Source organism: Manihot esculenta, chromosome 2, assembly GCF_001659605.2.
Source record: "Manihot esculenta cultivar AM560-2 chromosome 2, M.esculenta_v8, whole genome shotgun sequence".
NCBI lineage: Eukaryota > Viridiplantae > Streptophyta > Magnoliopsida > Malpighiales > Euphorbiaceae > Manihot > Manihot esculenta.
In genome coordinates, this window is record NC_035162.2 from 14,731,816 (window position 1) to 14,802,035 (window position 70,220).

The 70,220-nt window shown below is 31.8% G+C and overlaps 9 protein-coding genes and 1 long non-coding RNA gene across 10 annotated transcripts; 3 read left to right on the forward strand and 7 right to left on the reverse strand.

The window, feature by feature from the left end:
* Positions 1–2,107: 2,107 nt before the first annotated feature.
* On the forward strand, positions 2,108–8,222 carry LOC110603492 (protein PIGMENT DEFECTIVE 338, chloroplastic). The gene is made up of 8 exons (XM_021741238.2): positions 2,108–3,120; positions 4,519–4,593; positions 4,670–4,741; positions 6,157–6,237; positions 6,365–6,462; positions 7,160–7,285; positions 7,600–7,648; positions 7,732–8,222. The coding sequence occupies exons 1-8, from the start codon at positions 2,215–2,217 to the stop codon at positions 7,894–7,896; spliced, it is 1,572 nt and encodes a 523-aa protein (XP_021596930.1). The 5' UTR covers positions 2,108–2,214; the 3' UTR covers positions 7,897–8,222.
* An 8,227-nt stretch (positions 8,223–16,449) lies between these two features.
* On the forward strand, positions 16,450–20,322 carry LOC110608675 (LRR receptor-like serine/threonine-protein kinase RGI5). Its single transcript, XM_021747955.1, has 2 exons — positions 16,450–19,499; positions 19,611–20,322. The coding sequence occupies exons 1-2, from the start codon at positions 16,637–16,639 to the stop codon at positions 19,991–19,993; spliced, it is 3,246 nt and encodes a 1,081-aa protein (XP_021603647.1). The 5' UTR covers positions 16,450–16,636; the 3' UTR covers positions 19,994–20,322.
* Positions 20,323–29,433: 9,111 nt separating this feature from the next.
* On the forward strand, positions 29,434–30,929 carry LOC110609433. The gene has a single exon (XM_021749001.2). The coding sequence runs from the start codon at positions 30,139–30,141 to the stop codon at positions 30,736–30,738; it is 600 nt and encodes a 199-aa protein (XP_021604693.1). The 5' UTR covers positions 29,434–30,138; the 3' UTR covers positions 30,739–30,929.
* On the reverse strand, positions 30,912–36,104 carry LOC110609432 (DEAD-box ATP-dependent RNA helicase 39). The gene is made up of 9 exons (XM_021749000.2): positions 35,469–36,104; positions 34,955–35,050; positions 34,681–34,869; positions 34,380–34,520; positions 33,815–33,955; positions 32,768–32,910; positions 32,200–32,329; positions 31,872–31,920; positions 30,912–31,532 (listed from the first exon to the last, which is right to left on the reverse strand). The coding sequence occupies exons 1-9, from the start codon at positions 35,991–35,993 to the stop codon at positions 31,087–31,089; spliced, it is 1,860 nt and encodes a 619-aa protein (XP_021604692.1). The 5' UTR covers positions 35,994–36,104; the 3' UTR covers positions 30,912–31,086.
* A 354-nt stretch (positions 36,105–36,458) lies between these two features.
* LOC110610031 (peroxidase 12) lies at positions 36,459–37,911 on the reverse strand. The gene is made up of 3 exons (XM_021749901.2): positions 37,635–37,911; positions 37,363–37,544; positions 36,459–37,258 (listed from the first exon to the last, which is right to left on the reverse strand). Exons 1-3 carry the CDS (start codon positions 37,879–37,881, stop codon positions 36,638–36,640), a joined length of 1,050 nt encoding a protein of 349 aa, XP_021605593.1. The 5' UTR covers positions 37,882–37,911; the 3' UTR covers positions 36,459–36,637.
* A 2,638-nt stretch (positions 37,912–40,549) lies between these two features.
* On the reverse strand, positions 40,550–41,928 carry LOC110610064 (peroxidase 12). The gene is made up of 3 exons (XM_021749936.2): positions 41,648–41,928; positions 41,376–41,558; positions 40,550–41,294 (listed from the first exon to the last, which is right to left on the reverse strand). The coding sequence occupies exons 1-3, from the start codon at positions 41,903–41,905 to the stop codon at positions 40,677–40,679; spliced, it is 1,059 nt and encodes a 352-aa protein (XP_021605628.1). The 5' UTR covers positions 41,906–41,928; the 3' UTR covers positions 40,550–40,676.
* Positions 41,929–42,875: 947 nt separating this feature from the next.
* On the reverse strand, positions 42,876–44,276 carry LOC110609992 (peroxidase 12). The gene is made up of 3 exons (XM_021749844.2): positions 43,995–44,276; positions 43,701–43,883; positions 42,876–43,617 (listed from the first exon to the last, which is right to left on the reverse strand). The coding sequence occupies exons 1-3, from the start codon at positions 44,262–44,264 to the stop codon at positions 42,994–42,996; spliced, it is 1,077 nt and encodes a 358-aa protein (XP_021605536.1). The 5' UTR covers positions 44,265–44,276; the 3' UTR covers positions 42,876–42,993.
* A 10,315-nt stretch (positions 44,277–54,591) lies between these two features.
* LOC110608961 (peroxidase 12) lies at positions 54,592–55,953 on the reverse strand. The gene is made up of 3 exons (XM_021748241.1): positions 55,660–55,953; positions 55,383–55,565; positions 54,592–55,304 (listed from the first exon to the last, which is right to left on the reverse strand). Exons 1-3 carry the CDS (start codon positions 55,912–55,914, stop codon positions 54,684–54,686), a joined length of 1,059 nt encoding a protein of 352 aa, XP_021603933.1. The 5' UTR covers positions 55,915–55,953; the 3' UTR covers positions 54,592–54,683.
* Positions 55,954–56,126: 173 nt separating this feature from the next.
* LOC110608962 lies at positions 56,127–56,878 on the reverse strand. Its single transcript, XR_002486942.2, has 2 exons — positions 56,684–56,878; positions 56,127–56,543 (listed from the first exon to the last, which is right to left on the reverse strand). It is a non-coding gene; the product is annotated as an uncharacterized LOC110608962 (long non-coding RNA).
* A 6,025-nt stretch (positions 56,879–62,903) lies between these two features.
* Positions 62,904–64,418, reverse strand: LOC110610085 (peroxidase 12). The gene is made up of 3 exons (XM_021749955.2): positions 63,971–64,418; positions 63,696–63,878; positions 62,904–63,611 (listed from the first exon to the last, which is right to left on the reverse strand). The coding sequence occupies exons 1-3, from the start codon at positions 64,223–64,225 to the stop codon at positions 62,991–62,993; spliced, it is 1,059 nt and encodes a 352-aa protein (XP_021605647.1). The 5' UTR covers positions 64,226–64,418; the 3' UTR covers positions 62,904–62,990.
* Positions 64,419–70,220: the final 5,802 nt, after the last annotated feature.

Sequence of the window (70,220 nt, forward strand, 5' to 3'; positions counted from 1 at the left end):
ATTGGTTGAAACTAAGGTTGTTTAATGGGTTGTGAGATCTGAACATAAATTATTGTCTTTGGTTTTGTTCAATATTTATGCAATTGATACTTTAATTACATGATTACTTTGTTGTTTTGATCAAATTGGCCACTTGATTTTAATTGTAAAGTTAATTGATTGTTAGTTGGGATTATTTTTAGTCCGTAATTGCTGGAAATATTCTGACCTTAGAACACGTGGGATAAAACCCAAGAAAATTGCATGATCTAGCGTTATCTCCATACGTTTGGGTAGCTAGGATTGGATCTCTCTATTTCTTAATGCAATTGACAATTGTTTTGATGCCTAAGGCCCAAGGACGTTCCTTGGCAATTTGTTAATTAGTAATTAATTAGAGGACGTTCCCTAATTGGTTTAATCATAAGGAGAGATAATGGTGGTGAGAAGCGTCTTCCATCTCCATAACTAATCTATTGAATCAACCCAAAGGAAACTAAGTGTCAATGATCAATCCCAACAACTAAAGTGGATCCAATTCTTCAACTAGATCTTTCTTATTATTTATTTCTCTTTATTTTTATTATTTGCCTTATTTTTATTGCTTTCAGTTTTAGATTAATTAAATCAATCTCAAAACCCCCCCATTTTACTTACAGTTTAGTTGGTTTCAGTTTTATCTCGTTTTAGTTTATTTTGCTTTCCGTTTATTTCTCTTTCAGTTTTATCTCATTTCAGTTTTATCTCATTTCAGTTTATCTCGTTTTCAGTTTTATCTCGTTTCAGTTTTATCTCGTTTCAGTTTATCTCGTTTTCAGTTTTCTTCTTTTGCAGTTTATTTTTATTTCAGTTTATTTTATTGGTCTTGATAAGGAAAATAGGTAAGTCTTCAATTCCCTGTGGATTCGATCCTTTCACCACTATCTGCAGTTGTAAATTGTTGATAACCAGAAAGGTTATTTTTGACCGGCTTCGACAACTGCGAGTCACTTAGTAATTAAGTAATATGATTACTTACAATGTTTTCTCTCTCTCTTTTTTTTATTAAAAAAAAACCTTAAAATCTAAGCTTATAATGATCAAATATTTGAATTTGGAACATCAAATTTATGAATAGATTATCAGATTTCATGTGATCCTTGTATTCCATAGTATAATTAATTGTTATGAATTTTTATAATTATTTCTAAATTAATTACTAATTATTAATATTATCATCATCATTATAAACAAATTCAGAAGGATGATGAGAATTTTGTGGCTGCTAGAGTAGACTCTTTTTATAGCCAAATGGATGCAAAATGTGCTGAAACTATAGCATTCCGGAAAATATTGAGCTGGATTAAAGAGTGTGGATGGGATCGAGTTCTTTTCGAATTGGATGCTCAGGTACTTGTCATGTTAGTTAATTGTGTTTTGTTAGATGATTTATCGTTTTTTGGCCTTTTGGTTCAAGATTGTAAACTGTTTCTATCTAGTTATGAGGAAGCAAAATGTGTTTTTGTTCATAAATCTGCGAATGATGTCACTCATGTTCTAGCAATATCGGCTCATTATGGGTCAGGTCAAGGAGTTTGGATTGATATCCCTCCTTTTCATATTGTTTATTTGTTCTCTTTGAATTAATGAAGTTTTTTTGTTATTTATAAAAAAAAAAAACATATATCATTAACATTAATCTAGGTATGATTTGCTGGAATGTTTATGAATCTTACTGCAAAAGAAAATAATTTATTCTAAAAATTATATATATATATATATATATGATGTGAATGAACGATATGATTTACGATGCGTTTCTTGTAAGAGTTTTAAAATTTTTTTTTTTAAATTAATTTTAAATTAATTTTTGAAGTGAATTAGATATGATCTAATTTATAATATCTCATTAACAAAAATTAATATGTTAAAATGCATTTAGCTTTAAATATAAAGTTATAAGTCTATTTCACCTAAAAAATTCAAATTTACTGATTTGTGCCCAACGAAAAATACAGGATTGATTTGAACTTGTTTCTGATTAACGTTTGGATCCTTGGATGGGGTTGTGATTTGGGCGGACTACTTGGGCCTATGTAGCCTTGCGTAGCCCTCTTTCATGCCTCTGTAGCCCAACGTAGAACACAAACATTATGAGAGGTAAATCTGAGGATGGACAGCATGCCAGCGTGCGGAAAAATCTATCACCAAATTCAAACATGGAGAGTTAGCTCATGAGGTGCAGGATAATCCAAGATGCAAACCCTTCTTCAACCCTGTAAGTCTGTGCCTCTCTTCAACTCTTCGTTACCGCTTGGTATTAACAATTGTCTTCTCAAATACAACGGTCCAATCCATACCACATGCCTGAAATTCTCTAGTTTTCACTTATTTCCTGTTACTGGGTCTCTCAAAGCCTTGTCATTCTCTGAGAATTTTCCACTTTGGAGAAGTACCCATATCTCCTTTTGCTGTCAAAATGATGCTTTTGATGATTTTTCAAGCACCCAGATACCTGAAGGGGCGCAAAACTACAGAATTCAAGAGAATGAAGAGCTTGAATTGCTAAATAAGCCATCTCCAGTAGCTATAAATAATGGGGTAGGTTTAGAAGTTGAAAAAGAATCTGAAACAAATAATAAAGAAGAGGCATTAGCCCCATTTTTGAAATTCTTTAAGCCTAGGGATTCCTTAGAAGAAGTAAACGAAGAGGAGGACGATTCGAGCGTTGTAGAGGGGAAGTCTAATTTGAATAATGAAGATAAGGAAGCTAAGAAGGTTAAGGTGGACTACTATGAGCCAAAACCAGGTGATTTCGTCGTGGGTGTCGTGGTTTCTGGGAATGAGAATAAGCTCGATTTGAATGTTGGTGCAGATTTGTTGGGTACGATGTTGACAAAGGAGGTGCTGCCTCTGTATGACAAAGAGATGGAATATCTGTTGTGTGATATGGATAAGGACGCTGAGAGATTTATGGTGAGAGGGAAGACGGGAATTGTTAAGGATGAAGCTGCGGTGAGTGGTGGAGGAGGTCCAGGGAGGCCGGTTGTAGAGACCGGAACTATACTCTTTGCAGAGGTTCTTGGGAGGACACTGAGCGGACGGCCATTGCTTTCAACCAGAAGACTATTCCGGCGGATAGCTTGGCATCGAGTGAGGCAGGTTCTTTTCTTGCTTTTTTCTTTTGCTTTTGGTGGATTTGGTAAATTTTGTGGAGGATCAGGAGCTTATGAATAAACAAGCTTCGTTTTAGAAATTTGTTGCTTCTTCACTCCTGTCACATTCAACACTGGATTTTAATAAGGAATGATTGAAGAGTTGCTATAGTTATCATCATCATGTCTCAACCATTAAACCCTAAGAAATGACATATATTAGTTTTCTCTTGTTGGAAAGCATTTAAGTAATTGATACACACTAATCATTTGTCACAAGTAGTGGATTTTATGATTTTCAAATTATGGTTATATAAAATTAGAAGAGGTTGGCTTAGGTGAAATGGTAAAATTATGCTCCTTGTGACCTAAGGCAATGGGTTTGAGCAAAGGAAATGGCCTCTTTACAAAGCAAGAGGAAGGCTGCATATAAACCATCTCTAGATCCACAAATGTGGCATTGTTTTGTGCATTAGATCACCCTTCTGTAATTATATAAAATTGTGGAGTGTCGGGTTTATTTTTTATTATTATTTTTATTGTTTATATTTATTGACAACACACAACTATTAATGCATGAAAAGTGGGGAAAATAGCATCAGTTAGATAGTATTAGCCATGGTTTGAAAAAATTATCTAAACAATAAACAACACTTTAGTTTGAAATTGAAAATTTTATATAATTTTCATTGTTGAATTGTTTCCTTGAAGATTTATGAATAAAATAGGTGGGCTATAAAAACAAGAGATATAATCTCTTTCTTATTTTATTGCTCAGGAAATGCACAAAGAAAATGGATGGGCATGCACATAATAGACATTTAGCTCTTCATTATCATTATTTTTATATTATTAATCGGTTATGTTAAATATTACAAAATAAAAAAGTCACATTAATTATTGGTAATACAAACTAATCTTTATTTAAGGTATATATATTAATTAATAATAATAATAATGATACAACTTAAGGATACACTTTTAGCATGTTATATTACATTTAAAATCACATATTAATTAATATTGATAATAATACTAATTAATTTTATTTAATATATAACATTAATTGTTATTATATAAAAAAATAATTAAAATATAAAAAAATGTATTAAAAGTTTAAGTATGTCACTTAACATTCTTATATAGGTATATGAAATTCTGAGTTTAAGTGTGCCTTTAGGCATACTCTTATGGCTAAGGAGATAAACATGTGTCAATTCCTAATTATCTTAATTTAGACATCGGTTTTATATTGATATATATAAATTACTTATTATGTTGTTCTTTTATGTCCTACATTTCCTTCCAATTTTTTAGCTTTCAGCAATCAACCTGGAAATAGTTTTTAGAAAAATTGGCATCAAATATTGGAACTCTTTGTGACATTTTACTATGTGTCTATCAGATTAAAGAACTGAATGAACCTATTGAGGTTAAAATCACAGAGTGGAACACTGGGGGCCTGCTTACAAGAATTGAGGTTTGTGTTTATATCATTGATTTGTGCATGCTCCTGCATTTTGTTTCAATAGTAACTTTGTTAGAGTTGAGTGCAGGGATTGCGGGCTTTCCTCCCAAAGGCTGAGTTAATGAACAGAGTGAACAACTTCAAGGAGTTGAAAGAAAATGTAAATTGCATTTCTTTAAAATTTACTGTTTTCAGCTTCTTAGTAGATATTTTCTATTTCTGAGTATGATATATGATACTTCTTATGATTTGATAGTTGTTGTGATCCTTCATGAATCATAGAAAATCTCAAGTCTAAAAAACCAAAAGAATTTTTGAAACATAAAATGTCTTCTTGCCGGACTTGCATTGTTTATATTGTAACTCAATAAATAATAAATCACTTGAAGTAGAGAGAAGCCTCGTACTTTTGATCATTGCAACAATTAATTTGCAACTGGTTGGTGAGGGCCCAATTTGGTCCAATTAATTTGCATCATACATGTCACTGGGTAAAAATTATCTAATGCCAGGCAATGGTGTGAATAGAGGGCAAAAGAAAGAGAAAGAAAAGAAAATGCTAATTGGCAGGCATTATTGTACCTCCAATCTATTTATTGTCTCATGTCTTCTCTCATCACCTTGATGAGATTCTCTTTGGCTCCCCTCTCGCCATTTTTGCTGCTTGAGAAAATACATTTTTTAATGAGAGTATTCTGTGCAGACATCTTCTGTTTTAAGTGCTATGTCTCCATCTTTTGTTAATAGATGCAGCAGTTGTATTTGATCATGTAGTGAGTAGAGATAAGAAAGAATTTTGGATTCCTACTACAAACAGATGGAGGGCATGTGAAATCCTTATAATTACAAACTCTGCTTTTTTCCAAAATTAAATTGCACTTTGATGTAGTCCTTCTGCTTCCTTTCTTTTTAAGCAAGCTCCTATGATTGGAAGTTTTAATGTCAACAATGATTACTATTATTTCCCTGGTTAAATAATTACCGGTACATGGTTGGTTTTGTTTTATTTAAAAGTAGCTGGAGTATATGCTTAGCTGCATAAATAGCTAAAAGCAAAAAATTATTGACATGTATTAATAAGAATCTTATACAGTATGTTTTTCTAAGAGATTTAATCATTCAAGGGCCATCACAAATTTATCGTTTTGCATATTGATTTTTGAAAAATAGGATATTCTAGGCAGAAGTCAATAGGTTATGATGTTTTGAGCTGTTTCAGTTTTAGATGAACTATTTATGCGACTCATTATAGTTGCTTTCAAAGAAAGCTTTTTGGATTTTCTATTTAGAACTAAAATTCTGAGCTTGTAGCTAGAGTCATTATTGGTACTTCTGATTTCTGAATGTATTTTATTGTAAAGTGACCTTGTCAACCAATTTGGTGCCATATCTTTGAGAAGTGATAGGGTAAAGTCTAGGCTCGTCTCATAATCTACAGTAATACGCTATCTTCTATATGGTTGTTATTTGCCTGTTATGTGCTTTATTATCTTGCATTGATTTTATACTCCTTGTGGATTCTTTTCTTCTTATTCTTCTTTTGCTCTAAGAATTACCAGTTTCTTGATGGTGTAGGTGGGCCGCCGAATAAATGTACTGATTACTCGAATAAATGAGGCTAACAATGATCTGATACTGAGTGAAAGGGAAGCTTGGGTTAGTTTCCATGTGGCCTTTTTTGCCCCCTCTTTTTTGTTCTGGGATAACTCATTTAGTTATGGTTCGTTTTGCCTTTTCCATTTTTGGTGGCATGAATGGCTTGCTGACTTTTAGACAATTGCAGGAAATGTTAAACCTTAAGGAGGGAACACTGCTTGAGGGAACTGTTAAGAAAATTTTTTCGTATGGAGCCCAAGTAAGAATTGGTGAAACTAACAGAAGGTGAGTGTGGAATATAATTTTAGTTGAAAACTTATTTCTGTGTTCTATTCGTGCTGTTTAATTTTGGCATTTTCATTTCTGTTACCAGAAGAGGGATTTGAAAATTTGTACATATTGGTGGTTTGCAAATCCTTTCAAAATGAGATGTACTGCATAATTGCAGGAAAATGGTCTTGACTAGGAGAGGGAACAAATTTATACTGAATGTAGATGGGTTGGTGGACATATACTGTGCGCTCTTGCTCAGATGTGTTACTGTTTAAATTTCTTCAAGAGGTGGAGTGGAGACATGTTGTGACACATGATCTTAATTTTAGTCATTTTGCTGGGAATAAATCTGTTAAGGGTAATCCACTTTTTGTTGCACAATTGGCAATTTAGCTTTTAAGAGTTCCTTTTTTCTAATGTTTTGGCGGCGCGCACACACACAGACATGAAATAGTTAAGAGATGCTTATAGAAAATGTGTTCACCTTTCCATGATTGTATAAAGTAAAAACTTATTCAATCCATTCTTGTTCACTATGCTAATGCTATCTGTGAGAGATAAGAAAAGGATTCTCTGAATTTCAACTATGAGTGGATATTCTATCTTTCGATCTCTTGTATCAGTCTGGAAATATTTGTGTTAATAAATACTGCACCTACTTTCTCATCATTGGTAAGGAAGTATCTTAAACATTGTTGATGCATTTCAGTGGGTTGTTACATATTTCAAACATCTCTAGAAGCCGAATTACTGCTGTCAATGAGTTGCTGAAAGTTGACGAGAAGGTTAAAGCCCTGGTTGTGAAGTCAATGTTTCCTGATAAAATTTCACTCAGGTAATTGACTCAATTGCTTGCTTTTTTGCATTGATCCTGTGTTCATTATCAGCCTCAAATTTCTTTGCAATCAAATCCTATCCAGTATTAGCATTTGCTAATCCAGACAGGGGATTCAAATTTATTTACAATCAAATCGTATCCAGTAATAGCATTTTACTTATAGGAAACTTCGAGAGAAATTTGACTGAGTTTTACCCAATGAAAGTTCTTTGACACAGCATTCACACGTTGCTTAGCTTGCGTAGAACTTTTAAAGCCAGATAGAGTACCAATCGGCTGCTAATGATAAATTCTACTCGTGTGTAATGCAGTATTGCTGACCTCGAAAGTGAACCAGGCTTATTCATATCAAACAAAGAGGTGAAATTGTTCGTCTGATTTATCTGTCTCAATTGGCGTGTTTCGTATAGTTCCATTGAAAATATTTCAAATTCTTTGTTCAGAGAGTGTTTGCTGAGGCAGAAGAGATGGCAAAAAAGTACAGGCAAAAGCTACCTGCGGTTTTAACCACTCGAAAGTCCGAAACCCCTCTAAACAATGCCTTCCCTTTTGAAAGTGAAGCAACTATGTATGCAAATTGGAAGTGGTTCAGATTTGAAAGGGAATAACGAAGTTCACTGACATAACTGATCCTTTGCTGTTGTACCACCCAATTTGGAGGGAGAATCAATGCCGAGTGGGGCTTGCCATGGAAAAAGGAAGAAGCTTCTTGTCAGGCTACTGTCCTCACCATGCGGTTTAAGTATGAAATTTACGCAGCTTTTGCGAATTTTGCTTTACCCGATGGAGAATAGGTAAGAGCAAATGGTGATTGATAATCAGAGCCTAGAAATGAGTTATGCCCAATTGTTGTTGTACACAGTGCGTACTGATGCATCAAATCTTCTTCACATTTTGATAAATCAAATTCTTTTACGATCAATTATGAGATTCATGATGTTGTTGTGAATTACATTTCTTTCTTGTTCTAAAGCACATAGTAGTTGTTTATGAATGTTGGCCTCCTTGTGAAGAACTCAAATTAATGGCAGTAACAATACTGTAGCTTCAAGGTTGAAAGAGTTGATACGATGTTTTAGATTTATTTATTTTTACCAAAAAAAGATGTTTGGGATTAATCTTTTATATAAAAGAAATAATAATAAAAATTACTAATTTCGGCTTGAACCAGACAGACGTTGAGTCTAAATCAAATTGAAGAAGTTGAAAATGGTGTAGGGCGGAGGGCTCCATGCATGAATTTTAAAGAGAATATAGCCAACAAAAGATACCTTCAAAGTCCATTTGCTGCCCATAATTAAGCTCTCACTTTATATAATAAAGCTTAACAGTATTATCAATAATTATTAATCTGGCATAGTGAAAAAAAAACAGTCATTAATAAATTTAATTTTTTTTTATTATAGGGAATTATATATAAAAAACAACAATTTTTTGTCCTTGTCCCACTAGAATAGCGAGGAAATGTACAGTATAAAGTGAGTAGCAGATTGCTTGCACAAGAGAAAATTATAGATAATGCTTGTATTCAAAGACATGCATTTAAAATATATATATTAAAAAAATATAAAAAAAGAAATTGCTGTCGCCTATATCCATTGTTGACCGCCTTAATTCTAGCTTCTGTGTGATCTCAGTGAACTGCCAAATCATGATATGCCAAGTTTCTGTCTTTTATTTAAAAAAATTTAATTATTTAATATGATAAAATTTACTAATTTATTTTTTAATTTTAAAAATATTTTAAAATATTTTTAATATTTTATTAAGTCTATTAATTAATTTTTTTATTAATTTTAATGATTAAATATAATAAAAAAATATAAATATTTTTTATTTAAAAAATTAATTAATAAATTTTTTAAAATTATAAAAAATTAAGCAGTAAAATATTTAACAACTAAAATAAATAAAAAGAGTAATTAATAAATTTTTTAAAATATTAAAAATATTTTAATATATTTTTTAAAATAGAAAAATTCACTAATAAATTTTATTATACTGTAGAGATTAAGTAATAATTTTTTTTATTTAATTATATCTTTAATTATCTATTATTGAAAATTTTAACCAATTTAATCTTCTGCAGCTGCATCCTACAGAGTGTTTTTAGTTGATTAAATACATGTTTATATTAATTACAATTAACCCATTGAAAATCATAAATTATTTAACAATTAAAAAAATTATAATAATTATATACAAATTAGTTATATTATCAATAATATATCAAAAAAAATTCAAAAAATAATTATATATTATTAATGCATTATAAATTTTATTGATTATTTTTTAAAATTTCATAAAACAATAAACTTATTTCCATTCAGCTTTTTCAATTTATTAAAATTCAGAATACACCATTTAAAATTTAGAGTACAATTATCAAAATGTGTAGTTAATTTTAATTTTCTCTGATAAAGTATTAATAATATAGTTAACTAAATAGATTATAATTATAATTAAATATTTAATAGATTAACCACAATTAATACAAAAGCGTATACATATATTTAGCTATTTTTAATTTATAAAAATTATAAGCATTTAAAAATTTAAGTATATATTTAATTAAAATGCTTATAATTTTTAGCTGAATCTTAAAATTGTTATGAATAAACACTTGCACCACTTAATGCTTAATCTTAATTATCCTTACTGCAAAAGATTAATTTAGTTCATTTTGATCCTTTGCTCAAATTAATTAAAAATTTTAATACAAGTTTAATTTAGCCTAAAACTTTAAAAAAAAAATTGTGTTTCTTGAATTTTGAGTTAAAGAAAACAAAGCTAAAAATTAACTCAGTCTTTTGATTTTGGATTTTGATTAACGCTAGGTCTTTGCTACTTGGATTTTGATGAACACTAGTTCTTTGCTACTCGGATCACAATCGAAGCGTATGAAGGAAAGTTAGACCGTATTATCATCAGAGTTTAATACGCAAGTTTATCCTCTAGCATGCAGTATAGGCCACACTCAAACAGGTTGGGCAGAATAGAGTTCGGACCCAATTGAGACTTAATGGTCAGTGGAGAACAGACTCTTCTACATCTAGATAGAGACAATACGTCTTATATATGGTTTTGCATGATAGCGACATGTAATATTGTAATAAGGTGGTGGTTACAAATCAGAGGGAGTGAATCATACAGACCAAACTTACACACATACTCTAATTTTATACATTATGAATCTCAGATCAGATTTAAATTAAGAAATTAAATTCAATTCAAATTAAAAATATAATTTAGACAAAATACTAAAAATTTGCTATAAATTAATAAATTTCTCAATTCTCATATCCTTTATTTTCAATCACCGATTTTAATTCTAAAAGATTTTATTCTCCTTTATTATTTTTTGTACTGAATCGAAAATCTCTATGAATTTTTTTCTCATCATCAATGTAAAAATCTTCATAAATGTTGCTTTGTTGGTTTGTAAATTTGCTTTCCATCTCAATAGCAATCTTTCTCTCTCCATCATATTCCTCTAAATCTCCATTCTCACTTTTAATGTATTTGCTAAATCCAACTCGTACAAAATCACTAGTCGACCTCTTATTTGCAAGAAGCGATGAATGAGATGGAGATTGTGGAATGACACATGAGGCAAAGATTGTGCAACAGGCTACGAGGAATTTGGTGTGGATATTGAGTTTTAGGGTGATGATGTGATGGTGATGGTCTTTTTGTAGAGAAGGATGGGATTTTGACAGTTTTAGTAGTCAAAATTGGAACAAGTCATCATCTTTTCAGTTAGATTATAGGTTCATTTTTGCATGCATTTTGCTTTTGAGAAGGTTGATTGGGTAATTAATGTCGGTGAGGTATTTGGGTTTTGATATTTATATGTTTCTTGCTCTTTCAATATTCGATTTGAAGGAATATCATTCCTCATCCTTGTTTGATGAAGTATGGAGATTAAAAAATATTTAAATAAATAGAAATTTTCACCAACGATTGGATAGAGAAAATATCAACAGACTTGGTTCTATATTTTAGGTTTTTTTCTCCCTCGAAGATATAATTTTATTATAGAAAATAGGTACAAATCCAAACCATTAAATAGGTTCAAAAATACAAAGTAAAAAGAAAAGTCTACTTTAAAATTTTAATTTAAACTAAAAAAGCTTGATTTTGTTGAGGATCGTGATTTTAAAAAGATGAAACTTTTTAAGCGTCGCTTCTAGTTTGAAAACATCCGTCCATTATCATATGAAATAAAATGACATTTCGATAAAAGTATTCAAAAAAAAAAAAGAATATCAAATACATGTATTACCGAAGACCATCAAAAGAGAAAATCAACCACAAAAATACAAATCCAACAACACTGGGAGGAGCCATCGTAGAGAAACGGGAATTCAACTTCCGGATTGAGATGACTATCACTCCCGCATTCAAGAGAAGCCACATGTAATCCATCATAAAGCAGAAAAGAGAAATCCATCATAAGACAGGAGAAGAGATAATCAACGACAAGTCCTAAACAAGCTGATCAAGACTAAATTTGAGGATGAGCTAACGAAATAAAACGAGGAGCTCATCCTCTAGAACAGGTGACTACTTCATCCAGACCAAGAAAAACAATAAGCAATTCAATCGAATAGCTGAGCCACCACTTTGCCCTTTACTCGTTGAACAAAGACTATCCAAGCGTCATGGGTTGGGAGTCTACAACTTAAAAAGAAAAAGAGAAAATCAACCATACAAGAGATAAAAAAACCCAATCAAGAATCCTCCATTTTAAGTACCACGATAAAAATAAGTAAATACACCACACTTTATCATAGGAAAGATAAATCCACAGCTGAATAGGGAGGCTTCCGCCTCCAAAAGACACAGAATTAAATTTCAAGGAAAATAAGAGACAATAGTCTATTTTATGCATCAATAGCTACACTCCCCAATTATTTACTCTACCTATGTCATTAATATGGATTTTTCAATGTATTGTAGTTTCACTTAGCTAAGTAAGATCTGTGTTTAGGACATCAATGCACCAATTTTTAATTAATTAATTCATTAATATATACATATGTATTAATTTTCCTAAATGATTGTGTGAATGTGATGCATGAAATTAGGGATACGGTGCGGATCGCATGAAGTATATATCACATGTTTATGAAAAAAATAAAAATAAAATATGCCATATAAAAATTCTCTTTTTGCTGTGAAAAATTAAAAGTTTAAGGTATCTTAATTGTTATAAACTATATATAATATAATGATTTTTTATTAGAATATTACTTTTTAATTATTTCAAATTTAGTAACTATGGTTTTTGTTTTTTGAAATGGAGATCGGATATTGTGAATTGGGAGAATAGAATCTGAAATCACTGAAAATTTATTCAGATGCACTTATTACCAGACTAATCATGTGAATGCAATCAAATATTTATATATAAGTTTATGCATTTAATATATATATATAATAATAATAATAATTTATTAATTGTGTTATAAAATTAATTTATATTTTAAAAATTTTAATTTATAAATAAATATTTATTATTAATTTTTTAAATAATTTTAAATTTTAAATATAATTATCTCAATCTTATAAAATTTTATAAGAGTTGAAAATTTTATTTATAAAATTTTTATGAGTATTATGATTTTATACGATTTAATTATATTATGTTAATATTTTTATAGTAGTTTATAACGATCCATGTTTGCACTGTAAATAGTTTACATTTTTATAAAAAAATTACTTTTATTTTTTTTTTATTTTCTGTTAAATTATAAATTTTTATTATTCTCATACTCAAATTTAAAAATTTCAAAATAATATATTTAATGTTAAAAAATTGTAAAATAAATTTTTTAAAACAATATCTAACATAATTCAGATTTTGTCATACTGTTCTATTTTTTAACAATATGTTCACTCATAATTTATATACGTACACACACCCACTTAGGTAATAAAATTTATTAAGAATAAAAAAAATAAATTACACTTTTATTTTAACTCAAAAATGCTACGTAAATAAAAAATTATTTTATCTCTTGATAATTTTTATTGATTTCACTTTTTCATACATAATAAAAAAATAATTTTTTTATTAACTTTTCAATTATATTAAATATTAAATTTTATTAAATATTAAAAAATATTTTAAAATACTTTTTAAAAATAAGATAAAATTAAATAAATTTATAACGGTTAATTTATATATTATTATAGTATAAAAATAAGTGAATAATAATTTTAGAGTAATAAAAAAATAAAAAATGAATAAAATTTATAAAATAGAAAGAGCATTTATTAACTACGTAATATGTGACAATAAATAATATATTCAGTTTTTTTTTGCAATTAAATAATATATATTACATTTTTTCTATCTCATAATTTTTATTTTAAAATTATTTTTTATTTTTATTTTCATGTATAATATATAAATAAATTATTATAATTTTATTTAATGGTGTTTTATTTTCAAAACAATTTTTATTAATTGCTATTTTTTAAAATAAATATTTAAAATATTTTTTATTATGTAATAAAAATTAATATTTTTAAATAAATATAATTAAAAATTAATAAAAAATTAAAAAAGTAAAATGAATAAAAAATTATGAAAAGGATTGAGTATGAGTTTTAAATATAATTTAAAAAATTTAAAGGAATGGGGAGGTATCCCTAGCTCATATAGCTCTCCTTCTGTGTCTTGATACAAACATTTAATTTAATAATTATTGAATTTATTTTTATATAACATTTAAAAAAATTATATATATTGGACTCACAGACTTAGTCTGGCGGTAAGTGCATTCGAATAAATCTGAGATCTCTCACAGACTTAGTTTGGTGATAAGTGCATCCGAATAAATATAAAAAATCTCAGGTTGAATCCCACTCCCCATTTCAAAAAAAAAAAAATTATATACATTAAGATTATTTGATTTAATTAAAAAGGGGAAGTGTATGGAATCATATGAGCATTGGAAATGAAAATATGGGTTGTAATAGAAGACTCCAATTATTAAGTGTTTTGACTTGAAAAAACCAAAGCATAAGTACAGTAATTAGGGCTTTCCTCATTTATTTCCATCTTGTTCTTTCAACATTGATTTGAGAGCACCATCAATTTCAATTTTCTAGGCCTCAAAACAAAATTAAGAAAGTAAAACTTTTTAAGAGTAAAAAAATAAATTTTCTTTATTTAAGAAATATAACATTTTACTTTCTTTTTATAATTTAGGGTTTCATCCTCTATTGAAATTGGCAATCAGTCTTTAGGTGAAACTTGAGAGTTCCCTTATGAGAAGTAGAATAGAAACGTGCGGCTAGATAGGAATTTGGAAGAGAGTGAATACATCACAAACCCTAATCCCTAATCGAGAATTGTGCCCTAATTTATATGCTTACATTGGAAAACAATGTAAAATCCTGTGTTTTCAGATTAATCTTTAGCCCTACTCCCAAAACAAACCCACCACCCTTTCTTCCTCGGTAATTAAATCAGCATTGCCTTTGTTTCACCACACCACAGTAAAAAAATTAAAAAATTAATATTAAACCTGTTGGATGAGAATCAAATCTATCAACTTTAATTTTTCAATTTATGTTACATTGATTTTTTTTTTAAAAAAAATTATTATTTAATAATGAATAGTCTGACAGCATTTATAATTAATAATACACAAAATTTATAATATTTATTCATTAATGGTTGTATAAAGAACGAATTCAATACCACAAAAAATTAAAATAATTTTAAAAAAAAAATTATAATAATTTCATGCAAAATGAAAAATAAAAGCGAAATAGAAAATAAATTTACCAAAGAATAAAAAATAATATAAAAATAAAACCTAAAAAAAACAGTGCAAGCATAAACAAATAGATGCTCCAAGTAAACATCCTCTGTATCCACGCCACACTTAAATCCTAGCCATTAAAATTAGCAAAGGCCACGTTTAAGGGCATAGGGTAAGCAAAATATAAAAAAAAATAAATAAAAATTTAATATTAAAAAATAAAAAGCATATTTTATAATAATAAAATAAGAAAAAATTACTGTATGGAGAAAAAAGACATTGAGATTGGTTGCTTATGCTTAATTACTCTGTTTTACCTTTCACAATCTCCTAAGCTGCCTCCCTCCTATTATCTTAATCTCCATACTTTAATTAAAATTTCTCATTTCTACTTTACTTTGCTAGGGCTTGGGAGATTGTTACCCATGTGTAGGTTTTATTATATACTATAATTTTATATAATTAAATATTTAATAATATACATAAAATAAATTAATTCAATTTTTAATATAGAGTTAATTATTATATTCATGAATTTATTCGTTAATATGCTTAGAAGTCGGTTTGTAAATCTGTTCACGAGTTGAGTTTATAAAACTAAACGTATCGAATATTGTTAAGTTTGAATTCGGATCGTTTATTAAACGAATTTAAAAAATAAATTTAAATTTAACTCATTTAAAAAGTAAATTGAAATCAATTGAATTTTTATTAAATGAATATCGAATCATTCACGAATAATTTATTTAGTTTACTAGGTGTGAAAGGATTTTTTTACTTACTATTTTAAGAAGTTTAAAATTAATTAAATATTAAATCCCATTATTATGCCTTAAAACAAAGCCTTAACTTTTCTTAAAAGTTCAATTCTATCCCCACTTCTGAACAAAATGCATCATTGTCTCTTGTCGCATAGCAAGGGCAATATGGACCATCGGAAAAAAGAAGCAGTGGGCGCCCAAATAGTACGTATAATAGTAAGTATAAACTATTTAAATGGAAGATTTCTCACAGCCTACTACTAGCAGCAAGCAGCTGTAGAGAGCTCCAAACTCACGGCCTCGCCACCACCCACCACCACCATTACCGCCGCAGTCACCATCACCACCGAAACCCAGAAAGCATTCAGGAAACCTGCATAGGACGTGGAATCTTGTCATTTTGTTAATAGCAAAATGCATCATCATACCACCAACACCACCATCACCAAGGAGCGCCCACCACCACCATCACAACCACCAGTCCGCCACCATTAATGTTGTTCTGGTAACGTCCTTTCACCGCTAGATTGGGAATGGTTGACTATATTCAACATATCTTCCTTCCACTAAAAAATTAATGGCGCTTAGCTTTTTGCATAACTCACATGCATGGTTTAGTGTAAAACTGAAGCATCCTTCTCTCCACAGAAACCTCTCTCACATGCATTTTGTCCCCTAGATATAGGACCTTCTCCTTTTCTTCCACAACCGTGACCACCACCACTGCCGCCGCCATCACTTCTTCACCACTGTTCCCTTTTATCAGCCCAAGAATTTCTAAGTTTGGTCATCAGTCCCCAGCTGATATGGAGAAGCGAAGCCATTGTGTCTCGTTCTTCTTGATCTTGGTAATGTTAACCACGACTAAAACATTAGTACTTTTTGTTGCTTCCCTATCTCCTGATGGAGAAGCTCTTCTTTCTCTTCTCTCCTCTGCTGATCCATCTGCAAAATCATCCTCTTCAATTCTTTCCTCTTGGAACCCATCAAGCTCAACACCTTGTTCATGGCAAGCCATTACTTGTTCTCCTCAAAACAGAGTCATCTCTCTTTCTTTGCCGAACACATTCCTCAATCTCTCTTCACTGCCTTCACAGCTTTCTTCTCTCACTTATCTGCAACTTCTCAATCTCTCCTCTACCAATATCTCTGGTTCTATCCCTCCTTCCTTTGGCCAACTCACCAGCCTTAGGCTTTTAGACCTCTCCTCTAACTCTCTTTCAGGTGAAATACCACAAGAACTTGGTCTCCTCTCTTCACTTCAGTTCCTTTACTTGAACTCTAATAGATTATCTGGTACAATACCTCCACAACTAGCAAATCTTACTTCTTTACAAGTTTTTTGTCTGCAAGATAATCTCATCAATGGCTCAATACCATCCCAGTTGGGTTCTTTAATATCTCTCCAGCAATTTAGAGTAGGTGGGAATCCTTATTTAACTGGAGATATACCTCCAGAATTAGGACTATTAACCAATCTCACTACATTTGGTGCTGCTGCAACTGGGCTGACTGGTGCGATACCACCTACGTTTGGGAACTTGATCAATCTCCAAACTTTAGCTCTTTACGATACAGAGGTGTTTGGTTCTATACCACTTGAGCTTGGTTTGTGTTCAGAGTTGAGGAACTTGTATTTGCACATGAATAAGCTCACTGGCTCCATCCCTTCTCAGTTGGGTAAGTTGCAGAAACTTACTAGCTTGCTTCTATGGGGCAATGCAATTTCTGGACCCATCCCAGTTGAGCTTTCAAATTGTTCGTCTCTGGTTGTGCTTGATGCTTCAGCTAATGATATTTCTGGAGAAATCCCAAGTGATTTAGGGAAGTTAGTGGTTCTTGAGCAGCTTCACTTGTCAGATAATTCATTAACCGGTGTGATTCCCTGGCAGTTAAGTAATTGCACAAGCCTAACTGCTCTGCAGCTTGATAAGAATCAATTATCAGGTGCTATTCCATGGCAGATTGGAGAATTGAAGTATTTGCAAAATTTCTTCTTGTGGGGCAACTCAGTTTCTGGTACCATACCAGCATCTTTTGGGAACTGCACTGAATTATATGCTCTTGATCTTTCAAGAAACAAGCTTACAGGGACAATCCCAGATGAGATTTTTGGATTGAAGAAATTAAGCAAGCTTCTGCTTCTAGGGAATTCATTATCAGGAGGGTTGCCGCGAAGTATTGCAAATTGTCAGTCTCTGGTGAGATTGAGGCTTGGTGAAAATCAACTCTCAGGTCAGATTCCAAAGGAGATTGGCCAGTTGCAGAATTTAGTCTTTCTAGACTTATACATGAATCATTTCTCTGGAGCAATCCCAGTTGAGATTGCCAACATCACAGTTCTTGAGCTCCTGGATGTGCACAACAATCACTTTACAGGAGAGATACCGTCTCAGCTAGGGGACCTAGTGAATTTGGAGCAGCTTGATCTTAGCAGAAACAGCTTCAAAGGTGAAATTCCATGGAGCTTTGGCAACTTCAGTTACTTGAACAAGCTGATTCTCAACAATAATCTTCTATCAGGGTCAATTCCAAGATCCATTAAGAATTTGCAGAAGCTAACGCTGCTTGATTTGAGCTACAACAGCTTCTCTGGTCCAATTCCACCAGAAATTGGTTATGTGACAAGCTTAACCATCAGTTTGGACTTGAGCTCAAATGCATTTACAGGAGAAATCCCAGAGACAATATCAAGTTTGACCCAGTTACAATCAATTGATCTTTCTCATAATTTGCTTTATGGGAACATTAAGGTTCTTGGTTCTCTTACAAGCCTCACTTCCCTAAATATCTCTTGCAACAACTTCTCAGGCCCTATTCCTGTAACACCATTTTTCAGAACTTTGTCCTCTAGTTCATATTTTCAAAACCCAAATCTTTGCTTATCAACTGATGGGTCTACTTGTTCATCAAGAGTTACTAGAAGAAATGGATTGAAATCGGCCAAAACTGTAGCATTGATTTCTGTGATTCTGGCTTCAGTGACAATGGCAGTTATTGCTTCATGGATTTTACTTTCTAGGAATCATAAGTACATGCTGGAGAAAGCTTTAGGAGCATCATCCTCTTCATCAGAGGCTGAAGATTTCTCTTATCCATGGACTTTTATCCCATTTCAAAAGCTCAACTTTTCCATTGATAACATCTTAGATTGTTTGAGAGATGAAAATGTGATTGGCAAAGGCTGCTCTGGTGTTGTCTACAAGGCTGAAATGCCTAGTGGGGAATTGATTGCAGTCAAAAAGCTTTGGAAAACAAAACGAGAAGAAGAACCCGTGGATTCATTTGCAGCGGAAATTCAAATTCTAGGACACATTCGACATCGAAATATTGTGAAGCTCTTAGGCTATTGTTCCAATAGAAGTGTCAAGCTTCTTCTCTACAACTACATTCCAAATGGTAATTTGCAACAGCTGTTGCGAGGGAATCGAAACTTGGATTGGGAAACAAGGTACAAGATTGCAGTAGGATCAGCTCAAGGTCTAGCTTACCTTCATCATGATTGTTTGCCTGCAATTCTTCACAGAGATGTTAAGTGCAATAACATCCTTCTAGATTCCAAGTTTGAGGCTTATTTGGCAGATTTCGGCCTAGCCAAATTGATGAACTCTGCAAATTATCATCAAGCCATATCAAGGGTTGCTGGATCTTATGGTTATATTGCTCCAGGCAAGCATGCTTAATCTTCATATTCTCTTCTTCAAGAGTACCAGTTTGTTGTTTTTTTTAATTGAATTCTTAGTTCTATTTATAATAAATTTCCATTACCATTACTTGCAGAGTATGGATATAGCATGAATATAACAGAAAAAAGTGATGTTTATAGCTATGGGGTGGTGTTGCTAGAGATTCTAAGCGGCCGGAGTGCTGTGGAATCTCAAGTTGGAGATGGGCTGCACATAGTTGAATGGGTGAAGAAAAAGATGGCAAGTTTTGAACCAGCTGTTTCAATACTAGATGCAAAGCTTCAAGGTTTACCAGATCAGATGGTGCAAGAAATGCTTCAAACACTAGGTATAGCAATGTTCTGTGTCAACTCTTCCCCGGCCGAGCGGCCGACAATGAAGGAAGTAGTGGCATTGTTAATGGAGGTGAAGAGCACACCAGAAGAATGGGGAAAGACATCTCAACCTTTAATAAAACAGTCATCAAATCAAAGTTGAAATAAGGTCTTAGGTTTTTGTGGTCTTATGTCCTTGCAGAGACATCAATGATTGATTTCTCTTATCTATCCCAAGAAGAAAAAAGAAAGAACAATGCAACTGTTGAGGAAAATGAGAAGAGGAATAGCTTTGAGTGTTGGTATTGTTTTGGGTTTCTTGTACAGTTTTAGAAACAGCAGTGTGGTCATGCTTTGCTTCACATCACTTTAAATGCGTGAATACTAGGAAGTTTTCCAGTAATCTAGAGCTCTTCCAGTTAATGCAATGTTTAGCTTTGTTCTTAGCTCTTAAACTTTTCAAGGTTCCCAAATTTCAGATTAAATTCTGGCTAGTTATGTTTCTAATTGCAGTATTGACATAACATAAGAAGCGAGACATTCAAAGCAGCAAGAGAAATTCAGGAAGCAAGAAATGAAGAGAGATCTTCAGAATCATATAATTATTCAAGCCTGCCTACAATGTGGGGCAGCAGGTGGGGTTGTGTATGGCCATTAACTCGGTAAAATATAAACATAAGGGTAAAATTACTATTAGGTCCCTGCCTTTTATTAAAATTAACTACTTAGTCCTTAATATTTTAAACCTAATTAAACCTAATTAAAATTAACTACTAATTAATTTCTCTGTTAATTCTAGCCGCCAATAATACCCTTAATACAAAAAGACTAATTAAGAAATATTTTTACAAAATTGTATTTAAAAAAAAAATAGATAGTTAATTTTGTCAAAATGCATGAACTTTGTAATGATTTAATATTCAAACACATTAGCAGAAATGGAGCTGCAGCTATATCTCAAGAAGAGGAAAAAGCAACTTCCCTCACACAAAAATTGCAGGTAGGGTCAATGCTTCAGGATAAAAGCAGACAGACAGGAAGGAGGCCATGCCTCTCCCTCTTCCCCCACATGCCTCAACAGGCAAAGGATTTGCTCCCCTTGTCTCCTTATTCTTCACTTGCTCCATATTCCTTTTTTAATATATAAATACATTGTCACAAGTTTTGGTCAAAAAAAGAGAGATCTAATTTGATAATAATCAGCAACTTATTGCTTCAACATGCATCCCCACATCCCCCTCTGCCCTCTGCTTTGCTTCCCTTTTCTTTAAAGTATAAGAAGATTTACAATTTAGTCCCTAAATATTACTATTATTTACAAGTCAGTCCCTACATTTTTAAAAATCTATTAAAATGTTTTTATTTTTTTACCTCTATTAATAAAATAGTCTTTTTGTTCATTTTTAATCATTTTTTCTGTTAAAATATTAGTAAAAAGAGAAAAATTTCTTAAAATCCTAAATTACCCTCACTCTTTGGCTTGTGATAAAATCCCTAACTCTTAGACCCTTTCTCCAAAATAAACTTTCTCATAATTTTTTTTCTCCAAAGTGAGATAATAGCGTACACTGTTGCTTTTCTATTAAATTCAATAATGGTGATCTCTGCATGCTATGAAGATAAAGAGTAAATTATTTTTCAATTCGATTCAATCCAAAAGGAGAAAGATGAGAAAAAATAATTAAATAATAGAGATAATTTGGTTTTTTGATATATTTTTTATGGTAGAAATCGAAAGAATTTAATAAAAGGACTATTTCGTTGACGAAGATAAAAAATAAAGATGTTTTAATAGATTTTTAAAAATGTAGGGATTGACGTATAAATAATAAATTTCTTAAATTATGTAACTAATAAAGTTGAGTCCCTTAACATGTAATACCTTGATGAAAGACCAATAAATAAATGCAAACTCAATTATTAATTCAATAAGCTTCTCTTTTTGTTTCTTTAGCAGTTAGCTCAAGCTTTATAGTTCCTGGTATCATGCCTTAAAGCAATCCAAAAAGAAAAGGAAAGCAGATCATGTTCATTCACAAATGGGGTGGTGACCCTACTGAGAAGCTGCAAAGGGGAAGAAAAGCCAGACTGCCCATGCCCATCACATGAGAATCTATGTCCCCTTCTCAACATAAAATTTGGCCTTTACCACTGATATTAATCTATACAAGTAGGGCTAAATATATTAATTTTTAATTTTTAATTTAAATTTATCTGTAAAATATTATTTTTATGCTTTAGAAAGAGTGATGATGCTCCTGTCCTGGCTAGCTCATCTGCCAGTAATATAAAATTAAAAGAATAATAAAATAGTAAAAATTTGTCTTTCCTAAATGCTTTTCGTGGTTTTGTGGCTAATGCATACTTTACGCCATCAATCAAATCAAATTATCCCTTTAATACTGCATCAAATCACTAAACAAATCTTCCACTGCTTGCTGCATGCATAAAAAGCAAGCATTTTTTCAAATTTATTTGGTCACCCTTAATAATAATTATTATTATTTTTTAAAAAAAAATTATGCTTTTTGAATATTTACCTTTAAATAAAGAATTTTGCTAATTTTATAAGAATTTATTTAAATTTTTTTATTAAATAAATCATGTCAAACGAAGGGTTAAAATGCATAAAAATTCTACAACAAAAGCATGAAAATACTGTATCAGAGAAGAATTGCCTTTTCCACTCAATAGACTAGGAATTGGCAACAGAGATTCAAAAAATCAAGATGGAATTCAGCATCAAGTTGCTTATATTTGAATTAGTGGTATCAGTTGTTGATGAGAAGTATGTAATGTGAGGGTGAAAATGAAAATCCAAATTGCAGGCTCTTTCCAGAATAAGATTGCAGACATGATGCAAAATGGGATGATGGTTTTCTTCCAATCCAGGAGCTGAGGCCAATATTAAAGATAAAGACTAACTATAACAGTTTTATCTATTTGTAACTTGAGTTATAGCTGTATACTTATCTTGTATTTAGTTAGTGATAAGGGTTAGAGTTGTGATAAGGTTTAGAGTCATGATAAGGTTAGAGTTGTGATAAGATTTAGAGTTATGATAAGGTTTATAGTTGGTTGAGATAATATTTGTTATTCATATAATCTGTATCAAACTCAACCACTGGTATATACTATATAAATGTATTCTATACAGAAATACAAATACATAGAATTCTCAATATCATAAATCTTCTATATGGTATCAGAGCCGCAATCTGCTCTCACGAGTTTTCTGATCCAATTTTCTTTTAATTAATGGCTTCGTCATCCAATACCGTCATTCAATTAAATGCTCCAATGCATTTTCCAATTAAACTTACTCCGGAGAATTTTCCTGTTTGGAGAAAACAGATCCAATCAATCTTAATTGGTCTTGATTTACTTGATTTTATTGATGGTTCACGGGTTGCACCATCACAATTTATTTCTGAAAAAGACAAAACAGCCAACCCAGCTTTCGCCTTATGGTTTCGACAAGATCAAATTTTGATCAGTGCTCTTTTAGGAAGTTGTTCCGATACTATTCAACCCTTGATTTCTTCAGCCAATGCTGCCAAAGAAGCATGGGATCGGCTTCACCAGAGTTTTGCTAATGTTTCTCGTTCTAGAATTCTGTCCTTAAAAACTAAATTAGCACAGAACTCTAAGGGAACCAAACCGATTGCTATTTTTCTCAATGAGATGAGGGCTATTGCAGATGAGCTTGCTCTTACCCAGAATCCGGTGAGTGATGATGACTTAATTGTTTATATTATCACGCGATTGGGAGATGATTACAGTCCCATAGTTGCTGCGTTAAAAGTTCGTGAAACCCCAATAACCTTTTCTGATCTCTTTGAAAAACTTACTGATCATGAACGATCCCTACAAGAAAAAGATTCCACAACTGTTTCAGCTATGTCACAAGTGATTGCTACTGTCAATTACACTCAACGTTCTGGAGGGCGTTCACACAATCAGAATGGCAATTATAATCGATCTCCACAAAACTCCAATTATTCTGGAAATCGACGTGGTGGTCGTGGTTCTTACTCTGGTGGTCGAGGTCGAGGTTCTTATCGACCTGATGTGGTATGTCAATTTTGTGAATATACTGGGCATACTACTGCTGAATGTCGCAAATTGGCTCGCTTTCTTAAGGAGAATAATATGTCTTTGAAGACTGATACCTCGCATTCTTCAGCACCGATACCTGCAGTTAATGTTACTTCTTCTATGGCTGCTTCTTCTCCACAACAATGGTTGTTTGATAGCGGAGCTTCTCATCATGTTGTGTCGAATCCAGCTTCTTTGCAAAGCTATTCTGACTATGGAGGTCCTGAGGAAGTACAACTTGGTGATGGTAAAACGCTTGCTGTATCACATACTGGTTTTGTGCAAATTCCTACTTACTCTAAGAATTTATCATTGCCTAATGTGTTATGCGTGCCTAATCTGCGCAAGAATTTGGTCTCAATTGCTAAGTTGTGTCGCACTAATCATGTTTCTGTGGAATTTTTTCCATCTTATTTTGTTGTGAAGGATCTGTACACGGGGGCGTCTCTCCTACGGGGAGAGAACATTGATGATATCTACTGTGCAAGTTTTTCCAGAGTTAATTCTCAACGTTCTCAGCTGAATGTTACTACTCGGTGTCTGTCTTTGCTTTCTGAATGGCATCACAAGCTTGGTCATCCCAACAATAAAGTCCTTTTGTTAGTACTTCGAAATATTGGTCTTCAGTCTATGTCTAAATATGTTTCTAGTTTTCATTGTACTTCCTGCTCTATGAGCAAGAGTCATAAATTACCGTTTTCTGAGAATTCTCTTGTTAGTAATAAGCCTTTGCAACTTGTTTATTCCGATGTTTGGGGTCCTACACAAAAATCTATTGATGGCTATGCATATTACGTTACATTTATTGATCACTATTCTAAGTATATTTGGCTATATCCCATGAAGCAGAAATCTGATACTCATGATTTGTTTATCCACTTTCAGAAATTGGTTGAAAATTATTTTCACACTAGAATTGTTTCTGTGTTCACTGATAATGGTGGGGAGTATCAAAAGCTTAAGAATCATTTTTTGTCTTGTGGTATTTCACATTATACAACACCTCCACATACGCCAGAGCATAATGGTACTGCTGAACGTCGTCATCGCTCAATAGTTGAAACAGGTCTTGCTATGTTACAATTTTCGTCTTTACCTTCTAATTATTGGTCTCATGCTTTTCAGGCTGCTGTTTATTTGCTCAATTGGTTGCCTTCGTCCGCTATTTCGTTTCAAACACCTTTCTCTAGATTGTTTGGTATGCCTCATAGTTTTAAGAGATTGAAATCTTTTGGTTGCCTTTGTTTTCCATGGCTAAGGCCATATAATAATTCTAAACTTCAGTGTCGTTCATTGCCTTGTATTTTTCTTGGATATTCTCCAACTCAATCTGCATACAAATGTTACGATCCAAAGGCTAATCGTTTGTATTTGTCTCGTCATATTCAATTTGTTGAGCATATTTTTCCATCTGAAACTTGCACTAGTTCTCATCAATTTACAGATTATTTTCGAGATGCTTCTTGTACAGGTTCGGCACAACAACCAAATCCATCACCTGTTGCACCAACTGCAGTTACTTCGGTTCCATTGGCAATTTCTATTCCAAGTGATTCTGATTTGTTGGTTTCAAGTACTGGTTCCGAATCTATTACAGCATTATCAGCAGAATCTGATCAATCTACCATGCCATTAATTAGTACTGAGACTCAACAAGTTGACCCTTTGATGACTGAATCTTCTACTACTGCTTTAGATTTGCCACTACCGATTGTTTCACAAGACTCAGTTCCAGCTCCTGTACAACGGCAGCAGCGACAAAGGAAGCCTAACTCAAAATATTTTAATTCTTCTTTTGTTAATCTTACAACTAAATATCCTTTACCGGATACACTCGAGCCAAGAACAGTGAAACAAGCTCTGGCCAGTTCACTTTGGCGGCAGGCGATGGATTCAGAGTACAATGCTCTTTTGAAAAATAAAACCTGGGAGCTGGTTCCGAGAGACAAACATCATCTTATTAGTTGCAAATGGGTGTTTCGGATTAAGCGTAAACCAGATGGTACTATTGATAAGTACAAGGCACGTTTGGTTGCCAAAGGATTTCTTCAGGAACCTGGGCGTGATTATTTTGAGACATTTAGTCCGGTTACAAAACCGGTTACAATTCGGGTAGTTCTTACTCTTGCAATTTCTAAAGGATGGCAGTTAAGGCAATTGGATGTAAATAATGCCTTTTTACATGGCACACTTTATGAAGATGTCTATATGCAGCAACCTCCAGGATATGTGCAACCTGAGTTTCCTGATTATGTTTGCAAACTGAAGAAGTCTCTTTATGGTTTGAAACAGGCTCCACGAGCTTGGTATCTTGAACTTACTTCTTTTTTGCTCAAACTTGATTTTCGCAAATCAAATGCTGATGCGTCCTTGTTTATTTTTTCCTCCAATGGGATTATTGCATATTTTCTAGTATATGTTGACGATATTGTACTTACAGGTAATAACAATCATTTTCTGCATACCTGTGTACAGAAGCTATCTGCTCAGTTCTCTGTCAAAGATTTGGGAATATTAAATCATTTTTTGGGGGTTGAAGTGATTTCTACAGCTGCAGGATTATTTCTTTCGCAACATCGACATATTGCTGATTTGTTAGACCGATTTGATATGGCTGGAGCTAAAGAGGTGAATACTCCTATGTCTACAGGAGACAAGCTCATCTTAAATGATGGTTCTAGTTCGACTGATTCCACCGTATATCGCCAAATTGTTGGATCTCTTCAATATTTGGCAATTACGCGTCCTGATATTTCTTTTGCAGTGAATCGGCTGTCACAATTTATGCATGCACCGACGCAAACTCATCTTCAAGCACTGAAACGTGTTTTGCGATATCTTAAAGGAACCATACATTATGGCTTATTTCTCAATCGAAATTCCACTCATACTCTGTCTGCCTTCTTTGATTCTGATTGGGGTGGTGTCCTTGATAATGGGCGGTCTACAACAGCTTATGTTCTATATCTTGGTTCTAATATTATATCCTGGAAATCTAGTCGCCAAAAGACTGTCTCCCGATCTTCTACAGAGGCTGAGTACAAAGCCTTAGCCAATGCTGTAGCAGAGGTATTTTGGGTTCAAAGTTTATTACAAGATTTGGGAGTACCAATATCACAACCACCAGTCCTTCATTGTGATAATCTTGGTGCGACTTACTTCTGCGCCAATCCAATCTATCATACTAGGATGAAGCATCTTGCACTGGATTACCATTTTGTTCGCGAGAAAATTAATGCTGGACAGTTAAGGGTTCTTCACATAAGTTCAAAAGATCAAGTTGCTGATGTGCTTACAAAGGCTTTGGGAAGAACTCAGTTTTGTTACTTTAGAACCAAGATTGGAGTCTCCGATGGCGCCTCAATCTTGCGGGGGCGTATTAAAGATAAAGACTAACTATAACAGTTTTATCTATTTGTAACTTGAGTTATAGCTGTATACTTATCTTGTATTTAGTTAGTGATAAGGGTTAGAGTTGTGATAAGGTTTAGAGTCATGATAAGGTTAGAGTTGTGATAAGATTTAGAGTTATGATAAGGTTTATAGTTGGTTGAGATAATATTTGTTATTCATATAATCTGTATCAAACTCAACCACTGGTATATACTATATAAATGTATTCTATACAGAAATACAAATACATAGAATTCTCAATATCATAAATCTTCTATAGCCAGGAACTCCAGGACTTGGGAAACAATCTAATATGAAATTATATAAGAAAGGGCTACGTTGCTAAGAACTTTGTTTTTTAGGAAAAAATTGAAAATTAATTATTTAGTTCGATATTATTCTCAAATTTTCTGAAATTTTAAAAAACATACCGATTAATCGTATCGTTAAATTTAGCTTTCCGTGTGGTATAAAAAAAAAAGATTGCTCATTGCACAGCTGCATAATCTAGAAATATACTAAATAAACTTGACTCAATGGCTGTATTGATAATATGGACATTTATATAGTTTTAATATTTTAAAATACTCAGATATTGAATTTGATTTTGATTTTATTTAAAACATGTTGATTCGTTTGAATTTTAATATCTTGATAGATTAAACAAGAATTAGAAAATAATTTGAAAAAAAATCTAATTTGAACTCTACATTCTAAATTCAAAAAAACAATAGGTATAATCAAGTTCATGTAACGATAAGAAATAGAGTCACACTTGAACTCTAAATCTCAACATACTGTATTATGAACTACGTTATAAGCATAATATTTTGACGAGAGGTATCAGAATTCAGTTCCAAATTTAAAAAATAACCAGATAAAATGTACTCGATTTTGATTTTAGCTATTTATATTTAGGTTGAGTTATGACTCTTAGTACATAGACATCTCATCTCATCTCCCATCTCTCATTATTAATTAGCTTAGAGGTTGAAAACACTTTTCATTTCTTCTTTCAGTTAAATCATGATTAAAATTTCAGTTTAATTGGTTATAAGATTTATATAATTGTATTATTTCCTTTAACTGTACTTAATATTTATATTATTCCTGTAACTAACTAGTGTTTATTATTATTTTATTGATTATTGTAATAAAGACTATTAGAATAATTTATTATTATTTAAATTAATTAAATCGTAATTGTTTAATTTAATTTTAAACCAGTGGTGAATTATGTCGTATAAAATCTCCCTAAAGATAAATATAATCTAACTTAAACAAATCCATCATCTTGCTAGTTAGAATCAAATTCTTTTAAATTTTAATGCTTTAATTGAATTAAATTCTAAAAATATGTTTTATAATTATTCCAGAGTTAAAATTAATTACAAGTATTTTTTAACTAGTTTAAAATATAAAAAAAAATTATATATCCATAACATAGTCCTAATACAAAAGAGTAGCCGCAGCCAACGTTTTTTATCTGGTTTAAAATTTAAAAAAAAATTAGATATTCAAACTATTTTCAATATTTATAAAACTGATTTATCATTAATTAATTTAAAATTATCTTTTTTATATCTGTATCAACTAATAATCTTGAAATTAAAATTATTCATTTGACTTAATATTTCTCATGATTTTTTCTCTTAAATTTAATTATTTATTTTTTAATTATTTTTAATTATTTTTATTTTTTTATATTCAAAAATTCTATTTGACTTTATTTTTTTTATATATTTAATAAAATTAATTTACTTAACGGTTCCATAAATCGAGCTTGTTTATCGTTATCATAAATTTTATTTTAAAGAAATTCATTTTTAGTGTTTAGACAATCATCCTGTATTAGAGTTTCTCTCGTTTGTTTTTCTTACAGTAGCATTTGGCATGCAAGACTATAACCATCACAGCACAAAGGCCAAAGCATATGACTTTTGCAGATAATCAAAAGTTACAACAAAACAAAAATCGTTTCATTCTGAAGGTAATGTAAAAATTCGGAACCCAAGAAATGAATGCAACAAATCAAATTTGGCCAATACACATTATCACCAACCTCATTAATCATCCAACTGTTGAAGCTCAGCCTTCAACTGCTCAATCTTGAGCCCCATCGCAAAGCCGCCTTTTCGCTTCTGCCAACTTCCCTAGTAGCTCCTCAAACATATCTCAGTCCGTGCACACACCGCCTCTTCGTTGAAATACAGACTCTCTTTTGACTCCATTGCCATCTCTATCTCCTCTCTTGCTTCTGCAAACTTGAGAATTTAGCTTGTCCACTTCCTTACATCCAACGTGGAAACTGCGTCACCTTTCGGGTTCAGTACTGTGTTTTCTCCGAGTTGTATAAGTCGGGGGCCAAGCGTGGAGGTTTTGGCAAAATAAATGGGAAAGATTTGAGCTGGAAGTGTGAAGAAATTTGGTGCTGAGAGGTCGGATTGAGATGGAAACGATTCGACTGGAATCTATGAGAGGGATTCGGGGGAAAATACATATATGGGTTCAGCAAAAGATCCTAATTGGCGTAACCGGAGCAACTTCAAGGGAGAAATCGGTGATCATTTATGCACGTTCGGCCTTGGAATTCAATGCTTACAGTACAGAGTGACAGAACAGAACGCCAAATTCCCATTTTCCAAGTGCAGATGGGCTGGGCTAATTGGAACAGAAATGCTCGTTCACGTACTTGATTAATGTTGATATATTATCGGAAATTATACATTTTTTACATTATTGCAAAATATTACATATAAATATTTTCAAAATAATGTAAAAAATATGGCCATTACCAACTGCCCAACGTGTAGGTAGATGACTGGTTTGTTTGTATTACATAGAATGATTCCAAGTTCACCACCAAACCCACAGAGACATGCTGGTCAATTATCTTCATCTAAACTCCAACAAATCCTCCAAACGCAACAACCCCATTTGGTAAACAAGAGCAAGAGATGTATATATAGACTTGGATACAAGCTCATACCCAACATCAAATTTCCTATGGCTCGCCAACTTCACATCACACAAATACCACTGAACACATCACAAGCAGCCATGGCTGGAATGACTCTTCTCTTGTGTGCCTTTGCCTTGTTCATGTGTGCTTCTCATTCGCGTAAATGGCGACGCTGGAGCACTTGCTATGGTTCTTCCAACCATAGTCCTGTCATCCAACTCAATACTGAAGCTATGATGCTGAGCACCGGAGTTCGCACTCTGCACGGTCGCAGTAACAGTGAACTCTTGTTTAGTGGTGAACAGCAACAGCAAGGAGTTGGAGTTTGGCAGAAGAATATACTCATGGGTGGGAAGTGCCAGCTACCGGACTTTTCAGGTGTCATCATTTATGACTCCGACGGAAACGTTGTTGCCCCTGCAAAAAATCCTCATCCCTTGCTCACATGGAAGTGAACAAGAATATGCAGACGTTGTAATATTTACAAAACTGATTTCGGGTCAATTCCTATGAACTATAGATTATCCTCCTGTGATATGAATAGCTCTGATATTTTTCTTCATAGAAGAGGATAATTACATTTTATGTTTTCATGGTTGTAGGCAGTTTCACTGCTGCAAAAACAAAATGGTAGAAAATTTCCAAACATTGCGATAATGCGCCAATCTGGGCAAAGAACACAAGCTGACATTTTTCTTCACATTAAATAATGCAGATGCTACTACTACAAACAAAAAAGAAATAATAAGCATTTTCTAATGTATGTAAAATTTTAACAACAGTAATCAACTAGACCTTGATGGTTATTTCTTGCTAGATGAAGATGAGCGACCTCTAAGCGGCACTACTCTTAGCTTTGAAGCTGTCGATTTGACTGCAGTGGATTTTTTACTCCCTGTTTTCTTGTTGCCAGCAAGAGATGTTCTACTGGAGGCTCTAACTGTCTTCACAACTTTAACACCTTTTGCAGATTTTGCTAAGGTGGATGATTTTCCAGATTTATTTACTGAAGAAGCCTTGGTGAGGTTGCTAGAAGATTTTACTGTTGCAGCCTTCGTCTTGTTTCTCTGATTGGATTGTTTAATCAACTTTTCCTTCTTTCCCTTCTGTTCAGTTATTTGAGCCCTGGCAACATCTCTCCGAACATTATCTTTATTAAGGGCTTCCAAGCTCTCATTCTTCCTCATTGCCTCCTCAATTCGGGCAGCCAACAGCACATCCCTTTTAGCCACCAAGCTTGTCACTTTCCCTGTAATGAAAGAGGACATACTGAGAAATTTTCCAAAACCAGGGGATTGTGAATGCTACAGGTGTCAAGAATTTCGTTAAGTACAAGGAAATCTTCTCAGCTGAAATTACAAGGAGAAGAAAACATGGTGTCCCAGGCCAAAAAACTGCAGAGTAGGCCTCATGTTGCCAAGTTCAAAAAATTAAAATTAAAAAACAAATTATTTGAGATCTAATTTTGTCTCATAAGTTGATGTTTGCTTTATGTGTAGAAAAGTTTCAATACTTCTTTTCTGGTCTAACAGAAATTGATCTCAACAAAGGTTTAAATATGGCTTCAGCAAATTTCCATGCTCCATACCTTTTGCACCCATTCGAGCAGTTCTTCCTGTGCGATGAAGGTAATCGATCTGTAAGACCCAAAAAAGAAAAAAAAAACTTTAGTCTTTTCTTTGCTTGTAATTCCATGCTACAAAATAGGAGTAGCCATTCCCCTTTCCAAAAACCTCCCCCATCTCAGATGGGCAGGATTTGATTTGAAGTTAGTGAACCAAGTACCAAAAGATTTTACCAACATATTGTCAGCCAACTTTCAAATGTTAAAAGGAGATACCAAAAGAGGAAACTGAGAAAATTAAACACAAAGCTGAGAAACCATAAAGGAGGAAAAAGGGAAAAAAGTCACTTACAGAGTTCAAGGGGAAATCAAACATGATAACATGATCAACATCCAAATCAAGCCCCCTAGCTGCCAAGTCGGTACAGACCAATGTGGGGCAATCTCCATCATCACTCTTAAACTTCTGTAGATTTTCAACCCTGTTTTTATAAGGAAATGTTGGTTAAGCACTAAAATTGACAATGCATGCACACAGAAATAAAGTTTGTAAAACACTATATTCCCATTTTTTAAATGATATTTTCTTTGGCATAGGCATGTTCAAGGATTGAATCTTACAATTTGGCACCATAAATGGAAGGCATCTCTATGACAGAAACAAGTTTAGATAGTTATTGAAAAAAAGAAATAAAGAGATTATTATTGGAAAAGAATTAATAAAGAGAGATTGCCTTCCTTTGGATGCTCAAAGGCAAGTCAGGTACTTGTATATAAAATAAGGTAGTTTTCTCTGCAGGATATGCACAATTTGAAGGGATGAATGAAGAAAGGTATAACGAATTTTACTGGGCAGTGGAGAATTTCTATGAAGTGCCAATAAATAACAGTTTCAAGGAACAAAGAATTTTCAGTCTAACCTTTGTTCTGCTGGTACCTCTCCATGATAATTGACAGTAGAAATCTGATTCTCAGCAAGAAAGTGGTCCACAGCACGGCTGGAATTCAATGTGTTACAGAATACCATCACCCTGTTTCCCTTTGCTAAACTTGGCTCAAGAACCTGTCTTCACAAGGATATACTTGGTTAATTTCCCCAACTTTCTCTCAACCAGTAGCAACTCAAGCTTTTTAAATTCATTTGACATCTCTCTTCAGGTCTGAAAGAAAACCTGAAGTAAAAGAAACGAAACAATAATTTGCCACATCTTGCTAAATTTTGCAACTAACATGGAAGAGGGAGAACTGGTTTGTTTGTTTCTCAAACTAACCAATACAAAAATCAACAGAGGCTACAAGTTCTCATGAACATCCATGACAAGGCCATCCACATACAAACCAGAATGACCTAAACACTAAACCAACCTCAATAATGATTTTTGCAACTGTTGCTGAGGATGCTTGACCAAGACCCATTTTACAGAAACTGAAAGGTTCTGTTTAAGTTTTGTTCACAATTCGTATCTCAGTATGAGTGGAAGAACGTTGGAATATTTTTGACTCTTTTGTAAATTGTGGACTTATTTTCTTTCACAAAAAAAGAGTTGCTGAAAATATATCGAAAAGAATCTACATGAAGGATCTGTATTTCACAAATTTTGTGCAACTTTTGTGTCAACATGCTGAAATCTATATGCATGCCTGGCAATCTAACTGACATTGTAGTAGGAGTGTGCAAGAGAGATGCTCAATCTCCACTCAACGGTCCACACTGCAAGATGCTTCATCTATGACCACAAAATAAGAAAGAGGGAGAAGAAGATTTAATAGTAACAAATAAATTCTTCCTTTTATCATGTGTTGGATTAGATCTAGAAGTAATAGCAATGCCTTCATATGATCTGAAGGCTGAAGCATAAATTTCATCAACAACAACAATATTTGGATAAGGTTAAAAATACAAATGCACGCAGAAATCTCAAACGTGCTTGGTATGACATTATGACAAAGTAGAACAGCAGTTTAACCTGTAACAGTGCTTCCAACTTGTTTTCAGAACCAGAAAGTTTTATAAAATCATGCCGAGCAGATGCTATCTTTTTATGCAGTGTTGATGTGCGCAGATGGATTATTCCTTGAAATTCCTCATCAATCAGCTTTTGAACTGCCTGCAAAACCTCTAAAAGTTTAATGATCCAAATTCTTTGAATACCAAATTTGCAGAAGAAAATCTATTAAGTTACACCCAACAAATAAACAAACAAAATTCACCATATTGAAACTAAATCTCAATAAAATGCATGCACATAAACCATCAAAGAAAGCTATAAACCAAAATCAGCAGTCCACTACATTCATTGCACAAGTAAGCAAAAGGATTATGTAAAAGTTATGAATACAAGCACATTAATAAACTGATTTTAAAAGCTATGGAGCGCAAACTTGGACTCATTTAAAAAAGTGAAGAGAAGTAGCATGATTCCATTTCATAAAAGTGAATGGCAAGAAAAATTTGAGGCTGAACTTCTCATTCAAAATGAACAGAAGATAAACCACGTATATCCTTTAAGACTTTAGCCCAGGTCAGCATACCTTTGTCATTGTTGCGGTGACCAAAATGGTTTGAAACCCTTGGCCATCAGGTTTTGATGCACGGTTCTTTAATGGGCGTAGAAATCTGCGAATTTCAGGACCAAAGCCACGGTCAAACATGGTATCTGCCTCATCTAGCACCTACTAAAAGATCACAATATCATCAAGTGCAAAAAGCAGAAGTTCCAGCTCGCAAAAATATCACTAGGTCTTCACATACTGATGTGAAACATCTATAAAACAATCTTCAGTCCTTTGAAAATGTGAAATTTAGAAAAAATATTAGATAATAGATCCTCACCAAGTACTTTATGTCGCCATAAACCATATTAACATCCTCAATATGTTGAAGAACCCTGCCAGGGGTCCCAACAACCATATCAATAGCATTATTTAGTGAGTCTTTCTGAGGTCTAAACCAGCCGCCACCACTAACCATAGTAGACCTGAATCGAGCATGATGACTGATAGACTTTGCCACACGAAAAACCTACAGAGGATATACAATGTTGTAAATTGCAAGGGTTCAGCAACAAAGATTAAGGAAAATTCAAATTCTAAAGTACTCAAAATACCTGCTCAGAGAGCTCTCTTGTAGGGCAGAGAACAACAGCTCGAGGACGACCAGGCTTCATTAGCATACCTAGTGTTGCTTCATCCCGTCTCAGTAACTACAAAAGAAATAAATGAAAAGCCATTTTCTTTAATCTAAACCCACAACAGCACAATAATTCACATGATTTTTATCACTATTTTCTGAATATAAGGAAAACACAAGCAAACGGAGGAGTGGAACAGTTGATGAACTCCTAGACAAATTGGTCAAATTTTAAAAATCTCTGCCATCCAATTCCAACAATATCTTTTTTTCTCGATGTTTCAAAATAATAACTTTAATCAGCATTAGAGTGCATTGCTAAAATTTCCAGTTCAGCAATGGTTTCAGCTTCAAAAATAACAATACATTTCAACAATGCATTAACAAGAACACACTCCAAAACAGGTGTAAGAGAAGTCTACAAGGTAAAATCAATAGAACAAGAAAATCAATAGAACAAGAAAATCAATCAAGCATGAAAGCAAATTCACCTGAACAAGAGGCAACATATAAGCCAAAGTTTTGCCAGACCCAGTATGCGACCCCAAGACCACACTTTTTCCATCCAAAACAGCAGGAATCCCAATGCACTGTATCTCAGTAGGAACCTCAATCCCCATCTCCCTCACAGCCCCCATCACCTCTTCACTAAGCCCAATCTCCTCAAAGCTTCCCACCATCTTTTTCCCCTTCTTCGACTTAAAACCATCTTCATCCTTCTCGATAGCAACAACTGGTTTTGGTGGGGATTGGGTTTTAGCTTGTGAGGGTTTTGAGGAGTGCTTGAGGTGCCTCAATCTAAGTCTCTCTAGAAGGATTGAGTGCTTGGCTTCGTCTGGTCCAGGAATTGTACTAGTGTCGAACGGTGAGACAGTGGTGGCTGAGGCGGTGCACAAGGCTCTGAAGTTAAACCCCGGCAAAACCCTACTTGAATGGGGAAGCCTAAGAAATGGGTGGCAGTGCTTGGTTGCAGAGGATAGAGAGAGGCTTAAGAGTGTCCTTGATGTGCCTGCCATGGCCAATCTTCGCAGTTTTTTTGGATAATGGATGTAGTCTGGGGTTTTGTTCAACTTTCCATTTATCTGACTTCGCGAGGTTTTTCCATGCTACTTGAGAACAATTGATGAGCGGCCCTACTACCTGGCAGCTTTGGACAAATACGTCATGTCGTTTAATCGCTCCAGCCCTAAACAAGCTTTTTTTTTTTTTTTTTTTTTTTTTTTTTTAATTTCACCACACTTTTATAGCTTTAAACCCTCTAGCATTACACAACAGAGGTTGAGCCGGTTTAACTCAAACTTAAAAATATGACATGAAGCATTATATTTTTGGTCGATTAAATTAAAATTATCGAATATGATCAGGTCATATAATAGATTAGTTTGCGTGATGAACTCTAGTAAATTTTAATTTTGTATATATTATTTAATTTAAAATTAATATATAAATTAAAATTAAAGAAAATTTTATTCAAAGAACTTATAATCATGTGCCTATAATACAATTTTCTTGCACTTATCCAATAGCAAGCCAACCACTTTATTAACAGCAGACAACTCGGTTAACAAATCAGGTTACAAAACCAAGTGACAAACTACACCACCCCAACAAGCCAAAATGAGCAAGAATTCCCAGCTACTAGTATTAAAATACTCTTCTTTTATCTCATTGTAGAAGATGAACCCAGATTCTCTTTCGCCACAGACAACAAATCCAGGTTATCAGAATTTCTCCTGAAGCAATTGGCACGAATCTCCCCTTGTGTCCCTGTTAACACATCCACTTGCCCCATTTTCACCATGGAATCCACGAACATACGAAAGAAGAATGTTTGATTAGTAAAAAACCTAGTAACATAGCCCAATGTTCTGGCATCTCGTCTTATGTTCTGGTCCGAGTTTAGCAGGCCCTGACGGCTGAACAAATTAGCATAGTACTGATTGTCAAAAGTGTTAGGAGATCGAACATCTAGAACAGCAACGTTAGTGGAGTCCAATGAAGGACAGATCTGCATGAGAGACGCAGCAAAAGCTGGGTCCATTGTAGGATCTATGGTTGGATATAGGCGATTAGTGAATGAGCTGCAACTGCTGATGCCTATGGTGTGAGCTCCTGACAGGGCTACAACATCTGTAACATTCAGGTTTTTTCTTGAAAACTGGCTAATGATTGTGCTAACGTTGGCAGTTGCTGGAATTAAATCTATAAGTGTTTGATTTACTGGTGCGAATGTTACTCCATCTCGCCTTCCCAATGGAACCTCGTAGTCTGGGCCACCACTCTGCAATTCAAGTAAAGAAGAAGGACAAATGAGGTTATAAATCCAAACCACCCACGAAGGAAAAAGAAAATTAGTTTCTAAAATCTGAATCTTATTGTAGTTACCAGGACGACGGAATCACGAGCAGCGATCGTGAGAATATCAGAGCAAGAGACGACAAGGCCACACTGTGCGTGAACAATCTGCCGGAGATTCTCGAGGATCTGAAATGCTTCTGGTCTCAAGGTCCGATTAGGAATTTCGGTCCTCTCGCTTCCTCTTTCAAGCAGTATCGATCCATCGCATCCTGTAAAATTATCAAGTATAAGCTGATCTCACATTCTCAGAAATGACCACATACACAAGAACCTGATATGTACTATATATATGGAGGGACCTTGGACAAAGCAGTCATGGAACTGAAGACGAAGCAACCCAGCAGCTTGGCCAATGTTTGTGGCGAAAACTTGCTGGAGCTCACTTCTGATAATGGCTTCAAGTTGAGGACAAGTAGTTTGGTAGAATGTCCAGGAGAGACCATTGACTATGGGAGGTCTGCTTTGTGCCTGGATGACACTAAAAGAAAAACCCATTAAGGTAGAAGAGATCAGAAGGAGACAAGCGAAGTAAGTGGCAGTAGCCATTGCTGGTTGGCTAAGCTTGTGCGTCCTTCACACTGAGAGGAAGCACTATTTATTATACAAAATGTAATAAAATAATTAAGCATTTAATTTTTATTTTAAAAAAATTAAGTATTTTTAAAATAGACTGTAAATTCATATTTATATACTACTAGTGTTTGATTTAATAATTAAATTTAAGTAAATTAAATTAAGAAATTTTGAGTTTAAATTTTATTAATATCATATTAGTAATATTTTCATATTATTTTTTTTGTTATTTTATGCTTTCTAATTTCATGTTTTAGTAAATTAATACTTAGTTTATGCTAAATCAAATAGTAAATATGATGTATTATTTAATATTTCTATTTTGTAATAAAAAGTACAAAAATACAAAAAAGAAGTAGTTGAGTAACTAATGAGTATAATTAAATAAGTCAATTATCTTTTAGTAATTTATTCAATTTTAAAAAAATTATTGTTTTCTTCTAATATAGCAAATCGATTCAGTTTAATTTTATTAATTTTTTTTTAAATAAAATCGAATCAAATCAAAATAATAAAATTTTTAAAATTAAAAATTAAATTAAATTAAAAAAATAAAAAAATTAAATCAAATTTGATCAATTTTTTTTTTTAAACCCATATATTGCTTAGATCTAGCCAAATGGCAATTCAAAAAATAATTGTAAAATGTTGTAAATTAATGGATAAATTACACTACTATATATATAATAGATTTAATTAGCAGCTAAATATATATTTAAATAATAACATTATATCAACGACTATAATTTAAGAACGTTACCTTTTCTTATATTGCCATAATATAAATTAACAATTCAATTTAATTTATATTCAATTTAGTTAAAAATAAAAATTTTTATTTAAAGTTTTATTTATTTTGCAATAAATAATTTGTATATGAAAAATAAAAAAATATTTTTAAGATAATGACTTGTTTTACATTATTCAATAGCAATACTAAAAAAACTATTAATAATTTTATGTATAGAAAATTTAGTAGTGGTAGTAAAATGATCAAACTAATTGAAAAGATAAGTAATTTTTCTTAAAAATAATTTAATTTTTTAATTAGAAAAATATTTTATGTGACTAATTTTTATGAATATTCTAAACATCAAGGAATTTGAAAAATATTTTTTATAAAACGTAAAATTTTAATTAATATTATTTTATTAAAATAAAATTTAAAAAAATTAAAAATTAAATTTTTTTATAAAATTCTCGAAAATTTAAAAATTTCTAAACAGGCAAAATATGAATTATTTATAATAATAATAATAAAATTAAATTAAAATTTATAAAATAATTAAAATATAAAATTAAACATTTAAACGATAAAATTTAAATTTTAAACTTTACCACAGAGAGTTATAGATGTTCGTGACACTTATGAAAATCATCCAAAATTTTTTTTTTTAAATTATTGTTAGCTTTTAATAGATATCGTAACTAGAAATTAAATTTATTTTTTATTATTTGAATATAATTTAAATTTTTCATAAAATTTTAGATTAATTACTCTGCATTATATTCATTTACTTTAAATTATATTAAATATTTATCTAATTTTTATTAATTTATTATACATATAAAATACATATTAAAATAGTTATACCAAATAATTTCTTTAAATTATTTTTCTATATTTACTTAATTTTTATTGATTTATTATATTATATATGTAATTTGACATAATACAGTAATAGTACTGGATAATTTCTCATATATATGCTTTTTTTTTTCACATAATTTTGGTAAAAGGCTCTTAAGCGATAGAAGCAACAGTAGCCACGGTTCGATTTCTATGTCCAAGATTCATCATAGAAGAAATAGAGTCTGATTTTAAACATGCTTTGAAGTTGTCAGTGCTCGGATTAATTATGGGAGACTAGAAAACTGGAATATGTTATTATATTACAAAGTCAAGATCTACAGGCTCAATTAAATCATGAAATTGTCATATGGGCAAAGGATTTTTTAAGCTCAAATGTACAACTGCATCAGATCTATACGTACAACTAATGGATTTCTTTATATATTTTATATCTTGTGATTCGTATGGATTTAATTTATATAAAAAAATTTTAAATTTGAAATGAATCAATATTATTTTAATAACAATAATTAACGAGACTAAACACAAACACTACTTTTTATAATCGTTAGACCTCTGCTATTTGGGCTGAGTTCAGAGTGCTCGAGAGAAAAAATAGATCCAAAATCCATTAAAATTTATTAAGCATGTCCATCCATAATGTGTCTTCCAATCCGTGGTTAAAGCAGGCTGGACTGTTCGAGATCCTAGACCCGCTAAATAAAAGCCTAGCTCATTTGATATGATGGAAAGTAGGGGACAGACTCAGTTACGCCACGACTCTATCAGCACGCGCGCCGGAGAATTAAATGGCGCATGATATGGCGAGAATGGACATATAAATAGTCTGCATGTACGGATATACATTATATATATAGGTGGTTCTATAGTAGAGTAACGATTATGCGAAATTGTAAAATTTCGATACACCTTTATGCGAAATTGTAAAATTTCGATACACCTTATAACTCTATTTGTCTGTATCTCATAACATCAATTTTAATTATATAAACTATAATCAACATGTCAACATACGAGCATGAGATTTCTCAGCGTTTGAGAGATAACTTCGGCAATAGATGCAACCATCTTATTAACCAAGAAGCAAAAGAGCAAAAGTTACAACTAAGAAATCAAGCAAGTTACAACGACTTCAACATATCCTTTGCTAGAAACTAAATGCACTAATTTTATCTCACATTGCAGAGGATGAAGCTATATCCTTTTCCACTACAGGCTCCAAATCGTTAACATCGGAGTTCCTTACGTTGCACCTGGCACGAATTTCCCCTTGTGCGCCTGTCAAAACCTCCACACTCCCCATCTTGGTCATGGCAACTGCGAAGCTCGAGAAGAACAAAGGTTGGCTAGCAGCAAAAGTAATAACAGTTGGCCTCGTCCTAAGATCTTCAAACAAATCTTGGTCTGAAGTAAACACTCCCTGTCGGTTCATTAGATCAATGAAATAAAAGTTGTCGAATCTAAAAGGGGATCGAATATCCAACGAAGCTATGCCATTGGCATTTGGTGCAGGACAAACTTGCCTAAGACTATTGAAGAAAGAAATTTCCATGGTGGGATCTCTATTAGGGAAAATGCGTTCACTGAAAGAGCTGCAATGGGCGATACCGATGCTGTGGGCACCCGACAGGGCTACAGCGTCGACTAAATTCAAGCCTTTTCGAGCATACTTGGTTAGTACTTCAGTTGTTTTAGCATTAGGAGCTATCAGATCTTCAAATGTTTGTCCTGGTCTTGGGAACACTACTCCATCTCGCCTTCCTAAAGGGACTGCGTAGTCAAATCCACTTGTCTGTAATAATAATAACTATAATTAAAATTCTTCCAAAAGAAAGGAAGAAAAGAGGAAAAGAGGAAAGGATTAGCCAGTTACAAAGAAGACGGAGTCCCTCGCAGCGAGTGTGAGAAGATCAGAACAAGAGACGACAGGGCCACACTGGGAGTGAACAATCTGGCGGAGAGTATCAATAACCTGAATTGACTCAGGTCTCAAGCTCAAGTTAGGAAGTTCAGTCCTCTCAACTGATCTATCCAGCAATATAGATCCATCGCATCCCTGTTTAATTTCATTCATGCACCTCCACAATTAATAATACAATAATGATTTCTGAAACAGCAAATGCTAGAGATCACAAAGAGTTTCACCTGAACAAAGCAGTCATGGGCGTGTAAACGAAGGATTCCAGCTGCTTGCCCCACGTCCCTGTTGAAAACTTGCAACAGATGATTTCTCACAAGAATTTCAACTTGAGGACATACAAATGCGTAGAATCCAAACGCCAGGCCGTTTGATACAGTAACATTAGCTTTGAATTTTGTCTCACTAGCACTGCTAAGGCAAGAAGCCAGTGAGAGAAGAGAGATGAAAAGGAGAAGAGTGATGAAAGATTTAGCAGCAGCCATGGTTGGTTGGTTTCTTTTTGCGTGTATTACCATTGCCTGAGGTAGGTTACTTATAGCCATTTTATGGATTAATATATTGTTTGGGAGATGGGAAAAACTGAGAATATTTTATTTATAACAGTACTATAGAGAATCATATGCGTATCACATTAATATAATTTTATTATGACTACTTATATTATATACATTAAGTTGTAATTTATTTTTAAATAAAATTTAGTGTTATTGATCTAGTAAACACTATAATATTTTAGAGGTTATTTTATAAAAAATTAAATAATTTCTAACAAAATCATGAAGATTTCAATTTTTTTAAAATAAAATTTTTTTAAATTAAAAATAATTTAATTATTTCATTTAAAAAAAAATATCAGTGTGTTCCCTACCTTAAATACATATATACTGAATAACTCAAGGAAAAAAAATTAAAAAATAAAAAGTGATAACAAATGCTCTTAAAATAATTTTCATTTTTAATAAAATTACACTAATTTAAAAACTTTAAATTTAATTATCAAAAGTGAAGGTAGTGAAACTGATACCTAATTGAATTCAGATGTTTACATTTTTTTAATGATAAAATTTTTTGGTGGGTTAGCTAATTATTTATGGAAATAAGTGAAAGGAGGAGATAGATTTCTTTTTAGATAATAATAACAATTTTTAAGTTAGAGATTTTAAATAACAATTATTTTAAAATTATTTTAAATTATCGAGTACTCACAAACTTAATTCGATAATAAAATATATCTGAGTAAATCTGAAAGATCTTATATTCTACTCTTTCAATTTCCAATCCCATGTAAAAAGCCAGAAAGCAGTGTTCGAATCAGGCTGAGCCTGCTGGAGTGCCGGAGAAATTAACTTGAATTGAGTTATTCATGATTTATCTTAATGCACTTCGAATCAGGCTGAGCCTGCTGCGAGTGCCAGAGAAATTAACTTGAATTGAATTGAGTTATTCAACACATGATTACTAGATCCAACCATTTTATTGACAAGAAGCAAAGCTGCTATTACAACCAAGAAGCACACGAGTAAGTTCGAAAACTACAAGTTGAAGGGATGTCGGCATCTGCTGTTAGCAATTAAATGGAAGCAGAGGATGATGGACCCAGATCCTGTTCCACTACAGACTCCAAATCGTTAACATCAGAATTCCTCATGCTGCATCTGCCACGAATTTCCCCTTGTCCATCTGTCAACACATCCACAATCCCCATTTTGGTCATGGCAATGGCGAAGTTCCTGAAGAACAAACGTTGGTTAGCAGCAAAACTAATAACAGTTGGCCTCGTCCTAGGATCTTCAAACAAATCTTGGTCCGAGGTAAATATGCCCTGGCGGTTCATGAGATCAATGTAGTACAAGTTGTCGAATCTGTTAGGGGATCGAAAATCCAACCAGACTGGAGCTGTGGCGCCTGGTGCAGGACAAACTTGCCTAAGACTGTTGAAGAGAGAAACTTCCATTGTCGGATCTCTATCAGGAAACAGACGTTCCTCAAAAGTGATGCAATGGGCGATGCCAATGCTGTGAGCTCCGGACAGGGCTACAGTGTCGACTAAATTTAAGTCTTTTCGAGCAAACTTTGTTAGAATTTCAGTTGTTTTAGCAGTTGGAGCCACCAGGTCTTCAAATGTTTGGTTTATTCTTGGGAATGTTACCCCATCTCGCCTTCCTAAAGGGACTGCATAGTCAAGCCCACCTGTCTGTAATAATAACAATAATATAATAATAATTAGAATCTAACAAACCACCATGCTTGCAATGAAAGAAAGTAGTAGTGAGTTACAAAGAAGACGGCGTCACGAGCGGCAAGTGTGAGAAGATCAGAACAAGAGACGACACGGCCACACTGCGAGTGTACAATTTGGCGAAGAGTTTCTATGATCTCAAACGACTGTGGTCTCAAGCTCAAGTTGGGAAGTTCCGTCCTCTCGGGTGATCTATCCAGCAACACCGATCCATCGCATCCCTGTTTGATTTGATTTAGCCATGCATGCACATCAAAATTTAACAATAAAATAAATATTATAAGCCCATTTCAGAAAGCTGGAGATGGCTGAGAATTAAGAGAGATAGTGACCTGAACAAAGCAGTCATGGGAGTGGAGACGAAGAATTCCAGCTGCTTGGCCGACGTCCCTCCTGTAAACTTGCATCAGATACTTTCTGACAATAAATTCAACCTGAGGACATGTGTATCTGTAGAATCCATACGCCAGACCATTAGCTATTGTAACATTAGCTTTGAATTTTTCACCATTAGCACTGCTAAGGCACGAGGCCAGCAAAAGAAAAGGGATGAAAAGGGGAGATCTGAGAGATTTAGCAGTTGCCATGGTTGGTTTTTGCATGGATAGCAGAAGCTGTAGATGCTTATTTATAGCCATGTAATTTTTACCTAGACCAGACTGAAATTTTTCGGTCCAAATTAGTCTGAATAACATTATATGAAATGATTAATTTAATTTATTTAATAATTAATAATCTAGTTATATAAATACTTTTCAATTTTTTTTCTCTTAACAACAATGTAAATATATATGAAAAAATAAATCAGTAAATATTTTCTATGAATTAATCATGGAAAACCTCTGAATATTATATCATATTTCAAATCCAGATCTATAAGTTGATGGACCACATATTTTATTCTAATCAAGATCTATAAGATAATTCCATTTTAATTTTAAGTCTAATTTTAATATTATCTGTAATTTTTGTTTGTGAGTGTAAAAAATTAATTTAGAAGAAATGGGTTGTTGATGATATTGATAAACATTTGATTCAATAAATTTGATTAATTAAATTATTAAAATCCATATAAATTTTTTACTTTAATAGTGCAGAAACGTAATAACGTGCATGGCCTCTCAACAATTACATACGCTCATAAATAAAGTTCAATTCTTAATTTAAAATTGCAATAATTTATTTTAAGAAATTTGATTTTATTATGAAAAATACAATTAAAATGTAGTTGATGGAATTAACTCAAATATTTAATTATTTTTTTAAATTAAATTGGTTAACTAATTATTAATGTAAACAAATGAGAGTTGAAGTCATTTAATGCTTTTTTTTATTTTTAGAAAAAAATCAAACAAGTCTACGATAAAACTTTTTTTTTTTTTAAATTCGTGGAGATCTACAAATCCATCTTCTCCCAATCGCTATTAAGCTTAGTGATCACCTACTACCCACTTTGTCCGGAAGACTATGAAACTGGAATATATGTTGTCGGGTTATAAGTCAAGATCTAGATGAAGTCTTAATTAAAATTGTAAGGAGAAACCTAATTAAAAGGTAAATTTAAACAAACAAGACTTATTTTACCACTTCTTATGAAGTAAAATTTTTTTTACTAAATTCTCCGTACCAAATAAAGTCTAAATCGGTGGTTTTGCTTGTTAAATTACTTTATATATTAATTATTTTATAAATTTTAACCCGTCGAGTTAGTACATTTTTTTAATTTTTTAAATAAAAAATTATATTTAAATAAATTTATTTTTATATAAAAATAAAAAATTATATATTTTTATTAAGTTAAATTTTACATTTTTTTTAAATAAAAATCAGAAATTAAAAGAGTAAAACTTAAAATTTTTTAAATTTATTCAAATACATTTACCATCAAATCTATAAATGCAATTCTTATAATTTATAAAGTTATTTTTAAAATTTAACAATATGACGTATTTCTAAATTCATTCTATTTTTAAATAAAATTATACTTTTAAATTCATTCTATTTTTAAATAAAATTATACTCAATTGAAAAATTGTAATATTTAAATTTATCAAAAGAAGCAGTGAATTAAAACGTACGCAGTTGAGTTCAATTTTTTTTATAATTAAAATTTTCCTATAGTTGGTTGACTATATTAATGCAAAGTGAGCGTTGAAGATCATCTCATGCTGTTTGATTTTTTTTCAAAAAAAAATTACTGAGAAAAATTTTTAAAAATTTATGGAGATCTACGAATCCTATCCACCTCCTCCCAAGTGTAATTATTTTTATAATATTTATATGAGAGAAGAAATGTGATGTGTGAGCAATAACTTCAGTAATAATAATAATTATTATTATTATTATAAAAACTGAATTAATCTTAATTTGAACCATATCCCACTAATCACATCCATTATAATTTATTTTCTATTATTACGTAATTAAGAATAATTTTGCTTATTCTCCAAAAAAAGAATAAATTTGCTTTCATCACGTGAGTAGAATTCCCTTAAGAATATTCGTTCCAGTTACCCAAATTATATAAAATCGTATTATTTAACTCGCTTAATTATTAATTCTTACTTCTTTTTGTCTTTTCTCCTTAAATTTTAGCATTCTTCAAATTTCCCGCTTGGCTTGTGCGTGTGACACCGTGAAAGGCCGTTTCGAACTTTGAAATTATTTGTTAAAAAACAAAAAGAGAATAATTGAGAAGTGCAAAAAGAGTGACACGAAAAGAAAAAAAAAAGGATAAATATGTAATTTAATTTGATAAAATTATTTTTTTTATCAATATAAATATTATTGCATTGGCAATCCAAAACTTAATTTGGTGGAAAGTGTATCCTGTAATCTTGAAAGGACTAAGGTTCGACTTCTCCAATTCTCTATTTTGAAAAAAATATATATATATTATTGTATTTAGAAGTCGATAGAATAGTATCAGTGGTAAGAGTTAATAAATAAAAATAAATGATAAATATGAAAAGAAATCAAATCCGGCAGTTCATTCACCAATCTAATCGAAATTAATAGTCTAAATCTAACAAACAAAATAATTTGAAAAATTTCTAGTTAGTAGACTCTCATTGTTTTTTTTATTTTTTTAATCTAAAAAGTACCGCATCAATTACTATACCTCACTGCCAATTCAAGTACAGAACAAGGATAATAAATAACAAAACGCAGAAAATCACCATCAACACATTCACCATCCAAGCCAATAACAGAAAATAAGAAGAAATCAAATGCTAAGAGACAACCCAACACTGCAGGCAATCTCTAAATTTATGGGTCATCTATACAAGTAAAGTACATTAGCAGAAGAATAAAAAATAAACAATGATGGATCGACTAAATTATAAAAAAAAATATATTATAAAAGAAACGGACTAACCCGATCAAATTACGCATGAGGTGTATGTTTTAACCTATATAAAGCACATTGAAATTTACACATATAGAAAGAATTATCAGAATCAATCATTTCTAGTGGTTGTTCCATATAAATGTCTTTGATAATAAGTCCGTGCAAGAAAACATTTTTCTCATCAAGCTAACAAATAAATCATTGTTTCGTCAATGTAATAGTGAAAAGTAAGCAAATGGTACCTGCCTTGATAACAAGAGAAAAAGTTTCTGTGAAATCAATATCGTCTAGTTGACGATATCCCTTAGCGGCTAGACGGGCTTAAGGCAATCCAAAGACCCATCAAGTTTGAATTTAGATTTAAAAACCCATTTAGAACCGATAACATCTATGTGTGGTGTCCGTGGAACTAGAACTCAAGTTTTATTTTGATGTAAAGCATTTAGTACTTCAAGCATTGTACCTTTCCAACTAGGGTGTAAAAGAGCACTCCTAATAGTTTTTTATTCATGAGGGACGGATGGAACAACAATTAAGCTATACCGAGGGTTAGGCTTTACAATCTTGAGCTTTGATCTAGTGATCATAGGGTGAGCAACAGGTTCAGTAGATTTAGCGGGAGGTGCAGTTGCTGAAACTGCTGAATCTGACAACAAACCAAGATTATTAGAAGTGGCAACATCGTAGAAGAACTGACCTGAGGTATTTCAGTTTGAGGCATAGTTGTTGATTCTATTTGAGGCATAACTTCTGGTTCTAGTTGAGGCTCAACTGCTGGTTCTGTTGCTGGCTCTATTGAAGAAACAACTGCTGGCTCTGTTTGAGGCATGACTGTTGGTCCTATTTGAGGCATGGCTGCCTCCAACTGTTGGTTCTATTGGAGGCACAACTGTTGGTTCAGCTTGAAAAACCAATGCTAATTGTGTTATAGGAACTGAAATGTAACTTGCTAAAGAACAACGTCACTTGCAACAGAACCATACTGAACACGTTGAACATTAGCAGGAGGTGAAAGACTAGACAAAGTAGTTTCCTGCTCCGGCACATCAACAGCACTAGGCAACGAACCTACAAATGGTAAGGGTATGACTTCAAAAACACTAGATTATTGCATACTTTTACCCAGATCAAGAAAACTATTAGTGCAAGGCAATTAAGAGTAAAAAATAGTAAGAGCATTAGAAGCAGCAACAGAAGAGGAAAACTTAAATGGAAACACAGATTCATAAAAAACATGTCGGGAAATTAAAAATTTCTTCATTGAAAGATGAAAATACTTCACTACAAAAATTTTCAGGATTACCAACGGATTTTTCCGTTGGTAACCTGTAAAAATCCGTTGGTAAACGAATTACCAACGGATTACTAACGGATTACTAACGGATTATGATCCGTCGTTAAAAAGCTCGTTGGTAAATTTTTACCAACGGCTTTGAAGTCCGTTATTATTACTAACGGATTTCCTAACAGAATTTCCGTTAGTAATACTAACGGATTTACTAACGGATTTAAAATCCGTTAGTAAATTGAGAGAAAAATAATTTACTAACCGATTTTAAATCCGTTGGTAAATCCGTTAGTAAATCTATTAAAAAATTAAATACTTTTAAAATAATTATTATTTTAATTAAATAATAAATTTCATTATTAATATTATTTTTTATTTATTATTTCAATTAAATAATAAATTTCATTATTAATATTATTTTTTATTAATTCAATAAGATTTAAAATTATATTATTATTGTTACTAAGTTTGTAATTTATGTCCCATATTTATTAGAAATATATAGAAAGTAGAAATAAGAGAAAAGTAGATGAGAAATATATAGAAAGTAGAAATAAGAGAAAAGTAGATGAGAGAAAATGATAAAAAAAAAAGAAAAAAGAGAAAAGAAAAAAATGATAGAAAAATAAAAATTATGAAAAAAAAAAAGGAAGAATGAGAGTAGAGTAAAAAGATGATAGAAAAATGAGAAAAAAAGAGGAAATTATTAGAGAAGAAAATAATAGAAAAAGTATAGATAAAAAAAAATGATAGAAGAAAATAATGAGAGGAAATAATATGAATGATAATTATAGAGAAAATTAAGAATAAGAGAAGAAAAGGAAGAAAATATTGGAAAGAAAATAGAGAAAGTGAAAGGAAAATTATGGAGGAAAATAAAGAAAATAATTGAAGAGGGAAGAGAATGAGATAAAAAAGGATAAGAAATGAAAGGAAAATAATAGAAAAAAAAAATGAGATAAGAAAGTTAAATGAAAGAAAGTAATAGAAAAAGAAAGAAAATGAGGGAAAGGGAAAGAAAATGCAAGAAGTAAAAATGATAAAATGAATGAATGATAAAAGGAGAAAAGTTGGTATTATATTTATAAAAGTAGATCACTAACGGATTTACTAACGGATTCAAATCCGTTAGTAAATTTTGAAAAAAAAAAGCGGGCTTTTTCCCTCCAAAAATTACTAACGAATTTTCAAATCCGTTAATAAATCCGTTAGTATTACTAACGGATTTAAATCCGTTAGTAAATTCTAAAAAAAAAAAGAGCGGGCTTTTTCCCTCCAAAAATTATTAACGGATTTTCAAATCTGTTAGTAAATCCGTTAGTATTACTAACGGATATTTATCCGTTATTAATCCGTTAGTATTACTAACGGTTTACCAATGGATTTCAAATCCGTTGGTAAATTTTTATATAAAATTTTTTATATTAAAATTTATCAACGAATTTTCAAATTCGTTAATAAATTCATTGAAATTACTAACGGATATTCATCGGTTAGTAATCCGTTAGTATTACTAACGGTTTACCAACGGATTTTAAATCCGTTGGTAAATTTTTACATAAAATTTTTTATATTAAAATTTACCAACGAATTTTTAAATCCGTTAGTAAATCCGTTAAAATTACTAACGGATTTTCATCCGTTAGTAAAATCCGTTGGTAAATCACAACTTTCTTGTAGTGCTTGTACCCTCTATGCTTCTTACTATACCCAACAAAAACACACAAGACAAATTTAGGATCAAACTTATGTCTCTTTATATTCCATATATAAGAAAAACATTTAAAACCAAAGACTCAGAGTGAAGTATAATCAGGATGTGTGCCATGTAATTTAAAAAATGGTGCATCAAAACAAAGTGAGGAAGATGATAACCGATTAAGAAGAAATACTGATGTGGTAAAAGTCTCAACCCATAAATATAAAGGCGCATGACTGTGAAATAATATGGTCATACCTAATTCACAGATAACACGATGTCAACGTTCAACCATACCTGTTTGCTCTGAAGTATATGAATATGAAATTTGATGAATAATACCTATAGTAAGAAAATGAGATGACAAACTATAATTGACAAATTCATCACCACCATCAGAGTAAAATATTTTAATTTTCTTATTAAACTGATGCAAAACATATTGCTCAAAGGCTATATAAGCAGCAAAGAAATCAGATTTTTACTTTAAAGGGATTATCCACACATATCTAGAAAAATAATCCACAAAACACACATAAAACTTAAACTTGCTAATATAAGTTACAGGAGCAAGTCCTCACAAATCATAATAAATTTTATCAAAACTATTAATACTAGAACATTCAGAAGAAGAAGAAGGAAGTTTTCTAAGTTTCCTAACTGAAAACTATCACATAACTTTAATGGTTGTGAAGAGCCTGTAATATTAATAAAATTTTTATTCTTCAAATACTGAATTGCCAAAGCTTGAGGATGTTCTAAGCGTGGGTGTTAGAGAAAACATAAATATTATGCTTTCTTTTCCCTGTTACTAGATGATCTTCTATGTTTCGATTCTTCACATAAACAGTCACATCAGAGAAATTCACAATTAACATGTAACTGAGAAGTTAACTAACTTACCGAGAACAGATTTAAACTGCTGAACTTGTTTCTGCTTTTGAGCATAGAAAGCCAGGAATGGTGCTAGTTGTGCAAGCATTGTGTCAGTCTAATGCAAAAACCAATTCTTGCATTGGTCGAAATTTTGTAACTGAGAAACCAATTTAGTATCCTTATGTCTTGGAGGTTTCAACATAGTGGTAGTGAAGGTTTCATATTGTGATCCAAGACTTGTGAGAAGACAAAAAAAAACCTTCTCTATGTTAAAAACTAATTTACCAATGACAGCAAGGTTGTCACACAAACTCTTAAAACCACGTATGTGGTCTCCAACTGACTTTGTATCATCCTTACATAGATTTTAGTTGTTGTCGTAAAGTGAATTCTCGTTCCTGAGAGTCTTGAGCATAAGTTTCTTTCAATACTTTCCAGACTGCCTAAGTTTTGTCTATCTCAATGACAAATCCTAATGCTTGGAATAAACTATCGACTCTCGAAGAAGACGATAAGACTTTTACTAGGTAGCAAATTCTTTTGTTAATTGAGGTTTTGTGGTGGTTGAATCTGACGCTATGAATTTTTGCAGAGATAATGTTTCATTGGTAAGATGATCGACTAAATCTTGACTTTCTGCTAAGCCAAGAACTTGTTCTATCCAAAGCGGATATTTAGTTTCAGTGAGTTTCAAGGTTACAAAGTTTTCAACATTCAAAGATAAAATTCATGATTAAAAAAAAGAGTTTTTAGGCTCTAATACCAAGAAGAAAAAGATGATAGAATGCTGTATTTTTTATATATATTCATCAAATAGAAAAGCACGCTATAAATAAGATATGAAAGAAATATAAAAATTCGTAATCAAAACAGATATGAATATTTAAAGAAATATAAGCTTATCCAAAGAAGTTGTAGTTTTTCTGACAGACACCAATTATGCAGGAGCATGTTACTCAATAATTAACCTTATTCCTATTCATATATCTTCTAAAAATTTTATAAGTATCCTTATCACTCCATGATTTTAGGATCAACCTTATCACTCTCAAGACTCACACGTTGCAGCTGTAAGGAATTACTGTTAACAAGTCCATGATAATTTCAGTCTTTCGTAGTGATAGAGCCACTTTGAAAGAGCAAAACATGTTGTTCCGACGCCAATTTCATTGACTTTTTATATCACCGATGATGACTTTTTATATCATCGATGAGAACCAACAAGCAAGGGACACAATTATAACCAAAACTTCTCTCTCAAAACAGACCCACAAATCAACTATTTGTAAACAAAGAAAAACACTAAAATACAAAATCATTTACGTAGTTGAGCTTTGACAGAGAAACTCAATGCAATCTCACAAAATTAAAGCTCTCTCTTTGTCTTTGGAATTTTCCCTCTCTTAACGATGCTTTTGAATCTAATAAAATCAATTTGGATAATTATTTCATACAATTAAAATAAATTTAAAAATTTTTTTTTACCAATAATTCATTGCATTACATAGTTGTCAAATAACAACAAATATTACAATAATAGTTAAAGATAAGAGAAAGTCATGACATCCAATTTGACGATAATTTACTATTCAACCATAAATTTGCCATAGTATCAACTCATGTATTAGCTTTTCAAAAAATGGACTTGAAAGAAATATATTGAAAGCATAAGCCAAATTTCAAAATAGATTTCACAAATGTCCGAATTTCTCATGTGAGAATGTATAGGGTGCTGGATAGTATTAGTCAGGATAGCATAATTAACTTCGCATTCAATCTATCGATAAAAGGCCAACCGCTGCAATAAAAGAGAAAACTAATCATTTCAAGTGATAGCCAGATGGATGCAAAATGTGCTGAAACTATAGCATTCCGGGAAATATTGAGCTGGATTAAAGAGTGTGGATGGGATCGAGTTCTTTTCGAATTGGATGCTCAGGTACTTGTGATGTCAGTTAATTGTGTTTTGTTAGATGATTTATCGTCTTTTAGCCTTTTGGTTCAAGATTGTAAACTGCTTCTATCTAGTTTTGAGGAAGCAAAGTGTGTTTTTGTTCATATATCTGCGAATGATGTCGCTCATGTTCTAGCAATATCGGCTCATTCTGAGTCAGATTAAGGAGTTTGGATTGATATCCTTTCTCCTCATATTGTTTCTTTGTTCTCTTTGAATTAATGAAGTTTTCTTGTTATTTCAAAAAAAAAGAAATAGTGATATCACAATAAATCTTTAAAAAACCTCTAAGGAGAAGACCAAAGAATACGTTTTAAGAATAATGACTAAGTATGAAAAATCAGGAAGGTGCTTGTTAAAAATCCATCCGTTACACAACTAAGATCCTGATTTGCTCAGAAAAAAAATACAATGTTTCATTTTATTAAAGAATAATTCTCCTAATAAGAAAATTGACTCTTTGAATTTTGTTCAGGATTATGAGGCATCAATGTTACAGAATTTCATTATTATAATATTTAAATTAACTCAAATATAGTTGAGTTCAAATTTAAATAGCCCAGCTAAATTGAATTTAAAAATCATAATTCTCCATTGCAAGTAAACGTAACTTTTTAGACTAATTGAATTTTAAATTTTATAATTCTAAATATATTTTATATTTTTTAAAATATATATTTTTATAAAATAACAACTTGTGCGAGTTGAGCTCATTGAAAAATTTTATAAATTTTAATATTTTGGTGATTGCGTGCCTCGAGACTGTAGTATACGAGGCTCGGGTATATATTCCAACTCAAACAGCCTGATTCCCTTTACAAAGTACCAAAATATTACAAAAAAAATATCAGAATGAGTTAAATATTTAAATTAAAAATAATAGGTGCACAAATAAAAAAATTCATCGAATTAGATTAATTTAAAATTTAATTTAATTTCTTATTTATTTCGATTTGATTTAATTTTTAATTTTATATTTTTTTATTATTTCAGTTCGATTTGATTTTAATTAGAAAAAATTAAAAAAAATTGAATCGAACTGATTAATGATAATAATATATTATTTTTAATAATATAGAGATTAGATCATATTAAAATTAAAATATTTTAATTAAATTTTAAAATATTAAAAATAAAGTGTAAAAAATAAAAATTATTAAAAATTTAAATCGAACTGAATCGAATCGAATTGAATTAAATCAAATCGATTTAATTTAATTTAATTTTTAATTAAAATTAATTCAATTCAATTTTTATAAATACTAAAATTTTAATTTTTAAATTATTCGATTCGATTCGATTTTAAATCGAATTCATGGAAACTTCAGTGTAATAGCAACCAAGAAAGGCGATGGCCTGTTACCTTTTAAACGGTGAATTATTTTTAAGTGAAATAAACATGGATGAAATTTTTAGGGTGAAATATATAATTTATGGTTTAATAACTATGAATTTTTGTTTTTCTTGAAGGAGAAATTATTATTTTATTAATTTTTTTATTTGAAATTTTAATTTTCTTAATTTTAAAAAGTTTTATTTTAAAAGAAATTAAATTATATATAATTTTATAAAAAATTATTTAAATTTTTTAGAAAATAAAATCATATCAAACAAAAGTTATTAAAATTATTTGAAAATTTCTGTATTCACAAAATGTTTAAATTTTTTTAGAGCAGAATTTTTTTTTCTTACTGATCAGAAATATCAACCATGTGACTATATTTTGGATCAACTCTGGGTTAGACTATTTAAACCTGCAATTGAAAATTAGTAGATGCAACTATTTTATTAGTAAGAACCAGAAACAAGTTGGAAAAAAGAAAAGATTTCAGCATCTCTTTGCAGCAATTAATTAAATAGCTGCAGAGGATGAATTCTTATCTTTTTCTAATACAGATTCCAAATTGAAGAAATCAGAATTCCTCATGTTACATCTGGCACGAATTTCCCCTTGTCCATCTGTCAACACTCCCACAGTCCCCATTTTGATCAATGCACCCGCGAAGCTAGCGAAGAACTGAAATTCGTTATTAGCAAAATTAATAACAGTTCCTCTAGTCCTTGGATCTTCAAACAAATCTTGGTCTGAAGTAAATAAGCCCTGTCGGTTTATGAGATCGACGAAGTACAGGTTGTCGAATTTGAAAGGGGATCGAAAATCCAACCAAGTTAGAGAGTCGAATTCTGGAAAAGCACAATAAGGCCTAAGTTTCTCGTATAAGGAAATTTCCATGGTAGGATCTCTGGTAGGAAATAGACGTTCTCGGAATGAGCTGCAACGGGCGATGCCGATGGTGTGGGCACCTGAGAGGGCTACAGTGTCGAGAAGATTCAAGCCTTTTCGAGCAAACTTCGTTAGTATTTCAGTTGTTTTAGCAGTAGGAGCTATCAGGTCTTCAAATGTTTGGTTTACTCTTGGGAATGTTACCCCATCTCGCCTTCCTAAAGGGACTGTAAAGTCAGGCCCACCTGTCTGTAATAACAACAATAATAATCACTTGTAATGAAAGAGACGACACGGCCACAATGAGAGTAATGAGTTGCAACTTACAAGGAAGACGGCATCACGAGCAGCGAGTGTGAGAAGATCAGAACAAGAGACGACACGGCCGCAGTGAGTGTGGACAATTTGGCGGAGAGTTTCTATGATCTGAAATGTCTGTTGTTTGAAGTGCTTGTTGGGAATCTCACTCCTCTCGGGTGATCTATCAAGCAATACCGATCCATCGCATCCCTGTTTAATTTTTCATGCACATCCAGATTCAATAATACAATAAATATAAGCTTACATATCCCATTTCAGAAAGCTAGAGATCACAGAAAACGACCTGAACAAAGCAGTCATGGGATTGGAGACGAAGTATTGCAGCTGCTTGCCCTGGGTCCGCTCTGTAAACTTGCGTCAGATAATTTCTCACAAGAGTGTCAACCTGAGGACATGTGAATCTGTAATATCCAAACTCCAGACCATTAGCTATAGTAACATTAGGTTTGAATAGTTCCCCATTAGAACTGCTAAGGCAAGAAGCCAGCAGGAGAAAAGAAATAAAAAGGAGAGGAGTGAAAGATTTAACTTTAGCCATGGCTGGTTTAATTTTGCATGTACTACGAGAACCTGAGGCAGCTTAGTGTAATGGATTAACTGATGGGGAAATTTGAGAATATTTTATCATTTTTCAAACAGGTTCGTGAATCTAGATGAATAAGATAATGCCTTAATTGTAAAGTGTCTCTGCTAATGCACCACATATTTATTTAAAATAAACAAGAAAGACAGCAGAAGAAGAGGACAGAATGATGATAAAATTATTTAATATTGCAATTTTTTTTTATCAATGAAAATATAGAGGGCATTTCTCAAGACCCATAAAACTACAACAGAGGGTTATATAATCCCATTTCCGAAAAGGAAAAATAAAAAAAAAAATTAAAATTAAACTAAATCAAAATCAAACTAAACAAAAGCATAGAGGAGAGACTAAAAGACCAGAAAAAGCAAATAACAAGCAAGTCGATTAGGCTCTCAGCACCATAAGAAAGTTCCGATCCATCAAAACTGCTGCAGAAGGAGGTGGTACCATAGAGCTTAGCCGATCTACACCCAATGGGAGTGGAAGCCACCGAATAACAAGTAAAAACCTCTCCAAATGCCGCCTGACCGGAGTACTCTCAAGTAGGTTCATTAAGGTCATCCCTCACCGAATAAAGCCACCTGCAATAAAAAATAAGAAAACAACAAATAAAAGAAAAGGAGTCATCAACACGTCCATCCGGTGATGTAAAAAACTGGAGGGATGAGAATTCAAAACTAAAACTAAAGATTTCCTGCTCGAAGGAAAGCAAAACACCAACATGAAATCGCTACAAAACCACCAGAGAAAGATCTTCCCTGCTCGCCCTCTTTTTCCGGCTATTTCCTTTCTCTCATCCCTCTTTTTTCTCTTCTCTCGCTGGCCTCTAATTACTATTCAATAATATTGCAACTGATATATATATTTATAACACATCGATAAATTAGCCATCAATATAATCTAAGGCCTTAATAGATTAACAAAACATATTTGATAATCTCTCGGTGACCAGTGTTGGATTAAATTTACCAAATAATATTAGATAAATACTCTTAGTTTATTAATTAATTACATTATTTACAAAGTATTAAATTTAAATATAATTAAAATTATTACAGAAAATTAAATAAATATTTGTATATTGAAATATTTATTTATATTTTATTAACTATTCATTGCATTGGATAAGACAACTCACGTTTATTGAGTATAAAATAAAGAATATATTTAGTAGTTCAAAAATATAAATATAATAGACTGGAGCAGATGGTATCCCACTATTGAGTATGGTCCCAACTAAGAAATATATAATACAAAAATATTTAAAATATTAAAAATTAATTTTTTATTAAAATTAAACATTAATTTTTGTTTTATTAATTTAGCAAGTGTGAGTATTGAATTTGCCGCAGTTCAAATTGGATTTTAAAATTGAACCGTGATGGTTGGATTAAAATAAAGAGAAAAACTGATTAATATAGTTTCTAAAGTCTAAACCATATTTTAGAAATTGTATGTTCATGTTCAAAAAATATTTTACAAATTAATATTTAAAGCGGTTAGGTTTGATCCCTCCTCGATTATTGAATCAATTCAAATTATTTAAAAATTAATTCTCATAATGTTACATTAAATTTGAATTAAATCAAAATTATTAATTTAAATCACGTACGTTTAAATTTAAATTTAATTTATGATGTTTAAGGCATAGCTCAAAATTATTCCTTTCTAAAATAAAAGCAGCCTTGAAACTATCACAATAAAAATTATTATATTTATTATCACTCTCTCTCTCTATTACATGGCTGCACAGTGCACTATAATTTAGTACAATAGTTTTACTAAATAAATTATGAATTAGTTCTAGGTAAAACTGGCCATGGAAAAGAAAATAAATTTTATAAAACATTTTTGCCACGTAATACGTTTGAATGTACTATGATCAAATCTGTCTCTAAATGATATTGCAATAATCTTGACCTAAGGCTAAACTAACTTCTTTTCTGAGTAGAAGAGCTTCTCTATTTGCAGTTAAACAGCACTAAACCCATTTTGTCAAACCAATGAGAATATTATCGGTGTGATTTCTTGTAATTATAGTAATCACCGTCGAAGAAAATTAGTTTATCCAAATCATGTTGCTAAGTTTAATAATGCCATCTGGATGAGGATTTTAGTCTATCAAACTAGAATAAAGCTTGAAAATGCTAATTAAAATACGTCAATAATACTACAATGCTAATTAAAAAGCACTAGATAAAATGCCTAAATTTTGAAGGAACTAGTAAAGTTCATGATTGTTTTTAAAGAGAGTTTGATATTGTATCCAAATGAGAAGCACCAGTATTAGTGTTGCATTAGTAGGAGGACTGCACTAGGATTTAGTATCTAGATTGAATCGTACATTGATTGTGTGGTTCATAATGTTAAATTAAAGTATCCGATGTACCAAGAGGTGATATGAGAATAGCAAATATAGCTTGAGCATGAGCCATTAAAACTAGTAGATGACCCAAAGACGTTTTCTATTGTAAGTGATAATATATAAAAATTATAAATTGATTTTAATTGTAAGTGATAATATATAAAAAATTATAAATTAATTTTAATTAAAGAATGCCTTTCACCTGAAAATATGCTAAAATAGGTAAAAAGAGACTCAATTTTTATTCTTTTCAAGCTCACTCTCTTTTCTCAATCTTCTTCCTCTGTCTCTTCGCTTCCTCTTCCTCTTTTCCTCCATTCTTTCATGCAATATAATACGGATCCAATACGACAAATTTTCAACAATAATATAGAGCAATTTTATGTCATTCAAATGGATCTAAAAGAAATTAAAAATAATATTCATATGATCCAAATATACTTGAAGCATGCTTCAATTTATATAGGACAGATTTGGTGTAACACTTGTAATTGTAGATTTAAGAAGACTAATCAAACCTATAGACTAAAACTACATAAAGAGAAGTTTAAAGTGAAAATTAAGAAAAACTTTTATAAAAATTCATTTTTATCGTGATGGGCTTGCTATATTTTATTATTTAAACACTTACTTTATTTTTGTTTTGTTTAATCTTATATTCTTATCATATTTTATTTTTTAATTTTTAAAGTGTTGGCCATATTTTGGGCCTATATTTTAATATTTATGAGTTTAATGAACAATTTTAGTGTGTGATTGGGTTTAGCCCTTGTGTGTGGTTCGGTCAAATTTAAAAAGAATGTTTTAGGGTTTGAATTTTCTCCAAACTATATAAGAATAAAAAATATTTGTAAAAAACAACTTTTGAATCAAAATTTTCAAAATTTTCAAAATTTTTCTTCATGTCTTATGTGTACTGTTTTGAATAAGAGTGAGAATTTGTTTTTATCAATTGCATTAAAAATCTTGGCTAATTTATCAACTATTCATTGTGGCGTTTGTCAGATTCTCATTTAAATTTTTCGATTATTGGTGTTTCAGATTTTCTAAGTGTGAGGTGTTATAGGAGATGGTTTATCAAATTTTTAGATTCTATATCTACTTGTGAATGTTTAAGACTTGTGTCATAGAGTTTCATCTTACGCTCTTTATGAAATAAATCTTCTTTTAAAATTTTTAAATTTAATTTTAACGTCGGAAGATTAATCTTCCTAAGATATTTTGATATATATAGAGGGACAATAAGTTGGATGAAAAAGTTTAAAACCAACACCCATGGCTCATACAAGAGAGGGTTGCTTACTTTCCAATATTCATATGCACCTCAATGCAACATCAAAAATAGTATCTGTACATTCATTTTAAAGACTATTTTTCTGAAAAATAATTATTTTTTTTCTTTGGTTTCAATGTTAAAATATAAAATAAAATAAATTATTTAATATTTTAAGCATAAAAATTGAGAATTCATTATATATAACAATTAAAATATTGAAAGAAAATATTTAATTATACAAATATGTTAAATATTTATTATATCAATTAAACAATATAATTATAAAACATTCATTTAATATAAAAAATAATTGCAGGTAAACTTTTATTTTTTTATTGAATGTGGAGCTCTAATCTCAAGTTAATTTCATTCCAGATATACCGTTGCGCTTTGAATTGAAGTTTCTTCTGAGATCGAACTGTGTTTTATGGGTCAGTTTTTCGAATTTCATATTCATTGTTGAGTGTGAGTAAAGTTTATATAGAACTAAAAATTTTATCAAAATTATTATGATTTTAACAATAATTCAATTTATTTCTGTCTCGAAATTTGATGTGTGTTTTGATAAAAAATAAAATAAAATAGTAAATCTTGAAGATCCTGAACAAGAAATTTTATATGACCATTCATTATAATGAGTCCCATGTAATTCCCATCATAATCGATCAACGATATCTAACACTTGTATATAATAATTTTTATTCAAGAACATCCCTGAAGCTTTCTCGGAACACGTTCTTTCCTTCTCTTCAGATAACATTCCAGCTAAGCAACATTGCAATATTCCGAGTTGTTAAGGAGATTCCTAACCATCCAATATTCCTTGCAGCAATATCCTGAGTTCAGCCCGACAGCGATTTGATTCCTAATCCTCTAGCCACCTTGCAGTCTCGAAGCACATGCATCATATGGTTTCTGGACTCGAGGAACAAATATCACAAGTGTTCGAGTTACTCAAATGCCTTCTAAATCTCTCCCGTTTGTGAACAACCTTCCATGTAGAGCAAGCCGAAGAAAGAGCTTGGTTCTTTGGGGGCCGGCCTGGCCATTTCCATGCTATCTTCCAGAAATTTTCCTTCACTCCATGTTACTGACATGCCAGGCATAAATAAGCTTATTTAGTAGTGAAATTACCATAATAAGCAAGTTCCATTGTCAGCTAAGAGACGTGGACACATTTGAAAGCTTAGATTGCATTTTTTGCCGATCCTAGCTAGGAACCACTTTCTGTAACATAACAGTTGACAGGAAATTTTTCCAAATCAAGTCCACACTTATTTGGCCCACATCGCCTAGAATCACGCCACTGGAGAGCCATTGTCTTTCTAGAATCGCACATTTCTTCCATCCCCAGTATCCCAATAAATATTCTTCATGAGAATCGGCCAAATAGAGCAATGTCCTTTCTCCTAGCTCGTGGCAAAACATGCTGAGGATTATGATCCATTTTGTACCTGTTCCTCAGAACACTAGCCCATAAAGTCTGTTTATCTGTGAGGAGGCCCCAGGTAGACCAGGCCAAGGTCCGATTTTGAGTTCGTTTCGATCCATAATCGAATTACAATTGGTTGGATTTATTAAAGTTGGAAAACGATTTTATTTTATTACAGATTCAGTTTTGATTTGGTTTTACGGTAATTATGATTATGATGTTTATGGTTTCGACTTTAATATCAAATAAGTGCAAATTGTAAATGATCAATTCAGTTTCTATACAAGAAAAAAAATTAAAAGTAAAAAATTAGATAAAATTAAATAAAAATTCAAAGAAATAAATAAGTAAATTTTACAAGATCTGCCCATTTGCATAGTATAAAAAAATAATAACATGTATAATATAAAAAAACAAAATAATATTATATTTAAATGAAAATAATACTTTTTTATAAATTAAAAAAAAACTTAAATAATTTACCTTTCATATTTATCGAATTTAAGAGGTATAATTATATAAAAAGATTTATTTTAGAAATTTAAAATTAAATCAAAATCAAACAAAACCACTGGCACAATTATATAAAAAGATTTATTTTAAAAATTTAAAATTAAATCAAAATCGAACATAACCGCTGATTCCGATTCTAATTAGAGAGGAATTCGTATCCAACCCTTTAATTTAAACTGTTGACTTGGTTTAAAAATTAAAACCGATTGAACGGTCTGATTTCGATTCAATTTATAGTTCAAACCGGACCATTACCGGATCCCAAGGAACTTTTAGAAGGTAAGTCATTGTTTAATATTCTAGAATTGCGTAGACCTCCCATCTGGTAAATCAGTTTAAATTATACTAATTAAATCAAACCACTTCTTTACTGGCCACAAACCTTTTTTTATTAGAGTAAGCATATGTCAATTAAATAATTAATTAAAATGAAAAATAATCATTTTCATTAAGCACATGAAGAAATTAAAAGCCTAAAATAATTCAGCAACGTAACCTTACTGAACAAAATTGATCCTTTAAAAATAGGTTTAAGATGATATATCCCACCAAAATAATGCCGGCTCATCCAGCCCGGTCAAAACATCGGTTCAGACTACGCAGTTCATTCGGTCAATCCCAAAAAGCCTAGCTGATCTCCGACTACAGAAGCACCAGCTTCTCGGAGGACTTGCATTGCTTCAGCCACCTTCTTTTTCAGAGCATCTGGGGACTCTATGCATTCCCATCCGCTGCCCAGGTTGTCCCTGTCTTCGAATGTGGTGATAATGCCGTGGTGCAAGCCTCGGTGCCCGCGGATGGTGTCCAGGAATTCAAGAAGGCAAAGCTGATAGTCCGCCAGGAGCTCTAATTTGAGCAAATTGTGCCCGCCAAATGAACAAGATATTAAGTAACTCATAAAATTTCATGCATAGAATGATAGAATGAAAAGGAACTTCCTAACCTACGTACAAAATCAACTTCCTTATGAGTGAAAAATTCAATCCCACTACCATTTAAATAAGAAATACTAAATGAATTTGAACTTAGATGGTACGAGTATTCAGGTTTAAAGAGTATGATTGTTATTCGACATTTGGTAATTCTCCCATTGAGCTAACCTTTGGAATTGAGGTTATTAACATCCCCATTAGAGCCTGTCTTAGCCTCAATATTGGGCTGCTTGCAAACTTCACATGCCACATGTTTATGTTGGAGTATGAGGAGAGTGTAGTATATCCACATTGGTTTAGGACCACATTGGTTTGGAATATGAGATCAATAATAAATATGTTTAAGGATCAATCATATGTTGTACAAAGCTTAACTGCTTATAAACACAAGTGAATATACAAATTTTCACTGAAAATCTGCAATTAAAAATTAGAAGATGCAACCATTTTATTAGTAAGAACAAAAATAAGTTGCAAAAAGGAAAAGATTTCAGCATCGCTTCGCAGCAATTAAATAGCTGCAGAGGATGAAATGTTATCTTTTTCCAATACAGACTCCAAATTATAGAAATCAGAATTCCTCATGTTACACCTCGCACGAATTTCCCCTTGTCCATCTGTCAACACTCCCACAATCCCCATTCTGATCATGGCAGCTGCGAAGTTCACGAAAAACTGCTGTTGGTTATAAGCAAAATTAATAACAGTTCCCCTAGTCCTTGGATCTTCGAACAAATCTTGGTCTGAAGTAAACAAACCCTGTCGGTTCATAAGATCAACGAAGTACAGGTTGTCGAATCTGAAAGGGGATCGAAAATCCAACCAAACTAGAGGGTCGATGGCTGGAGAAGCACAGTAACGGCTAAGTCTGTCGTAGAAGGAAAATTCCATGGTGGGATCTCTATTAGGAAACAGACGTCCTCGGAAAGAGCTGCAATGGGCGATGCCAATAGTGTGGGCACCTGAGAGGGCTACAGCGTCGACAAAATTCAAGCCTTTTCGAGCAAACCTCGCTAGTATGTCAGTTGTTTTAGCAGTAGGAGCTATCAGGTCTTCACTTGTTTGTCCTGGTCTGGGGAATGTTACCCCATCTCGCCTCCCTAAAGGGACTGAAAAGTCAGGGCCACCTGTCTGTAATAATGACAACAGTAATCATTAAAATTTTTAATAAAAGAGACGACACACCCGCACTAAGAGTAGTGAGTTCCAACTTACAAAGAAGACGGCATCACGAGCAGCGAGTGTGAGAAGATCAGAACAAGAGACGACACGGCCGCAATAATAGTGGACAATTTGGCGGAGATTTTCAATGATCTGAAATGTCTGTTGTTTGAAGTCCTTGTTGGGAATCTCACTCCTCTCGGGTGATCTATCAAGCAATACCGATCCATCGCATCCCTGTTTAATTTTTCATGCACATCCAGATTCAACAATACAATAAACATAAGCTTACATCCCATTTCAAAAAGCTAGAGATCACAGAGAATGACCTGAACAAAGCAGTCATGGGATTGGAGACGAAGTATTGCAGCTGCTTGACCTGCGTCACTTCTGTAGACTTGCATCAGATAATTTCTTACAAGACCTTCAACCTGAGGACATATGTAATTGTAATATCCATACGCCAGACCATTAGCTATAGTAACATTAGCTTTGAATTGTTCCCCACTAGAACTACTAAGGCAAGAAGCCAGCAGGAGAAAAGAAATGAAAGGGAGAAGAGTGAAAGATTTAGCTTTAGCCATGGTTGGTTTAATTTTGCATGTATTAGCAGAACCTGAGGTAGCTTATTTATAGCCATGTAATGGATTAACTGATGGGAAAATTTGAGAATATTTTATCATATTTCAAATCAGGATCATGAATCTAGATGAATAAGATAATAATGCCTTGATTGTAAATTGTCTGCTAATGCACCACATGTTTAATTCAAAAGAAAAAGGCATGACAGCGCAAATGGCTTTGAAAAAAACGAAGAGGACAAACTCCGCGGAAAAATTATTCAATGCAACCCATATATATACTTATAACAATGTTATATATTGAATGACCATGGATTGACAAGATATATTTGATAATTCCTAGTCACTATGTCCAATTCTTCTCTTCTCAAATAGTTACAGATAAAAAAAAAATGTGAATTATTCTTTAGTAAGTATGGCATCAATCTCTAAAATTTATAATTTTTTAATACCTCCACATTATTTAAATTTTTTTTTTCAAACATACGAATTTCATTATTAAAGTTCAACCAAGCAAAACGTACAATACAGAAAAATTAAACAGTCTCAAACCTATAAGAAATAGTAAAATTAAATAAGACAAATTAAACCAACCAAATCAAATCCAAAAAAGCACTACCGAATTAAACTATAAACCCATTAGTCTCAACCTAGAAACTCTAGAAGCAGAAACCCCGATACCTATAGCCGCCTTTGAGACCAGACCACCATCTATAACATCACCATCAAAAGAAGATAAAGAGAGCTCAAATAGGAAGAAATGAATTGCCGATGTAAGGAATTCAATCTCGTAGATACACTTATCAACACATGTAGAACCTCCAAGGGATGATTGACCACCAATTCCTCCACATGCACAAGCGCAGCAATCGAATCAATGAAATCCAAGTCTTTTCAACGAAAACCCCTTAATCGAAAACAAAAAAAATACAAAAACAAAGCACAAAAATTACAAACAGTCACACCGGCGAAGTGAAGAGAACCATGACAGTGGAAAAACCCGAACCTCATTGTAATACCCGGCTAGACCCCGGCGTCGAAATTCCTACCTTCCGGCGGAATTTCCGTTGGAATCCAGAATTCTCGGATGTCGGAACCTTCTAGAAGGGTAAAATAAAGGTTTTTTAAAATGTTTTTATATGTTTTTATGGTTTTAATGAAGAAAGAAATTGAGTTTTGAAAGAAAAGAGGCATGGAGGAAAAAACCCAGGTTCGGCCGCCGAACATGGGGAGTTTGCGGAAGCACCTTTGGCTCCCGAAAGTGGTCTGGCCAGCCACCTATAAAAGGTTCCATGTCCGAAAATGGGCGAGTTTTCTCTCTCTATTTTCGGGCATAGGTGAGATTTCGCCCTTCCATGGTTGATTTTGTGTTTTCCTTCAATCCCTTCAAGTTTTTGATGAGTTTTACCTTGTTTTGAAGATTTTTAAGCTTAGACCAAAGTTTTGAAGCTTGGAGACTCTCGGAGCTCAATTTCTCCCAATCTCTAAGTTTGGATCACCTCTCCTCTCGATCTTCAAGAGGTAAGCGTAGATCCTCGCATTCTTTTATGTTTTAAGTAAGTTTTAAGAAGGGGTTAAAGGTTTTGATACGTGTATAGAGTAGATCTAAAATGTTAGGGTTTATGTACCCTTTATGCTTAATGAAATGCTATATGGATGTTTGTTGGGGTTTAGGCTAGTTAATTATGCCCCTATATGCTTGATAAAGTGTTTATGCATGTTTTAGAATAGTTGAATGCATGTTGGAAAGTTTGGATGGTTGAATATGGGATGACAGAATCGGGTTCTGCCGCCCAGAAGGATTCAGGTTTGGCCGCCGAACCTGTCAGGGTAGGCAATTTTGGCCGCCTAATCTCGCCCCCGAAGGTTTGGACTTTCGACTCTGGAAGGACCTTCGGCCGCCAAACCCTGCCCCCGAAAGTACCTGACTTTCAAATCTGTAGGGGCTTTTGGCCGCCGAACCTGCCGCCGAAAGTCCCCTGCCCAGCCTTCCTTTACCTGTTTTTCCATGCATGTTTATTATGTTTTAGGGGTTTTTGGGTTGCAGGCAAATGTTTATTTTCGTTTTTATAGTGAAACCCTTTTTAATTAGCTAACTAATTATCAATACAAATAAGTAAGAGTTAAATTTCAGTCCATGCTGTTTGAGTCTCCTCTGATATATATATATATATATATATATATATATATATATATATATATATATATGCAAGTCCAGGATATTTTTTAAAGAAAAAATTATGGAAATCTAGGGGTATAAACGAGTCGAGCCGAGCCGAGCCGAGCTTTGAAGAGCTCAAGCTTGGTTCGTTAAAATTTTTTCGAGCTTGAGCCGAATTCAAGCTTTACTCATATCAAACTCGAGCCGAGTATTAAGAAGCTCAAGCTTGGCTCGTTTAGCAAACGAGCTTAGACGAGTCGAGCTTTTATCGAGACGAATCGAGCTTTTATCGAGCTGAATCTCAAATAGTTCACGAATAATTTAATTTATTTAAATGTATAATGAGTTTTAGTTTAAAATTAATAAGTTTAAAATTAAAATAATTTTAGATAAATAAGTATATCTACAAATTAGCATGTAAACTTATAAAAATGAGTTTTTAAATCTTAATGATCTAAATATATGCAAGTTTAAGAGTGTAACTAAACTATATAGAGATGAATTTTAAAAATTTCAGATTTGGCTCATGAAAGTATATGCAGGGTTTAGTTTATTTCTCTTATGATAGTAATTTCAGTTTACTTAACGAGACTGTTCACGAGCCTATTCGCGAGCCTGCTCATGAACTCAGAAACGAGTCGAGCTTACGAGCCTTAACGAGCCGAATACTATGGAACTCAAGTTTGGCTCGTTTACCAAACGAGCCTAAAAATTAAGTTCGAGCTTGGCTCGTTTAGAAATCGAGTCGAGCTCGGTCGAGTTTTTATCGAATCGAACCTCGAATAGCTCACGAACGGCTTGGCTCATTTACACCCCTATGGAAATCTGCGAATTCTAAGTGGAGAAAAAGAAATGTAAGTTGTGGGAATCTTAAATAATGTAGTTATTTCAATTTAAAAAAAAAACTTATCTCACTTTAGACATAACCACTAATTATCATCAATATCCTTTCTTTATTCATATTCATTTTGCAATTTACAACATGCTAATTTTTTTAAAGACTTCGTAACTACTCCTCCAACAATACTTTCTCTAAATATTGGACGTATCACCAACCAAATATATTTATTTATACATAATTTTTTGATAAAAGAAGTATTATTAAATTTTAATTCAGCAAGGTCCAAGCAACACATTGTCATACTAAGTCAAAAAAAAAAAAAAAAAAAACTTGAAAATTTTCAGATACAAAAAGAACAAGGTCCAACATCACAAACAACTTGCAAAAAAACAAAAGTTATAAAATCAAATTAAATACAAAAGTTATAAAATCAAATCAAATACAATCAGTTTTTACTATCGATAATATGAGATCTAAAAGAGAGTAAAATTTGTATATACGTGAATAAGTTTAGTTTGAATGGTTCACACTTTACCCTCGAGTGACATATAATAGTAACCATAATCAATAATCAATATTTATCTAATAAATATATAATAATTATACTAAATTATTTCTCATAGTTTAGTGGTTTACAGGCTTTGCCTTGCCACCAAATAATATTAAACAAATACTTTTAGTTTATTAACTAATTACATTAGTTACAAAGTTTTTATTTTAAATACGATTAAAATTATTAAAGAAAATTATAACATTTTATTAAGAATAAATTATATTTTATTAAGGATAAATTATATTTTAGTTCTAAATTTTAACATAATTAATAGATCAGTTTCAGTATTTTTAGAATCGAATATTTAAGTTTTTATATTTTTATTCCATTCAAACTGAAATTTTTTTCATCCTAAAATTTATTAAAAATATAAAAAAAAATATTTTAAATTTCATAAACACCCTTCCTCAACTCTCGTTCCCTTCCCCATTTCATCTCTCTCAAATTTCATAATTTCTCCTTTTAACATTCAACAAATTTTAAACACAATCTAATTGGGAAGGCGGATTCTTCAAGACGGCGTCTAGCAGCATCTACAATTACGACAGCTGACCAACCAAAAATCAAATGAGAAGGCGGTTAATTATGCTAAAATCAAATATTAAAATGTAATTTATTCTTCTATTAAATAATAAAAAATTATTATTTATTTTTTATTTTATAAAAAAATTTATTAATTAATTCATATTTTAAAAAAATATATTAAAATATTTTTAAATTTTAAAAAATTTACTAATTAATTTTTTATTAACTTTACTTGTTAAATATTGCATAAAAATATATACAATACTTTCCATACGAAAAAATTAATTAATAAATTTTTTATAAAATTAAAGAATTAAATAATAAATTTTTTCAAATCATAAAAATAAAATATTTAATAGATAAATTAATAGAATGATTAATTATTAGAAATTTTTAAAATTTCAGTATATTTTTAATAATTGATTAATTTTTTATAATATATAAATTAAATAATAAATTTTATTTAAATAAATATTAGTATATTGAAATATTTAATTATGCTGTACTAACTATTCATTGTAAATTTTTTTTGGCCAAAGACTATTCATTATATTGGGTAAGGGAAATCACGTTTATTAAGTGCAAAATAAAGAATATAATAGTTCAAAAATATAAATAATAGACCGGAGCAGATGGTACCCACTATTGAGTTCTATGGGCCCAACTAAGAAATATGTAATGCCAAAATTTTATCATTTTTTAAAGTGGAAAAATATTTAAAAAATTGTCATAATTTTATCGATTTTATATTTTAAAGCTAATAATTTAATTTTTATTAAAATCATTTTTATTAATAAATAATTTTTAAATACTATTAAAAATATTAATATAAAAATTACATTATGAATTATTAATTTAATATAAATTAAATTATAAATTTTAAAATGAGAACGAGTAAAATTATATTTAATTTTTTTATATTTTTATTTTTTAATTAATAAATATATTTTAATTATCAATAATTATTTTTTTATTATATTAAAAAATTATTATTATTTAGCATAATACTATAAAGGGAAAATTACTTTTTAATCCCTGAGATTTAATATAATTAACACTTCTGTCCCTCTATTTTGGCGACCCAACACTTAAGTCCCTCACTTTCTCTTCCGTCCAAATTCTTAGTCGTTTCGTCCATTTAAACCGTTTAATCAAAGAGTCAAAGGTGAGATGTGATAATTTTTTCTAAAAATATCATTCTTTCAATGTGAAATTCCAGAAAAAGAAGAAGAAGAAAGAAGAAGAAAGAAGAAGAAAGAAGAAGAAGAAATTGCAGAAAGGGTAGGAAGAAGAAGAAGAAGAAGAAGAAGAAGAAGAAGAAGAAGAAGAAGAAGAAGAAGAAGAGGGAAAATTTTGTCAATTCACGTGTCCCAAACGGCTATTTTGGACAGAAGGACTACAAATTTGGACAAAAAAGAAAGTGAGGGACTTAAGTGTTGGGTCGTCAAAATAGAGGGACAGAAGTGTTAATTACGTTAAATCTCAGGGATTAAAAAGTAATTTTTTCTACTATAAATATTATTTTAATATAAATTAAATTATAAATTTTAAATAAATAAAATTATAAAATATTTTTTATATTTTTTAAATATTAAGAATTAATTCTGATAAATTGCAAAAGAAAATTTTTATTTATTTTTCGGATGAAGAGGGAGAAAATTTCAATTATTAATTTTTAGCAAGTGTGAGTATTTAATAATTAATTACATAAGCTGACTTTGTTCTTTAATTAGGATTTTAGCAATTATTTTTTTATTTTGTGGCGCAACGTGTTGTAATTGAACCTGCCACCGTTCAAATTGGATTTTAAAATTGAACCGAGATGGTTCGATTCAAATAAAGATCAAAAACCGATTAACTGTTTGAACCATATTCTAGAAATTACATGTTTATGTTCAAAAATATTCTAGAAATTAAT

Bases quoted from the DNA above. Each gene is read 5' to 3' on its own strand.
- LOC110609433 (XM_021749001.2), top strand. From the start codon at position 30,139: ATGACTGGTTTGTTTGTATTACATAGAATGATTCCAAGTTCACCACCA.
- LOC110603492 (XM_021741238.2), top strand. From the start codon at position 2,215: ATGCAAACCCTTCTTCAACCCTGTAAGTCTGTGCCTCTCTTCAACTCT. The intron at 6,463-7,159 runs GTGAGTGTGGAA...GATGCATTTCAG, and splicing joins ATTGGTGAAACTAACAGAAG to TGGGTTGTTACATATTTCAA. The intron at 7,286-7,599 runs GTAATTGACTCA...TGTGTAATGCAG, and splicing joins CCTGATAAAATTTCACTCAG to TATTGCTGACCTCGAAAGTG.
- LOC110609432 (XM_021749000.2), bottom strand. From the start codon at position 35,993: ATGGCAGGCACATCAAGGACACTCTTAAGCCTCTCTCTATCCTCTGCA. The intron at 32,911-33,814 runs GTTAAACTGCTG...TTGTGAAGACAG, and splicing joins AGTTGGAAGCACTGTTACAG to GTTCTTGAGCCAAGTTTAGC. The intron at 32,330-32,767 runs GTTAGACTGAAA...TTATAAAAACAG, and splicing joins GAGGTACCAGCAGAACAAAG to GGTTGAAAATCTACAGAAGT.
- LOC110608675 (XM_021747955.1), top strand. From the start codon at position 16,637: ATGGAGAAGCGAAGCCATTGTGTCTCGTTCTTCTTGATCTTGGTAATG. The intron at 19,500-19,610 runs GCAAGCATGCTT...CATTACTTGCAG, and splicing joins TTATGGTTATATTGCTCCAG to AGTATGGATATAGCATGAAT.
- LOC110610031 (XM_021749901.2), bottom strand. From the start codon at position 37,881: ATGGCTACTGCCACTTACTTCGCTTGTCTCCTTCTGATCTCTTCTACC. The intron at 37,545-37,634 runs GTCCCTCCATAT...ATAATTTTACAG, and splicing joins CCATGACTGCTTTGTCCAAG to GATGCGATGGATCGATACTG. The intron at 37,259-37,362 runs GTAACTACAATA...CTTGAATTGCAG, and splicing joins CTCGTGATTCCGTCGTCCTG to AGTGGTGGCCCAGACTACGA.
- LOC110608961 (XM_021748241.1), bottom strand. From the start codon at position 55,914: ATGGCTAAAGTTAAATCTTTCACTCCTCTCCTTTTTATTTCTTTTCTC. The intron at 55,566-55,659 runs GTCGTTTTCTGT...AAAATTAAACAG, and splicing joins CCCATGACTGCTTTGTTCAG to GGATGCGATGGATCGGTATT. The intron at 55,305-55,382 runs GTAAGTTGCAAC...TTGTTATTACAG, and splicing joins CTCGTGATGCCGTCTTCCTT to ACAGGTGGGCCTGACTTTAC.
- LOC110610085 (XM_021749955.2), bottom strand. From the start codon at position 64,225: ATGGCTAAAGCTAAATCTTTCACTCTTCTCCCTTTCATTTCTTTTCTC. The intron at 63,879-63,970 runs GTCATTCTCTGT...AAAATTAAACAG, and splicing joins CCCATGACTGCTTTGTTCAG to GGATGCGATGGATCGGTATT. The intron at 63,612-63,695 runs GTAAGTTGGAAC...TCATTATTACAG, and splicing joins CTCGTGATGCCGTCTTCTTT to ACAGGTGGCCCTGACTTTTC.
- LOC110609992 (XM_021749844.2), bottom strand. From the start codon at position 44,264: ATGCAAAAACCAACCATGGCAACTGCTAAATCTCTCAGATCTCCCCTT. The intron at 43,884-43,994 runs GTCACTATCTCT...CAAATCAAACAG, and splicing joins CCCATGACTGCTTTGTTCAG to GGATGCGATGGATCGGTGTT. The intron at 43,618-43,700 runs GTAACTCACTAC...TTATTATTACAG, and splicing joins CTCGTGACGCCGTCTTCTTT to ACAGGTGGGCTTGACTATGC.
- LOC110610064 (XM_021749936.2), bottom strand. From the start codon at position 41,905: ATGGCTGCTGCTAAATCTTTCATCACTCTTCTCCTTTTCATCTCTCTT. The intron at 41,559-41,647 runs GTGAAACTCTTT...GAAATTAAACAG, and splicing joins CCCATGACTGCTTTGTTCAG to GGATGCGATGGATCTATATT. The intron at 41,295-41,375 runs GTAACTGGCTAA...TTATTATTACAG, and splicing joins CGAGGGACTCCGTCTTCTTT to ACAAGTGGATTTGACTACGC.